Here is a 70591-nt window from a genome sequence, read left to right as displayed (position 1 = left end):
GATTGTGGTCAGAAAATGCAATTAGAATGAAAGCGATCCCTTAAATCTTAGGACTACATTTATGCCCTAACATGGCCAATTTTCACAAACATCCTACCAGTGCTAAAAAAAAAATACCTCGTCTCTTAACTCCTAGATGGAACATTCTGTACTTGTGGCTTAACTTGTTTGTCAACTGTCTTCTTTAACTTCGCTTATTTTAAAATTTATTTTATTTTGTTTTATTTACATGACAGAGTTGAGAGTACGTATGCACAGAGACCAGAAGGAGGTGTGGGACCTTGGATCTGGAGTTACGGTGGGTGTGAACTGCCCAATGTCAGTCCTGGGCCTGAATTACCATCCTCATGATTGAGCAGAAGCATTCTTAGCCACTGAGGCCTCTCTGTGGCCTCCTTTCTTATTCTTCTGCCCCCTCAATCTCCCTGGCACTGAGTGACACACTTCTCAGTGGCCGTGAATGTCTCGTCTGAAAAGACAAAAACACATCCTTTTGTTGTCCTGTATCTGTGGCCCTGTCAGAATGTACACACGTGTGGAATCATTTGAGATCTCTGCATAGATATGAGACTCTTCATACACATCTAGAATTTTAACTCAATCTTCATCCTTCATTCGAGTGTTTGTTGGATGACCAGTCACTGTGGTCATTGGCGTATGACCTTATTAAGTGCTTTCTCCTGCCTTTGTCCCGGTATACCGAGTTAGGGGCCCTTTCTCCCACAGTTTTCAGACTCCTCTGTGCCTCGTGGTTTTCCGAGCCGTGAACTTTAAAAGGCAGCTCTCCTCCTGACATTCACTGAGCTCCTCCTTTCCCTGGTTCTGGAGCCACCTTAGCCATTGTCTCTTTTAATATCACCCCTCATTTCTAGAACCCCGGTCCTGACTGAGCACAATTCAGTTTCCGCGTTCTCTCCTCATCTTTTAACGTCTCACGCTGCCATGTCTGTGTCGTTCTGTTTTGTATTCCAGGTCATTTTTGGGACTATAACTTCCAGTCTGCTCCTGCAGTTATATCCAAACTGCTACTTAATTTACCCCCAAAATTTTAAGATTCAACACACTATTTTTTTTCTCTTTCTAGAAATTTATCTTGGTTCTTTCCCAAGTTTTCTTATTTATACTTTATTTCTACCTGATTCTTTATTTCTTTTTTATTTGTTTAAACCAATTAAACTTACTTTGTTCTATGTCAGTTGTAACACTGGAAGCTCCTGAAGCTCATTTTACTGTGATTTGTGTCCTTGGGTTTTGTGTCTTTGACAGTGAATGATAACATCCTGGAATTCACCAGTGGCCAGTATTTGCGAGTTGGCATCAGACTGAGATTCTTCAGAGGCTGGTTCTGTTGGGTCATGCCAGTAGCAACACAGGATCACTGTGTTTATATTCATTTCATTTTTTTGAAAACAGGGTTTCTCTGTGCCTCCCTGGCTTTCCTGAAACTCACTCAGTAAACCAGGCTAGCCTTGAACTCAGAGATCTGCCTGCCTCTACCTCGCAAGTGCTGCAATAAAAGGTGTTTGCCACCAGTCCTTTCATTAATTCTTTTGGGGGGGCACTAATAAGTAATGAGTTATACCTCTAGCCCTTTTAACTTATTTATTTAATCTATTTTGAAGTAGGCTCCTGCTAAGTTATCTGGGTTGCCCTTGATCCTCTCACCTTCCTGCCTCAGCCTCCTGAATACCTGGGAGCACAGGCTCACTTTATTTTGAACTCCACAGATGTCTTCCTTTAGTGCCCTTCTGTGATTTTTTTTTTGGTCTCCACAGGAATTAGAAGTGAATCTCAAAGGGGAAAGTAAAGAAACCAAAGAACCCCTGTGCTTTCTAAAGATAATCAAATTAATTCTTTCATCTGTGCTGGGTACCGAGACTCGATGGTAACCAGTGTGTTTCTGTCACCTTTCCCCTGATTCCTTGGATCTTAGACTTTGGAGTGATCTGGTACGACCTGCAGCCGCCCCAGGGCACTCTGGCCCAATAGTCAGGCTCCTTTTGAGCTCTGGGACCACAGGCTCGCTTCATTTTGAGCTCCACAGACATCTGTTTTTAGTGTCAGCTTGGTGACACTAGGGTTTTAGAAGATTGTTGTTTCTCAATCAGGACAACCATCTAGGATGCCCATTTCTGCTATGAGAAATGAACCTTTTCATCCTTGGCACGTGCAATTGTTTGTGGCTGCTTCCTCCAAGATGCTCTGTCCTTTAAGGGAAGGTACTGTTTGGAAGAAAGAAACACAGCAATAAATCCTTAATTGCTGGGGATCAAATGTCAAGCAATCATCCAATGAAGTAAGATAACAAATGATGACAGGGGAGACTGTTACTAAGCACAAAGCAAGGATTGTATCTCTGGCCTGAAGAGTTCTGAAAAGGAGATAAACTCGCTGTAAACACCGAAGGAGCCTGACTATTGGGCCAGAGTGGCTGGGGCAGCTGCAGGACTTACCGGATCACTCCAAAGTCTAAGATCCAAGGAATCAGGGGAAAGGTGACAGAAACACACTGGGTTCCATTGAGTCTCAGCACCCAGCACAGACGAAAGTGTTAATTCAATCATCTTTAGAAAGCACAGGGGTCCTTTGCTTTCTTCCCCCTTTGAGTTTCACTTCTAATTCCTGTGGAGACCGAGAAAAATCACACGAAGGATTCGGCTGTTGGGGTTCATTGTTCTTGGTCGAGTGTCCTATTCAGAACCTCCATGTCAGCTCTTTTAAAAGGTTTACTTATTTTATTTTATGTGAATGGGTGTTTTGCCTGCGTGTATGGAAATGTACCACAAGAAGGGGTCATGGAGGTAGGCAGAGGATTCCAGATCCCTGAAACTGGGTGAAACTAGACTTACAGGCAGTTAAGAACTGCCGTGTGGGTACTGGGAGCCAAACTCACGTCCTCTGCAAGAACAGCCAACGTTCTTAATCCCTGAGCCACCCCTCCCACCCCTCCATCCCAGCTCTCCCGGAGACCCACATGCTCTATTCTTCTAGAAACCTGAGCAGCTTGTATAAATGTGCTCTGTCACCCCTCTCCACCTGTGGTTTAGAGCCCTCTGCAGGAAAAGGCAGGAGAATATGGTGACCGGGATGTTATTTTCCTACTCAGGTAGGTCTGAGTCCTAGACTCACTGACTATTGGCTCTGACGGTGCCTGAGCTACCACTTGACTGATGAGGAGCAGTGCATGAGGTAAACCCAGAGTGGAGGGAGAGCAGGTCAGCAAACGGGACGGAGAAGAGGGTGGGAAAAGAGTTTATGTGTCAGGAGCCCATGGAGGATTGCAAACCCCCCATCGCCGAATTCTTTCCTAACATAGTAGCTACCACTCAGAGGCCAGACAAGATGGACACCCCGTCTTTTGAGATCAGCAACCCCAATGAAGTGACATTCACCCTCTGGGATGTAGGTGGCCAAGCTAAAAGTGGAATGGCTCCTCCTCAGCTCTGATGGTCCTCAGGAGGCCACCACACCGTCTCCTGGGATCCTATCTGTCGCCTCTGGTTCGGTCCCATCAGGCCCTTTGGTTCTAGACTGTCGGCACTGCTCCAGGCCCTAGAGCACACAAGCATGGGGTGCTTTGCCCAAAAACAACTCCTGGTCCCAGTGTAGATTACTGTCAGTTACCTTCCGGTTGCATTTATCGGAAGGATCTCAGGTCTTCATACCGTGGCTGGGCACAGAATCACTCTGAGCATCAAGTCCCCACCTGCAAAAGGAGAGCAATGAAGAACACTGTGGAGATGGTCTCTCACGAACACCATGGGAACTCGGCTTCAGATGAGCTTTCTATTGAGCTGTATAGCATGCACAGAGGAAAGACCACAGATCTCAAGTGAAGAATGAGGTGAGTTCCCATATAGGCAACGCATGCAAATAATTGGTACCCAGGCCAATAAATAGCCAGGACCTATACCATAGAAGCCCCCTAATAGCTTGTCCTGGTCATGACCTCCCACCTCCTTCCTGGCGTATCTCCTGTTCTAGCTTTGACCCAGTGGGGCACACCCAGGCTTCCAGATGAACCTACACGGCAGTTTGACGAACCACACAAGGCGCAGAGGCCTAACCTGCTGAGATCTCTTTTCTGGGATTAAAGGTCCAAACAGATGCTTCTAGAGTACTTTGGGAATTTGTTAGGCATCCTTCCAAATATCTTAAGTCCCTGAGGGCTATGATATGGGATGGAGAGGCCTGCCGTGTCTATAGCATCATGGATGTCAGCATCCTGCCTTCCATTAAGATCCACATGGCCTGGGCCCATGCAGCACATCACTAGGGACTCCTTTTGAACTTGGTGGGCCCGTTAGTTTGCTGCTTATTGTTGTTTAGAGAGTCAATATATCTTCTTGTGGGGCTGGGAAATCAAAGCTTAACAGTCTGCACTATGATACGTCCAGGCTTTGACAAACTAGCCCTGGTCTCTCCCACTGCGTGAAGAGGGCCATTCTTGGGGATAAGGTAGTCTAAGGCTCGATGCTAACTGCTAGAGCCTGGCAGCCTGAGAACATGCCTCATAAAGCCCCGGTGGGCACTCGTAAACCACTTACACAAAGCAAGCCCAGCAGTCATTCATGGGTCAGAAAAGTTTTCTCCAATTCCATCTTCATCTTCTGATTAGCCTCCCCTTCATCTGTGAGAAGCAGACTGCAAAATGCCATTTACTTCTTGAGACCAAGAGACGAATTCCTCCAAAGTGCCGAATCTTTCTAGACAGTTGGCATAAAGCAAAAGCAACTACGACTTACGTGATTTACTCAATGATCCTAAATGTTCTTGCTCCCGCACTGGTACAAGCAGCTCTTATTTCTGAGCTTGTTATTCCTGCAGCAACATCAGGCAGCCAAAGTGTGCTGGATCAGTGTGCACTCCTCCAAAGACGCACACGGGCAGCACCCAGGGCAGTTCTCTCCAGCTGGTTCTCTGGGCTCGTTCCCCATGTGTCACAGGGTAGAAGCAACCTGTTGGAGGTGATCAGTAAAGGATTCTTCCGATCATTGTCCACCCCCCCACCCCTGCAAACCATCCATATGGGGTCTGCTAGATCACAGCTGACTGCCTCAAGCCAAAGATCTCTAAGGTAGCCTAACTTTAGAGCATATTAGGTAAAAGGTAAAAATAAACTAGAACCCTGTGTCTGATAACATGATGCCTTGTTAACCAGTACTTACTATAGCCTTGGCTTTGAGATTGGGGGCAGGGTTGATGATACAGCTACAGATTTTTTTTAATTATGTAAGATCAAGCACTCCGATTTCTTCTCCAGATTATGTTTCCTTTCTTTCCTCCCTCCCTTTATTTTTAATCTAGGAGATAAGAAAGATCAAAGGGCTGGCAAGATGCCTCAGGAGGAAATAGTCTTGCCCCACAAAATGGTAACCAGTGTTTGATCCCCAGAGCCTATGTATGTGTGGTAGAAGAAAGAACCCATTCTGAAAATTATCCCATGACCTCTACATATAAGCTGTGGCCTGCAGTCCCACTCCCACCACAGACACAGTCGTAATAAGGAAAATTAAGTTAAAAAAATAATTCAAGCACTTGGGAAGCAGAGGCAGGCAGATCTCTGTGAGTTTGAGGCCAGCTTCATATACATAGCGAGTTCCATGACAGCCAGGACTACATGAAGAATGCCTGTCTCAAAATAATACAACAATAATAATGATAATTATTATTACTTGTTGTTATTGTTGTTCAAGAAAGCACATAATCCTTGGGAGTTTAAGGCGGAGGATCTTGAGTCTGAGGCCAGTCTGGCCTACATAGTTTCAGACCAGCTTTGATTCTGTCTAAAAACAAAGGTTAAGGAAATATATAGCTGTATCTCCAGAGACCATCACGATTTTAAGCAGTTCTGCTAATGACTGCAGTTAGCCACTAGGTTAATGTTCCACGTGCCCACCTGCAGCCCCCTGCAGTCAACAGCCCAGGGACTGGGATTTAGTCGCATTCTGTTGATGGCAATCAGATGCTCAGAAAGACTTGGCAATTGCCCCAAGTCGCTCAGCCAATGAGAGAGGTGTCACCCACACCTGTGCCCCTTAACTCTCCCTTCACTCTCAGTCCTTAGGACCTTATAGGAGTGTGTCGCAGAGAACCCTCGGCATTGTAGACACCACAGCTCTAAATTCCTGTATTTTCCAAAGGTAAGACCATTTCAGACTTGCCTGAAAATGGCCCAAATTAAGACTCTAGCAAGATCATCCTACATGTAGAGACTTAACTTCGAGAGAGAGAGAGAGAGAGAGAGAGAGAGAGAGAGAGAGAGAGAGAGACTGTCCAAACAGGAAGAGAATTGAAGGCTGTGCATCTAAGTCCCTTTCTTAAAACCAGGGTCGTCGCCAATGCTCCCAACAGCAGCAGGAAGAGGAGGAACAGAGAGGTGCAGAAACAAACAAACAAATAAACAAACAAAAAAACCAAAAGATGAACAGCAGGCTCATCCTGTGAGTTCCCGCTTGGTTGCTGACGAAGAACAAGCTTTGACAGCGCATCATCTACCATGACTGACGACCGCACATCTCACAGGAGGCTTCTGGGTCTCGATGCTGTTCCTTCTTCTCAAAAGCTATTGCCTCTAAAATAGATGTTCCGTGTGGTCCTCTGGGCACAGGGAGGCATTATTTTGTCTACTTATTTGAACTGTTTTTGAGTTTTGCCTGCTGGTTTGTTTAAGATGGGGTTCGTGTAGCTGGCCCAAAACTCTCTAGGTAGCTGAATATGGCCTTGAACTCCCAATGCTTCTGCTTCCACACTCTGAGTTCCTGGAAATACAGGTTTGTACCACCAAGCCTGGCTTTAATTTTTGTTTTTAAATCACCAGTAAAAATGAGGTTTTAATATGTTGATTACATTAGAGGGACATCAATACCATCTTCTGACCTCTTCTCCGCAAGAGCCAAGTATTAGACCTGTTCTGTGAAATATCTGAGCGCAAAGAACAGATACTAGGGCAGTCAGGACAAAAGGCTCAAGGCGTACCAATTCGAAGTAATAGCTGAGAAGTATACCATTCGAACTGAGAGCTGGTATTTGTTAGATGAGGATGAGTCTACCCAGAGTTATGGCTATTGGTAATAGTTTCCCACCAAGCAGCTGAGGTGCCATATTTAGCATATCGAAGTGGACCTGGTGGCTAGCTTCTCCCTGCATCCCCAGTCCTTCCCCGTTATAGGGCCCTCCTGGCTGATATACCCACCCCTACCCCCAATTCTCCAGCCCAGGGGCTGGGCTGCCCTTCCCCCAGCTGTCCTTCCCTATATGATCCAACCATTTTGGTTACCTGGCTCTTCGTCTACTCTCCTTTTGGACCTCCTGGCTGATGCATCTGGTTCCTCTCTCCCTTCCCCTTCCCCTTCCCCTCACATGGCTCAGAGTTGTGTTCACTCTGGGGTCTCCCAGATGTCTCTCTGGTTATACACTCTCATTCACCTACAATAAACTTTCTTCCTCTACCACACCTAGGAACAAGCATTTCCTTCCTTCCTTCCTTCCTTCCTTCCTTCCTTCCTTCCTTTTTTTCTTCCTTCCTTTCTGTCTTTTTTTAAAATTCATCTGCTTCTGAAACCTAGGACCAGTTATGCCCTTTCCTTTTTATTTCTGTTTTTCACTCAGGCACGACAGTTTCTCTTCTGCCAGTAGGTTTTCACAACTAAAGCATCTCGAGATCACTTCTCAGTTGTAGGACATTTCAACAGCGCACAGCATGAGACACCACGGCCATCCTGTTTATTGGAAGTCCGGTTGGAAGGGGAGGTAGGCAGCAGAAACACAAGCGTGAACCACACTGACGTCTTTGACGACCGAGAACAATAAAGTGAATGCTACAGACTGGGGGCAGCCAGGATTTGTGGTGTGCTTGTCCCAGGCTAAAGGCCAAAGGAGAAAGAGAAGAACTGTCAACTGCTGCATCTTTCTGGAGTCGGGGGCCCCAGGGGAGAGATGTTTAACGCATTCCTGGGCTGCTGACGGCATGTCCTTCCTGTTCTGGAGAAACGCGAGGCGTGCCCAGGACCTGGGTTCTGGGGCTTTTGCTCACTGGAATGAAGGAAGAGATGGTTGCCTAACCACCTTCCCTGGAGACTCTCCTCCTCAAAAGGGGGGATTTGAAAGCAGCCAGCTATCCCTACTGACTTTCCCAGCAGCATATGACAGTAACTCCACTGTCACCTGCTTCCAAGTGGCTCAATCCTAAACCACACAGCCTCCCCAACTCTAGGCTCTTCCACAAGACTCTCTTCCTTAGAGGAACAAACTACAAATTCCCAAGTGGATTGTAAGTGAAAGTCTCATCGTCTCCTGCAAGACTATTCATGATCCATGCAAAACCCTCAGACAGGACAGGATGAGAGAGGCGTCTGAGCCTCTGCTTTGCTCCAATGGTAGTAATGGCTGGATATGGGGGTTGGAGAGCAGTCATCACTGTCTGCTGCATTTTTGGACAGGAGCCTAGTAAATACCTGCGAGTTGGGAGAGCTCTGGGCTGCCTCTGCTTGGAGTTGTAGATGGAAGTCTACATCTCTCCATCTGGCCCCCCAGGCTCTTCATCACCATGCCAGCTGACACTGTGTGCGGGCCAGTGCATGGCGATTTGGGCTTGACGATGTGGGAGCAGATGAGAAACAAGTACCCCAAACCCCGAGGATGGAGACATGAGCTGGGCTGCTGGGAATAGAGAAGTGGAGCCAGGAAGATTTCTAGTAGACACCTGGGAGTGCCCAACTCTTTCTAGACCAGGCTAAGTCTTCAGCTCTCACTCATGGCTCCCCAAAGCTGTCCTGTGTTGGGCAAGTCAAGATGCTGGGGCTGCCTGTGGCTGGCAGACCCAAAACTAGAAAAGGCAGGAGAGTTATAAGATAACACCTGACTTAAGGTCACAGAAGCTGGGATAGGGAGGAGGAAGAGGAGGAGGAGGAGGAAGAGAAGGAGGAGGAAGAGAAGGAGGAGGAGGAGGAGGAGAGGGAGAGAGAGAGAGAGAGAGAGAGAGAGAGAGAGAGAGAGAGAGAGAGAGAGCGCTATTATTTCAGGGCATCTCTTGTTTCACGAGAACTTATGCAAGTATTCTTGGTCGTGGTGAATAGTCATTTTTGCTGGACAGCAGGCAAGATCTCGGAAACCATTGTCCTGGAAGGCCTCTTTCAATTGATTTGTTTTCATCGCTTGCAGCTTCCTCTACCTGAACACAAACAAGAGTAGTCCCAGGTCCTTTTTGTCCTAAAAGATGGATGGATTAACCTTCCAGAACTTAATTTCTTAAAAGCATTTACAAGAGGAACCAAGTGAGAAGATGCTCTGGTCTCTTGGGCCTCCATGACCCACCATGGCTCTTGGGGCTCAGGCATTTTTCTTCAGGCATCTGTTGAGTGAGAGGTTTGCTGCCAGTCTTTCTATGCCAGTAACAATACAGAAAAGACTGAGGGCAGGCCACATTTGCCCAAGCCTCCCACAGGCACCCAGGGCCTGGGAGAGATGCCTAGAGACCAGGCTTGGCCTTATGGAATGCATCCGGGCCCTGGAATCCTTGGCGGAATATGCACTTGGCAGGAATCTTTTGTTAGTGTACAAATGGCTGCGTAACAGCTTTAAGGTAGCATCTTGTGGGGGGGGGGGGCAGGGGGAATGCACAGATATTCCCTGGGAAAACTGATCAGAGAAAAACTATGAGCAGAGGCAGTCTGACCAAGTGACCAATACCACCCTTCAGGGGGACAGCAGAGAATTCAAGAAATGCTTGAATTTCTTGAAAAGAGAAAAGAAAAGGGAAATCCACACCTTATGCATGCAGAGTTTCTGGTATGTAGCTCTTGCATCAGCCTAGAGAAGTTCTGTTTTTCAAGACAGGGTTTCTCTATGCAGCCGTGACTTACTCTGCAAGACCAGGCTGGCCTTGAACGCACAGAAATCCACCTTCCTCTTCCTCCTGAGTGCTGGGATTAAAGGTGTGCTCCGTCACCTAGCTAGTCTAGCTGAGTTTAAAGCTATTCGCTCTGAAGTAGAGTTACCAAACACTGCTTCCTGGCCTCAAGGTTTCTGGAAAAGGGAGTATAAGAAAGTCACCTCTATTCGAGGACCTACCCAGGGAGATGTGGAGTCGGGAGAGAAGAGGTTCTAGAAGAACAAGAGGAGAAAGGAATCTTGCTTTTGTCACTGTTATAAAATGACTGTTCTGGAAATAAAGCTGGGGTGGAAAAAATCCTTGTCCAATATAAACTTAAAATGTCTTGTTATAAGTTAACAAGCCATAGGATAGAGTAGTGCACACTGTGGTGGATCATTGTTGCCTGGAGATGGTGGCAGAGGTTTGATGAGATGACCAGAGAAATGAGGGAGGGAACAGAGTCTGGAGGGCCAGATGGGAGGTGGTGGTCCAGGAATTGGGGGAGGATGAGGAGGACATACATAGGGGTGTGATGATGGGGTCAATCACAGTGTGTTAAACACAGCGATGACATCTATAACTGGGCAAATTGGCCAAATCTAGAACCTCTGAGTTCTTCGTGGCTGGTTTTTCTAGACTGTGATCCAATGGGTGAAAAGGAAATGGGGGCATGGAATTTTTTTTGTGGGGCAGCATGAACAATGGGCTTGTTCAGAGAGAAGACTAGGTAGGTGTTCAAGTGACTGCCATTCCCCAACTATAAGATGTCAACAAGTTTTGTTAGTCTGTCTTAAAAGGTTGATTTCTAGATCGAATAAAACATTCCAGGAAATTTTTGTTTTTATTTGAGACAGGGTTTCTCTGTGTAACAGCTCTGGCAGTCCCGGAGTTCACTCTGTAGACCAGGCTCTGCCTCCTGAGTGCTGGGATTAAAGGTTTGCGCCGCCACCATCCGGCTCCAGAGAATTCTTTTTATACAATATGTCACATGCGTTAACTTCCAGCTTCACTGTTGTGAGAAAAGACACAGGTGATCACTTATGGAGTATGTAGGCTTTCATCTTCCTAACCTCTTCCAGAGGCTCATGGGACTTCAGAATGCCCTAAGGTGTTGGGTGTTGAGATTTCCTCTTAGGTTTTTTTTTTTCTCATGACAGTCAGCTTTTCCATAATGTTCTGGAAAGTGATTCATTTAGAATAGAAAACCCCTCCACCTGACTAATAGGGCTTTCAAAAGACCGCTTCCATTCATTTATTTGACATAGATTGTCCATCCCCGAACTCAAACAACGGGTATCTCCCATTTTCTAGAATGTAAAAGCCTATCCAGAACGTTCCCATGATAGACCCTTCACGGCTTGTCCTCAGAGTTCCACTTTCGGGAAGCTCTCTGTTTAGCCCCTGTCGGTTTCTTAGGGTCAGCCGGCAGGAAGAAAGGGACTGAATTTCTCCCGCTCTAACGCACTATTTGGGCTCTCGTCCTTCATTGATCTTCTGTCTGGGTCTTTATGGGCAAATCACTAGTTCTCATCCTCCCTGAGCCTTGGCTCCTGACCTCCCTGTCCCTTCCCGAACTTCCTCAACGGGTATTTGTATTCTAGAACACTCTTAGGTTTATTGATTCAAACATCCTCCCATTCAAAGGAGGAAGCCCTATCGACCCCATCGTCTTCCAGCATCTGGTGCAGTGTGGAACATGTGTTATGGTAGAGAGTAATTTTTATTCACATTTTTCTAGAGTGAGTTCTCAGTAGCCATCCACAGTTTCAGTTCTTGGGGTGAACTTTGTGCCTGTTTTATTCCTTCACATCAGAGTCTCGCTGGCAAGGGAGGGTCTGGGGGTGCAGAGACTACAGAAGCTAAGGCAAAGCCAGCTGGAATGAGAACGAAATTAGCCAGGAACGTGCTCCTTAGCGGTGGTTAAGTGGAACACGAGGTAGGAGAGAGGACGCGATTTCAGCCTCCACTCCGGTCCCCCTGTGCTTATCCTAACTGGTGGAGTCCGGCTGAGCACAGTCCGGCTGCAGCAGAAACTTGCCGGCGATTTCCCAGCGGGCCACCGAGAACGGCTCCCCGCAGCGCGCCGCGGGCGTCGGGGTCCCGGGTCAACTCAGGTGCGGGTGACGCACCTGGCGGAGGCGTCTGCAGCCGACTGGGTAGAACCACAGAGGCGGCAGGGGTGGCGACACGGATCACCGCAGGCAGAAATGTGGATCTGCACACACGAGATCATGGAAGACTGCCCCACGGAGGTCAGAAGCTTGCGCCTCGCTGTGGCCTCAGGTCGTGGACCCTTTCATAAGGTAGGGTCACCTAGGCGACAGTGCAGTGGTTGATTCCAAGTCAAGAAGGTTTAAAACAGGAGAGGACTGGATCTGGCGGGCGTGGCTAAGGCAAGGCCCGGGGCGGGGCCTTATGGGGCGGTCCCTTATAGGGGCGGGGCCAGGTGCTGAGCCGTCTCTACTTGTCAAAAGGCGGCTGCCGAACCCCAAACGCCCGGGAGCGACAAGCAGCGTGTCCACCCGCCGGACCAGGTGAGGATCGGAGAGCATTGGGAAGTGGGTCCTGGGTAAGGGATAAACTCGGGGGCGGGCGTCTGGGATCCAGAGGTCTGAGTGCTCGGGCGTAAGCACTAGAGTCAAAGTCTCGGGAGCAAAGTTGGTGTCTGAGATCCGGACTGTGGTGCCATGAGGTTGGGACTCTGAGAGGGCACCCAGGTCTGAGAAAGCTGAAATTCATGCGAGCCTGGCGAGGAGGCAGCCACCTCCGCGATGCTCGGGCGGCTCAGCGCAGGAGTCCTTCGCTAAGACGGTTCTCTGCACTGGACAACAAGCGTTTGTTTCCTTCCTCGGACCGACGCTTTGGCGCGGAGTGGAGGAGTAAGAAAGGGAGTGATTGACTGTCAATGGAGCTAAGGTCTCTGGGGGTGGAGTGTGTGTAGCCTGTTTATTCCCACGTAGAGCTCCTGTGTGATCACCTGTGAGAATGAAGTTAAATCTTTTAAATGGAGTTTTCCTTTCTTGACTTTCTAAAACCGCCGGTGCTTTGAGACGTAGTGGACTGGATTTCTTTTTCAGAAGAGCCTGTCCACAGATGTCCCGAGGAACTCAGGGACCGACGTGGAAATTGAGGGATGGGTTTTAAGAAATAGGTTCTCTTTGGAGAGTGAGGGACCTTGAATTCCGTGGTGAGTGAGATCCAGAGGGAACTGCCTGTGATCTCTGTGTCCCCAGTTTCCACTACCTCTGTCACCTACCTGAGGTTGTCTTCTTGTGCTGGGGGAGCCTTGGTTCTCTTATCCTAGGCCACACTCCTCTTCCTCCTGCTGCTCCTCCTCCTCTTCCTCCTCCTGCTCCTCCTTGTGGTGAGTGAGTCAGCCTCCTGTCTGGGCTCAGGAGCAGCAGAGGGGCCAGAGCCCAGGCAAGCAATTGGGCAGGCATTTTCTGAGCTTTCTAGAAGTTCCCTTGGACAGGGTTCAGCTCTGCCCTATTGCCCTGTGGAAGGCTGTCTTATTCCTGGACATCGGAGGTGTGGGAGTGTCAGCAGTGGTTGTTTGATGGCCATGGGATGATTATAGATGACCATGAAGAGACTTTGACTAGTCTCTGGAATAGGAGGCACATCCCAGTACTGTGGACTTACCGGCTACTGGTTCCTTTTCTACCATGTAAGCTACCCGTCTTGCCTAGTATGGCAGGCATACAGGAGACACCAGAAGGTTTTGCGAACAGAAAAGGCAAGGACTGCTTTCCCCAGGCTAGGGAGTAAGAATGGATTTCGGAGAGGCAGAGAGGGGTTGTCTGGACCCAGGATCCTCAACTCTGTGGGCTAAGGGTATTTTCCATTTGGGAAATGTCTCTATTCCTTTCCCAGCTGAAGACTGGAAAGAACTCTGTGGATCTCTCTGGAATAATTTTCGGTACCGGCAAGCAGCCAGAACAGGTAGTAAGAGTGAAAGTCTCTGCTGGCTTTGTTTTGGATACAAGAGACCCTTGGGAAGAAATAGGTGACCTGGGCCCACACAGTAACATCTTCTAGCTTGTTTGAGAAGAACCCAGGGGGGCCAACACTGTGACATTGCCTCAAACTGCAAAAAGTAGGAGTCCACATTCTGTGTTCTGGCAGAGTCTCATGGCTTTAGGTTTGGCTGTTCTTGAGCAGCCATGACTTGGTTCCTGACCAAGACAGAGGAAGGACTAGGAAAGGAGAGAAAGGAAGAGAGCCAGGCAGCCCAGCTGACCCCTCATGCTTCTCCAGATACAATCATAAGACTGGATATTCTGGAGGCCCTGAATGTACCTGTGCTTTGGGATGCTCCACTTACCTGTCTCTGACCTGATCTCTCTGATGGACAGAGTCACTTAGGAAGCCCACAAAGACCTCTGCCTTCAGCATGGATTGCAGGTATCCAAAGCCTGGGTCCCCAATAGAGGAAGGCCTAGGGAGTGGTTCTTAAATTTCCTAATGTTGTGACCCTTTAATATAGTTTCTCATGTTGTGGTGCCCCCCAACCATGAAATCATTTCATTGCTAATGCATAACTATCATTGTGATGTTGTTATGACTTGTAGTACAAATATCTGATATGCAGAATATCTGATATGTGACCCCTGTGGGGGTCATGACCCATAGGTTGAGAACCGCTGGCCTAGGGTCTGGTGGGCTAGACCAAGAAGTTATCCAAGATAGGATAATTCTGTTGTTCAGTTTTCCAGCCCATATCCTAGGAATTGGCTAAGACCAGTCTCTGGGCTGCTGCTCTCTATCAGAATGGCAAGGCCAAGGTACCTGGGGTACCTTCTGATTTGTAGCTGGATAGTGGATTAGAGGGTTCAAGCTTCCGCTTGTCACTGCTGGGAGTCCATTCGGGATGCAGGTAGAGGGAATAAAAGACATGACCAGATTTGATTCAGAGCCTCGTGTGTGCCCCGGCGTGGTGCCAGGCTGCCAAGGGATGCCAGCAAGCAGATCCCAGCAAACCAGGCTTCAGCCTCCAAAAGAGCAGCCTGGTGCTATCTCCACTGCTGTCCTGTCCAAAGGCTCTGACGGGACTGAAGCCAGCCCAGCAGCTTCTCTAGACCCCCAGGACCTCACTTCTAGCTGCTTCTTTCTGATGTGTTCTTAACCTTCCTTAGTGACTGTATGATTTACTGTCCAAACTGGGATGCTCATGAGTTAAAGGGGGGTTTTGTGCATGGCCATGTAGAGACATAAACCCAAACCAGGGCGAGCTGAGCATCTCACCATCCAAACCAAGGAGAGATCACACAGAGTGATTCAGGGACAGGAGGGTGGGAGAGACTTAATGCTGAGGTGAGAGGGTGAGGCCACAGAATTCTCAGGCAACCCCTACACCCCTGCCTGCCCTCTGACCTAGTCAGCCAATTCCGGTCCCTTCCTCAAGGATAGAATTGCTCCTAGTCACACTGTCCTGAGATGCAGCCCACCACTGAAGTGACATTCTTTCATCTTTCACTTGTGGCCCGCCTTGCCTTTGGATTGTCCCATGCCACCCCACCCCAGACAGAGATGCGAAGACCTGTGAACTCTTCAGCTTCCCCAGGTGAACTGGGGGTGGGGTGGGGGTTGAAGTTAGTGAAACAAAGACGCTGCCTTGTGCTGCCTCTCTTCCCTTTCCTTTAGACTCTTCTCTGTCCTTCCAGTTTCCCAGACCTCTGGGGACTCTGATGTCCCACACAGAAGTCCTGCTCTGAAGTGAGTGCACAACCAGGAAGGCAACGGCAGTCAGACCTTGTCCATGTAGGTAAAGGACACAGGTCACTTGGAATCAAGATCTAGGGAAATGACAACCAAGATAGAAAGAAGAGCCCCGGAGAAGCTGCCGAGCAAGGCACGGAACTGATGCCCTTGGATGCTAGCATTTGTGTATCCTGTCTCTGACTGTTGGAGAAATGGTCCAGGGTGGGGACAGACGCTTCTTGCTCAACCTAAGCGACAGGCGTTGGCGGCAGTAACAGCATCCTGTGGTAGTGACATGTGGAAGAGAAACTGCCCTCTGTGCTTAGTCCTGGGCCTTGTGGTCCAAATGCTCCGGGCAGCCTCTCTGGAGATCCCCAGAGGCTGAGTGTCTGAGTGGTTAGGGCGAAAGCCACGGGGGAGCGGAGCCTCCGTGACTGTGGGATGACTGTCTACTCTGGCAAGCAGAAAGTCATCCTTTCTCATCACCGCAAATGTAAAGAGCGAGGAGGACCTCTTTGGAAATCCCACCTGCTCGTGTGTAGGGGGTGAGACCTCCCCCAGCCTGGCTGAGGGAGAACAGGGTGGCTGGTGGGCAAACGGCAGAGGCTCGAGGCAGGAGCAGAGGGAACTGGAGAGGCTGAGTGTGCGCCGTGCTTCTTCAAACCTGCCCTGCAGGTCTCGTGCCAAAGAATAGACTAAGCAATGTTCCCAGAAGCAGATGCCACACAAAGTCCTCATTCTGCACAGGGGAGAGTCCTGGTCCTTAGCAGGGTGTGGGCAGCTGTACCAGCGGGAAAGTGGAGTTTGGGCAGGACCTAGTACCAGTTCCTGGGAAGCTACCGCCTCTCACTGGCCTTCTGATGCCAAGCTGAAGCTTTGAGGTGTTCTGTGCGGTGTGACAATCCAGGCACTGTGGCGCTCTCCAGCCTTTGCTGGTGGCAGGTCTAGTGTGTGCCACCTGCTGGCGCCGGAGTCCTAACTCCAGGAGCAGTGTGGCTGGCTGAGCACTAGACACCGGATGCTATTCCGTGTTCTTAATAAACACAGCCTCCTGGCCCCGCCACTCTACCTTGTTAAGAAGGAGCAACTCCTGTGCCCACTCTGTAATGGGGGAAACTGAGGCTTGGTGAGGTTGCAACATGTGAAGGAGAGTCAGGACTGATACTCGAGTCTGTAGGATGCTGAAACCATGTTAGCAGCCCCCAGGATCTCTACACGTCTGTGTTCCCAGGGCAGTCACAGACACTTAGAGCTGTGGCTGGCGTGTTATAGGCCCGTAATACACGTTTGTGAGCTGTAGGGTTAGATTTACTAACTAGTTTGAACAAGCTGACCTGAGAGTAAATTCTCTTTGGCCAAAGGTTGCTCTGGGGATGGTGGTGTCTCAAAAGGCTCCTTTAAAACTTCTACGCCTCTGTTGTGGTCTGAGATGCACACTGTATTTCAGAGGCTTCAAAGAACCTGAGAAATGTAACATTGCGCAGAAGTTGCACAAAATCCAGCAAGACTTGGATGGCCTAGAAGGCAATGAAGTCAGAAATCTTGTTTCATTTTGAAACAAATCTCCGGGGCTTGCCAAGTGAGCAGGTTAGAAGCCACCGTCCCGCCAGCCATCCGAGTTCTTCTCCTTTAACTACCCCGACCCTGCCCCGACTGTCCCTTTTAGGCTCCTGACTCCAGCTCTCTTACCTGGAGAAATGGATCTCTCATCTGTTCTGATGGCCTCCAGTCAGGCCCTGTGCTGAACACCTAAACCCTTTCCTGTACATGCTTCCCCTGGGCAGTACATGCTACAATGTTCTCTAGTATGTGGCTAGAGGGTTTGAGGCTGGGCAAGCAGCTGAGAGGAGCAAGAGAAATAGAGTCAGGGTTTCTGGATTTGACACTTTCTAGTTAGAAACCTTAGGCGGATTCCTTAATCCTTCCAAATTCCTGTTTCCCTGTCTATAAATTGGGGGTGATGGTAGATGCATGATTGTTGAGATTAGCTGAGTCAAGCACCTGGCACAAAGTAGGCTCTTAAAGGCTCACAGTTATTTGGCGGGCATGAGCTAAGACAGCAGGAGTTTAACAGCAAAAAGAAAGATTAGCAAGCCATTTCCAAATTGATAGCACAGAAACCCAAGTGTTGAGAAAGTTTCTGTGGGAACTCAGAAATGGCCACCCTAGTGCTTGGCTGAACACAGATTTGGTAAACTGATTTCTCATCCTGTGTTAGACAAGGAGCCCGGGAGCATTGCTGGGTGTGATTCTGAGGGAGCGTTCTGTGTGATCCAGGTTCTTTAGCTGTTTTTCTGTTTTGTTTTTTAACTGAGAAATAATATAGCATACAAGAGTATATACCATGCTTACAGATGTTATGCAACAGTTAGGAGCTAATCACCCGTTAGGAGTAGAGCATTTACAGTAATTAATTAAGCTTTTTAGAGTATATGTGTGTCTGGCTGACAGAAAGACTCAGTGGGGAACGGTTCTTGTTGCCAGAACTGGCAAGATGTGTTCAGTCCTCAGAAGCCACATGGCAGAAGGGGAGAGTTGATTCCTGCAAGTTGTCCTCCGACACCCGCGTCCATACTGTGGTGCCCGCACATGTGAACACACACATGCGCACATCATAAATGAATAAATGTAAAAAATCTTACTGTGTGCACATGTGTGTGGGTGTTCATCTCTCTCTGTCTCTCTCTCTCTCTTTGTGCGCACGTGCACACAGGCAGGCATGCAGGTCAAAAGACGACAACCTCAGGTGTCAACTTGTGGAACATGGCCACCTCTTACTGGCTGGAGTGCATCAATAAGGCTAGAGTGGCAGACAGTGAGTCTTGGGATTTGCCTGTCCGCAAATTTGCCTCCCAGTTTGGGATTACAAACTCCCTGCCACTCAGAGATCAAACTGAAGCCCTCATGCGTTGGGGGCAAACACTTTACCCACTGTGCCTTCTCTCCAGACCCTTGGCCTTGCCCTGCTTCCCGGCCCCCCTCTCACTCCCCAGCGCAAGGGAAATTTGGGTTTATCATTCCTTGTTTTCTTTCTAAGTGCTCATCTCAGTGTGTTTCTGAAGCAGTGTGCAATGCAGGGTTGCATGGCACCGAGGTTTGCCTGCATCACTGGCTGCCACATGTCCCTTCGCTGGGGCTCTGTTTCTGAGGCTCCTCCACACGGACGCACAGTAGCTAATGGCATGATCGAGTATTGCATTGTATGTCCTCCCTCTTGTGGTCAGTCACCTGGGTTGTTTCCAGTTTGGGGCTCCTATCAAACGATAGCATGCTTGCTTCCTAGCTCATCATTGCTGATACACATAGAATTCCATGTTTGGCATTGATAATTTTTTTTTAAAGTCCAATATTCTCTCTTTGGCTGTGCATGGAAGTTCCGTTCTTTCTCATGTTTTTTAACTTAATACTGACTTCATCTCTACAACGATAGAGTCATGCTAGACATGCTTCTGCAGCCCTTTTTAGCTACCGTGGTGTTGTCAGGGCCCAAAGACCTGGTTTCTGGCCCATGGGTGTGCTAGTCTGAGGCACTGTGGACAGGAGGACCCTGGTATTGTGACCTCTGTGCCCGACCTCTGGGTGTGGCTGTCTTTTTATCTTTCTAGCTTCCTACCAGCAGTGAACGAGGGACCCAAGTCTACAAGCTTGCCAAAATTTCACAACCCTTCACCTCTCCCCCGAGCATATATGCTTAGATGCTCAATTAACACCTACTGGGTTGCATTTTTGTCAAATGGTTCGGGAGAGATACACATTTTCCTTGGACGTACATTTTTCAAAAAGGATTGGAATATGTGAGCCATGAGCATTAGTTCATCACAGCTGGGCTGTGATGAGATTCTTACAGGGCTTCTAGGATCCTTCTAGGACACTTGGTCAATTGTTCAGTCTGACCTTGTCTCTTTAGCTTTCTGACTTGTCTTGTCTGGGAAGCAGGGAGCAGCTGCGGGCTTGAGATGGGATACAGAGAGGAGCCCGCCTGGGGATGCCAGGAAAAGGGTTTGCTATCTGCTCAGCACCCTGGTAGCCACATAAACACTCAGCTGCCCACCCACCCGACTAAAGAATGTGGCTGGCTGGGCAGTTGCATGGGCCACCCTAGCCGTCAACGCTATAATTACCCCAGCCAGTCTGTGCCTGTCAGCTCCAAGGGCAGGCAAGTACCTCTGCCTCAAGCCTCACTCACCTTGGCTGCCAGGTCCAAGCAGGGCTTAATAGCCAAGCCCTGCCTACCTTCTCCCCCATGCTGCCCACACTGCCAGCTCCCTCCAGTGTCTCTCCCTACAGCAACCTTTGACCCTTAGGAGGGTTACCATATTATATAATAGCTGAAAGTCATATTAACCAAAGGTTTTAAGACTTACCATGTTCCAGGCACTCTATTAAATGTTTCTTATATGTTTTCTCACTTAAGCCTCTCCCTGATTTATGAAGAGGAAACAGAGGTTCAAAGGGATTAAGAGGTTGGTTCTCCTGCTCAAAGTCATTAAGTTACCGGGAAAGAACCAGTACTCAGTTATGGTCTTTCCAGAATGGAGAGGAGCCCTCTTCACGTGGTGACTCTCTCCTCTTTAGTGGAGGTCGCCTTTCAGCTCAGTGCCCCCTCCCCTTCTTGTTCATGAGGGCTGGAAATGAAATGGCCAGTGAGGCCTGGCCAGGGGGAGCAGGGCAGCTCCAAGCTGGCCCGGAGGTGCTGGAAAACACCTTCAGGGCAGAGTTCTTTGTTCCAAATGGTTCTGAATTTCCGGCCTTGTGCCAGGGATGGGAAGTTACCTCTGCCCAGCCTATTTGGCAAGCACACGCACATCTTGGGTGCCATGATGTTAAGAAGTGGAGGAGGGGCTGCCTCAGGTAAAATTCCATCCTAGTGAACTCCATTTAAGATCCGATGCCTTTGTTACGATCCCATGTGCAGCCTGAGAAACTGGAGATGAAGGGAGAGCATTTAAATCAGGGATCTCCCAAGGAGGACCTAGGATTTTCTGACCCTGGGAGGAGAAACAGTCAAATCTGTAGCAGGACCCCTTTGAATACCAAATGCCTGAAGAGTTGAGGGCTGGCTTGGGGTGGAGATCTTGGACCCGACAGTGCCATGACTATGTGTTCAGTCGCTCACTGTCCCGGCTCCATCTGAGCCCTGAGAACAGAATCCCGCCATCAAAAAGTCCCAGCTCGACAACGGAGTCCAAATACATCACAGAGTCCTTCAGAAGTCTCTTATTAAATAGAAATTCCTTTGTATGTGGATAGATTGAGCAGGCTGAATTAAAAAGAAATGGTGAGGGGCAGTGTTTACAAGGTTAAATTATCTTTAAAAGCCAGACTGAAGTTTGGGTGAATTTTCCCCAGTGATCACATCATTCGGGCACAGTCACCAGCACCAAAACTGATTGAGCAGGTGGTGTGTGCCAGACATGGAACTCAGCGGTTGGCACGAATTGTCCCACAGGCTGAGGAGGTGTGTACTCTTATTTTTCTCCTTTCACAGATAAGGGAACAGAAGCTGAGAGAGTGTAGGCAATTATGAGCACAGCAAGGACAAGGAAAGAACCAGAGCCTGAGCCGGCCAGGTCAGCTGGCTCCAGAGCTCCCGTTCCAGCTGTGCAGGCTGGCTCCAGAGCTCCCGTTCCAGCTGTGCAGGCTGGCCCCAGAGCTCCCCTTCCAGCTGTACAGGCTGGCTCCAGAGCTCTCCTTCCAGCTGTGCAAGCTGGCCATAGAGCTCCCCTTCCAGCTGTGCAGGCTGGCTCCAGAGCTCCCCTTCCAGCTGTGCAGGCTGGCTCCAGAGCTCCCCTTCCAGCTGTGCAGGCTGGCTCCAGAGCTCCCCTTCCAGCTGTGCAGGCTGGCCCCAGAGCTCCCCTTCCAGCTGTGCAGGCTGGCCCCAGAGCTCCCCTTCCAGCTGTGTCTTCTGACCACAGGGCTCTTCTGTCACAGTGGTCTGGTGCAGGGGCCAAAGCCAGAGAGTACAGCTGGAGGGATGGAATGAGATGGACCAGAGGACATCAGGCTGATATAAAGATGGGGCTCACTTCAAGCCATGCTGTTGGTGCTACAGCCCAGTGTGGCCTCATGATCCAATTATGTTTTTATAGCAAGCAAGCTAGATATGCTAGACATGCATTCTGGGTGGTTTTTGTTTTTGTTTCTATGTGGTACAACCCCTCCCCCTCTCTCTTCCTGCCTCTCCTCTCTTTTTCTCTACAGTGCGTGTGAGGGATGGGTTTGTGTGTGTGAGGGATGGGACTGTGTGAGGGATGGGTTTGTGTGTGAGGGATGGGTTTGTGTGTGTGAGGGATGGGTTTGTGTGTGAGGGATGGGTTTGTGTGTGTGAGGGATGGGACTGTGTGAGGGATGGTTTTGTGTGTGTGAGGGATGGGTTTGTGTGTGAGGGATGGGTTTGTGTGTGAGGGATGGGTTTGTGTGTGAGGGATGGTTTTGTGTGTGTGAGGGATGGGTTTGTGTGTGAGGGATGGGTTTGTGTGTGAGGGATGGGTTTGTGTGTAAGGGATGGGTTTGTGTGTGAGGGATGAGTTTGTGTGTGTGAGGGATGGGACTGTGTATGAGGGATGGGTTTGTGTGTGAGGGATGGGTTTGTGTGTGAGGGATGAGTTTGTGTGTGTGAGGGATGGGACTGTGTATGAGGGATGGGTTTGTGTGTGAGGGATGGGTTTGTGTGTGAGGGATGGGTTTGTGTGTGAGGGATGAGTTTGTGTGTGTGAGGGATGGGACTGTGTATGAGGGATGGGTTTGTGTGTGAGGGATGGGTTTGTGTGTGAGGGATGAGTTTGTGTGTGTGAGGGATGGGACTGTGTATGAGGGATGGGTTTGTGTGTGAGGGATGGGTTTGTGTGTGAGGGATGGGTTTGTGTGTGAGGGATGAGTTTGTGTGTGTGAGGGATGGGTTTGTGTGTGTGAGGGATGGGTTTGTGTGTGTGAGGGATGGTTTTGTGTGTGTGAGGGATGGGTTTGTGTGTGAGGGATGGGTTTGTGTGTGAGGGATGAGTTTGTGTGTGTGAGGGATGGGTTTGTGTGTGTGAGGGATGGGTTTGTGTGTGAGGGATGGGTTTGTGTGTGAGGGATGAGTTTGTGTGTGTGAGGGATGGGACTGTGTATGAGGGATGGGTTTGTGTGTGAGGGATGGGTTTGTGTGTGAGGGATGGGTTTGTGTGTGAGGGATGGGTTTGTGTGTGTGAGGGATGGGTTTGTGTGTGTGAGGGATGGGTTTGTGTGTGAGGGATGGGTTTGTGTGTGAGGGATGGGTTTGTGTGTAAGGGATGGGTTTGTGTGTGAGGGATGAGTTTGTGTGTGTGAGGGATGGGACTGTGTGTGAGGGATGGGTTTGTGTGTGAGGGATGGGTTTGTGTGTGAGGGATGGGTTTGTGTGTGTGAGGGATGGGTTTGTGTGTGAGGGATGGGTTTGTGTGTGTGAGGGATGGGACTGTGTATGAGGGATGGGTTTGTGTGTGAGGGATGGGTTTGTGTGTGTGAGGGATGGGTTTGTGTGTGAGGGATGGGTTTGTGTGTGTGAGGAATGGGTTTGTGTGTGAGGGATGGGTTTGTGTGTGTGAGGGATGGGTTTGTGTGTGAGGGATGGGACTGTGTGTGAGGGATGGGTTTGTGTGTGAGGGATGGGTTTGTGTGTGAGGGATGGGTTTGTGTGTGTGAGGGATGGGTTTGTGTGTGAGGGATGGGTTTGTGTGTGTGAGGGATGGTTTTGTGTGTGTGAGGGATGGGTTTGTGTGTGTGAGGGATGGGTTTGTGTGTGTGAGGGATGGGTTTGTGTGTGAGGGATGGGTTTGTGTGTGTGAGGGATGGTTTTGTGTGTGTGAGGGATGGGTTTGTGTGTGTGAGGGATGGGTTTGTGTGTGTGAGGGATGGGACTGTGTGTGAGGGATGGGTTTGTGTGTGAGGGATGGGTTTGTGTGTGAGGGATGGGTTTGTGTGTGAGGGATGGGTTTGTGTGTGTGAGGGATGGGTTTGTGTGTGTGAGGGATGGGACTGTGTGTGAGGGATGGGTTTGTGTGTGAGGGATGGGTTTGTGTGTGAGGGATGGGTTTGTGTGTAAGGGATGGGTTTGTGTGTGTGAGGCATGGGACTGTGTGTGAGGGATGGGTTTGTGTGTGAGGGATGGGTTTGTGTGTGAGGGATGGGTTTGTGTGTGTGAGGGATGGGACTGTGTGTGAGGGATGGGTTTGTGTGTGTGAGGGATGGGACTGTGTGTGAGGGATGGGTTTGTGTGTGAGGGATGGGTTTGTGTGTGAGGGATGGGTTTGTGTGTGTGAGGGATGGGTTTGTGTGTGTGAGGGATGGGTTTGTGTGTGAGGGATGGGTTTGTGTGTGAGGGATGGGTTTGTGTGTGTGAGGGATGGGACTGTGTGTGAGGGATGGGTTTGTGTGTGAGGGATGGGACTGTGTGTGAGGGATGGGTTTGTGTGTGTGAGGGATGGGACTGTGTGTGAGGGATAGGTTTGTGTGTGTGAGGGATGGGGTGGTGTGTGTGTGTGTGTGTGTGTGTGAGGGATGGAGGGATGGGGTTGTGTGTGAGGGATGGGGTTGTGTGTGAGAGGCATTGGGCTGTGTAAGCACCTACCAGCCAGAAGTCAGTCTCGGGTGTCTTTCTCTGTTGTTTGTTTCTCTTTTGTTTGTTTGGGGTTTTTTTTGTTTGTTTGTTTGTTTTGTTTTTTTGAGACAGGGTTTCTCTGTATATTCCTGGCTATGCTGGAACTCTCTCTGTAGACCAGACCAGGATTAAGGGTGTACTCCAGCGTGGCCCTGCTCCCTACACCTGTTCTGATGAGACATTATATGCTGGAACTCTCTCTGTAGACCAGACCTGGATTAAGGGTATGCTCCAGCGTGGCCCTGCTCCCTACACCTGTTCTGATGAGACATTATCTCTTACTGAACGTGGAGAGCTCATTAATTTGGCCAGACCAGAAAGCCGCAGGGATCCTCATGTCTCCTCTCCAGCGCTGGGATTATGGATACAATTTACCATGCTGGCTTTTACATGGGTGCTGAGAATCCAAACCGGGTCCTTAGGCATGACGAACACTTTATATCAGATTAAATTGCTCTGTTGTTCAATACTGATAATGAATTTTTTAATTTATTTAACTTTATTTTATATACATTGGTGTGACAGTGTCAGATCCTCTGGAACTGGAGCTATAGACAGTCGTTAGCCATCATGTGGGTGCTGGGAATTGAACCTGGGTCCTCTGGAAGAGCAGTTAGTGCTCTTAACCACTGAGCCATCTCACCAGCCCTGATAATGAATTTTTAAGACTTGTACTCTTGTCGGGTGGCAGTGACTGCAGGCGGATCTCTGTGAGTTTGAGGTCAGCCTGGTCTACAGAGCGAGTTCTAGGATAGCCAAGGCTACACAAAGAAACCCTGTCTCAAAAAACAAAAACAAACAAACAAAGGTGTGTACTCTCAGTTGGAGATGGGGTAGGCAACAGAACGCATGGCCTTCTGAGGCTCTCAGCTCTCTAAAGAATCCTCCGCTACTTCATTTTAGTGGGTGAGTACTGCATAGGAGACGGGAAAGCCTCCCACTAGAACAGTTTTTACTTGGCCCTTCCACAGAACTCACTGTGGTGAGTGATCCAGAAAGTGTTCGGCTGACCCCTGAGGTCCCTCCTTTCCTCCAGTTTCCCCCTTCCTCTCTTTCAACCTCCCAAACATTGTCTCTCCAGTCAGTGATTCTCCCATGAGCGTTAGAGGGAAAGTCATGAAAAGAAGATAAGAAAGAAGCCACTAAGGCTAGGGGGTGTGGTTCAGTTGGCAGAGCACTTGCCTAGTGGCCTCAAAGCCCTGGGTTTGAATCCCCAACATGGCATAAACTGGGCTTGGTTATCTGTACCTGCAATCCCAACACTTGGGAAACAAAATCAGGAGGATCAGAAGTTCAAGATCTTCCTTGGTTATGTAGAGACTTTGAGGCCAAGAGGGGCTACATAAGACACTGTCTCAACCAAACAAAACAAGCAAACAAAACCACAAGGAGCTAACAGTGAGAAAACGGATCGCTAGGCAAAACAAAACAATACCATGAAAACAGTGGAGCTTTGTTAAAAAGCCGGTGCTCAGCATATATTACAAACGACCTCTGTGCCTGTGTGCAGTGCTGGGAATTGAACCTGGGCCTCGGTGATCTACCACTGAGCTACATCCCAACCCCTGCTCTACCCTCGGTCCTGCCAGGTTGGACTTAGTGCTTCGACGTGCCAGCAGAGAGCCTATTACATGCCTCAAATCCTTAATTATGCCTTTCTTAGCTTCTGCCTTCTTCCTGAATTTACTCCTTCTCCCCCTCTTCAATACCCGGGAGAATCATAGTAACGTAACAGCTAACGCTTCTATGGAGTGGGACAACTTTTATAACACGTTTGGAAATGTTTCATCTCAGCTGATTCAACAGTCTTGTGAGATGTTTATAGTTTAACTTGAGGCTCAATGAAGGGGCCTTGTTTTTCCTCTTCCCATTCAAAGAGAGCTATGCATGAAGACTTCCCACCCCTGGCTCCCCCAAGGGCTGACCTTCACTTCCCACCCCGAGTCCACAGGTGGGGGCAAGTGGCAGCAGGTGGTGACAGACAGTAGTGACTGGGGGGGGGTAGGCTGTGGGCATGTGGAAGGACCTAAGAGGATGGTGGCCCGTGGCCAGTTTCCACCCCCACTGCCTGTCACCATGAGCTATTATTCCAAAAGTGAAGCAGAAAATAGCTCACTCAAGAGAATTATTTTTGTCTCTGTTAAACTTCAATCCAGAGCTCCTGAAGAACTGGCTACAGAGATGTTTTTCAGGTCAGGAGGAGTTCTGGGACAGAAGGGGAAACAGTGGGTGGAGGGGTCACCACCTCTACTCCCAGGAAGTACCGCGGCAGGAAGGACCATGGCCACTGGCCTCACCTAGAGAGCTACACACTGCCTGCTCAGCTGGCAGCGGCTCCAGCTGATTCAGTAAAGCCAGCTCGGGTAGGAAAGCCAGTAATGAGTGAGCGCCATTGATCACGGTCCCCCACCTCTCTGCAAAGCCTGGCTCCATGGGACAGCAAGCATCGGGAGGGCCTTAAACACAGAAGGCTCTTTCTGAAAGTCTTTATAGAGTCAAGCTTTGAACTGCCTCTTCAACCCCTTCTCCAGGATATCTGCCTTTGCTGGCAAGCTGGAAGACAAAGAGGAGTTCTGTGTAGTACGGGGGGGTCTAGGAATCCGGGAGGAAGATGGTCATGGGCCACCTTCTGTTTAGGTCCCTGCTTGTGGGCCACAGTTGCTGTCTACCAGGAGAGAGAATCCATCCCTCTAGAGACCCACAGATTAACTCCTTTCTCCTGAGGTGGCCTTTATCAAAAGCCGTGCTAGGATTTAAATCTGCTCCATTTCCCTCTGCCCAGGGTACCTAAAGAAAACAAAGGAGAATGATCGCCAGTGGGCACGAGCTGGGCAATGTGGGCAATGGCCTGGAGAGGCCGACCTTCCCTACGCCTCTGTGGTCCTGGGGAAGAACCCTCCAACAGTGTTGGCCTGATACATTGAATTCAAGCATTACTGTCCATTAGAGATTTTGGGTTAGGTGAGGCTCACGTATGGGCACTAGTGAATGTGGACATCTGGCCTCGATGTGTTTTTGGCATATGCCTCTTCAAAGACAGTGCTCACCACCCCATCCACGATGTAAGCTGTTTGTGAGCCCCGTATTTTTGCACCCAGTCTCCTTCCTTAAAGTGACTCCTGGCAACCAGGAAGTGACTTGTTCCCAGGAGGGCCAGGGTTCCCAGAATGGCCTGGCAGAAGAAGATTTGGAGATCTGGAAACTGGGTGGTATCTGCTCTTCCTGTGCCTAGCAACCATATCTCACCGCCCTAGGAAACTTGATGAATAGGAGGAGGATTGACCGGTGACATGAGAGCTGCCTTGTTCATCAGCTTCCTTCTGCCCTGGTTAAATCATTTGTTCATCCATCTTCTCCAGTGAAAGCTTTGGTGTGTGTGTGTGTGTGTGTGTGTGTGTGTGTGTGTGTGTGTGTGTGTGTGTGTTGGTCACTTAAACTGGGCTGAAATGTTCTAGAACCCTCTCTCCTCTGCCTCACTCTTGTAGCCCAGTGACTAACAGCTCTATGAGAATTCCCCTATGACTCAGGGTCTACACCACATCCCATGGGGATGCAAACAGGAGCTCCCCTACATGTTTCTGTCCTTTCTTGTGCTTGCCTGCATCCTAACACATGCCACACGGAATCAAGGGATCCTGTTTGTCATCTCCTGTGTACTGTAAGCTTCAAGAAGGCCAGAGCTACATCTCGCTCACCATATGCCTCCAGCTTCTAGTTCCAGCTTCGCCTTGGAGTCGGTGCTTAGGCCAAGGCAGAGGTCACCACCGAAGCTCAGGTAGCAGCTGGGGAGATGGCTCAGTAGTAGAGTGCTTGCCTCGCATGCTCAAGGATCAAGATTCAATCCTCGGTACAAACATTAGGTAGTAGAAACCAACACCAATGCCCACCGCTGTGAGACCGAGAGAAAATGCTATTGCCTGCTTGCCCTCTGATGGGTCCCCCAGAGGGATCTGCACAGATCTGCACAGAGGGATAGCAAACGCCTGAGCAAATCAAAGGTATGGGGAAGGCTTCTAGGGAGAAATCACTCTAATCAAAAGCTGGGGAGCAGCCAGTCTTGCTTGGGATGACTGTGGTACCCTCTAAGACTGAGATTCTCTCACTTGGGGTGATTGTTGGTACCCTCTAAGACTGAGATTCTCTCACTTGGGGTGATTGTTGATACCCTCTAAGACTGAGGCTCTCCCATTGGCGTAACTCTTGGGTACCCTCTAAGACTGAGACTCTCCCACTGGGGTAACTGTTGGTTGGTACCCTCTAAACTGAGATTCCCCCACTTGGCCTAGGCCTTTAGGAGCTCCATGAACACACGGGGCCATCTCTCCTCACTAAGGACCCAGGAGATATAGAGGACACCTTACGGTAAATTGGTTACTCATAGAACTGGACCTTGCCAAACCTGCTTATCTCAGAGAAGCCAGAGCCCTTCACTGATCCCCAGAATGAATGGAAAAGCCAGTGAAGGTTCCACCACAGCCTGGATCAAGTCCTCTTACAGGATGTCCCAGGAGCAGAGGTAGCCAGGGTCTCAGGTGCCTCTCACTGCCACCTCCCAGCTCCAACCTCTGACACCTGCCTTCTCTTGTGCTCCTATACACGGTAGTGGGCTGTCTGTGTCCTGATAATAGAGAAGGGGCAACGGGGAGATTGCAGTGATTTCAGTCCCTCTATGGTTAGGGCAAAGGCACAAAGGGGGACACGTGTTAGATGATAGATCAAGGGTTAGTAAGTAGTGAAAACTGGGAAGCTACAGGCTTTATCTTCCTTATGGAGGGAGTCTAGATGTGTAGGCCAGTTTCTCTGCTTACATGGAGAGAGTAGGGTGATTCATTTGCTTCCACTCCAAGCAGCCAGTGTTTTGCAAGCTGTGTGAATGGATAGACTAGCTAGTTATATTCTCAGCCCTGCAGATGCATGACACCCTGAACGATATCTGGCATGGAGAGCTTGAGATGGAACACAGACTTCCTGCCCTCCCCAGCCTAGAACCTGCGGCTCTTCTCACTCTTCTGGCTGATCTAACACACACAGTTCTGTGATGATGGCTTCTTAGGGGTCTCTTTTGTCATCACAGCAGCCCCAACGTTCAATCCATGTTACTATTTGTGGATGCAGAACCAGGGACAGTGATTGGGTGGCCATCCAGCTGGCTTTAGAGGCTGAATGCAAACAAGAGATCTTATGCCAAGGACCACCACAACCACCAATGTCTTAGAATCACAGGATATGGAGTGTTGACCTGTCCTCTGATGCAGGTAGGATCTGAGTGACTGAGATGACCATCGGTCTCAGGAGGAAAAGAAGGGAAAGAAACCTAACCAGGGTCAGCTAGGGCAGGGAGAGGTGGGCCTCCGAACATTCTCTGAGCTCCAGTGAACCAGCCTCTAGAACTCCTGCAAGTATACCAGCACCAGATGATTCTACCCGGAGAGAGGTGTGGAGGGCACCCAAAGCTGCACTTGGGGGTATCTTATAAGAAGAAGCACATTGTGTCTACTGGGACTTTTCAAAAAACAAAGCTCCATTTAGCTAACAGCAATATTGGGGTTGGATCCTCACAGAAGTCTCAATTTCCCTATATTTTTGGGGTTACCCCAATTTTTATTTCTTGGTTTCCAAGTCACTGGGCAAATAATCCTTGTCCTACCAACTTTTATATATACCTGACACCCCTAAGCAATGCCCCATCTTAATATCCTAGGAAAGCCCAGCTAGAGTATCAAAAGATCAGGCCAGATGAACCCGACATCCATCTAAATGCCTTCTAGTCACATTGACTCCTTGCTTGTTGGCTATGAAGGCTAAATCCAAGAAGTGGACATGTAGCAAGAGAGTAGACCTCATCCACCCTTCTGTTTCTCTGTATTTGCTGTAGTAGAGGGATTGACTTTCAATGATCACAGCATCCTATCAGGGCTTTTACAGTAGCCACCCCACAACCGCCTTCAAAGATGAACCCATCTTAGGGCTCATTTCTCACTACTGCAAGTCTCCTCTGGATGCTCAGGCTGGCAGTTAGATTTCTGAGGACTTGGCAAGGGTGGTGGAGAGGAAGCACACTTTCTTGCTAGGTAGCCTCAGATAAGTTACTTTCCTGAGGGTCTCGGTTTCCTCGGCTGTTGAACCAGAAAGAATGGCTTTGTGTCTTATGACAGGGCTGGTTCCCTGTGTGCTGTGCCAGCCACCATGGCAGCCCACGCTTTCCAGCAATGATGGGGCCTCCTGCCTGTTACCTGGAGAGCAGTAATCAGCCCAGAAATCTTGTTGACAAAGCTGAGGCCAGCGTTTCCACCGGAAAAAAAGCAGCTTGCAGGAATTATTGTTGCTGATAAGAAGTGGGGATCCATCTGAGCCAGCCACGTGTCCTTCCCATTGCCTGAGGCTCCTAACTCTGAATTTTGCCCAGCGTTAAGACACCCAAAGATGATAGGACCGTCGGCCAAGAGATTCTTGAAAAAAATGGGAATTTGTAGCCCAGTTTCTATGGCATGACTCTCTACCCCTGATGCTATGGGGTACCAGTCTATGACTTTTACAAGTTCTCAGAGATGTGTATTTCCCAAATGGCTGATTAAGGACCACCCCAAAGCGTAACCTCCTTCCTGTCAACTGCCAGGGCCATCAGTCACAGAATTTATTATTATTCAGCGAGTGGCTAAATATGTTTGGTAAGCATAATGACTGGGCACAGAGCTGTAGTGCCGGGCACAGGGGCAGCAGACAGTTCTGGCCGGAGCACAGGCAGCCACATCAGGGTTCCAGCAGTCCTTTCCTCCCTTGGGAAGACAAATCAGGAGCATACCTGGGATCAATTCGAAATTAAATGCACCTCGAGTTTCCTTCCTTTCTCCACCCCTCCTGCCCCATTCACACCATAACATTGTAGGTCTTTTTATTCTCTCTCTCTCTCTCTCTCTCTCTCTCTCTCTCTCTCTCTCTCTCTCTCTCTTTCTGATTTCTGCCTCCTCCCCTTCCCCCATCAAGTCCCCCTCCCTCATCAGCCTGAAGAGCAGTCCAGGTTCCCTGCCTTGTGGGAAGTCCAAGGACCTCCCACCTCCTTCCAGGTCTAGTAAGGTGAGCATCCAAACTGCCTAGGCTCCTACAAAGCCAATACGTGAAGTAGGATCAAAACCCAGTGTCCTTGTTCTTGACTTCTCAGCTGTCCTCATTGTCCACTATGTTCAGCGAGTCCGGTTTTATCCCAGGCTTTTTCAGACCCAGACCAGCTGGCCTTGGTGAGTTCCTGATAGATCATCCCCAATGTCTCAGTATGTGGGTGCACCCCTCACGGTCCTGAGTTCCTTGCTCTTGCTCTCTCTCCTTCTGCTCCTGATTTGGACCTTGGGATTTCGGTCCGGTGTTCCAATTTGGGTCTCTGTCTCTGTCTGCTTTCATCGCCCGATGAAAGTTAATCTCCAGGAGGATGACTATATGTCTTTCTTTGGGTTCACCATCTTATTTAGCTTCTCCAGGAACACGAATTATAGGCTCAATGTCCTTTATTTATGGCTAGAAACCAAATATGAGTGAGTACATCCCATGTTCCTCTTTTTGGGTCTGGCTTACCTCACTCAGGATAGTGTTTTCTATTTCTGTCCATTTGCATGCAAAATTCAAGAAGTCATTGTTTTTTACTGCTGAGTAATACTCTAATATGTATATATTCCATACTTACTTCATCCATTCTTCCGTTGAAAGGCATCTAGGTTGTTTCCAGGTTCTGGCTATTACAAACAATGCTGCTATGAACATAGTTGAGCATATGCTTTTGTTGTATGATAGGGCATCTCTTGGGTATTTTATGACTATTTGCTGACTGGTGGCAGAAAAAAAATCTCTTTAAATTGCACAATGATCCCATGTGGCAACCTCTCCAAACCCTCCCCCAAAAAGACCCCGAGGGAATGGCTTACTAGGCTTCTCTGAAAGGATCTGGCCCAGCAGGGCAATTGGAAGCTACATGGCTTCTTTGCATAAAGAACTTTCCAAGCAGGGCTTCATCCAAAGAGAGTGGATTGCCATGAGCAATGGCTCTCTATCAGGAAAACTGATCAGAATATTCTAGACAGGAACGAAGGCGGTTGGGTCAGGTCGTGATAGGTCACCTTTCAACACTGAGCTGCACAGGGCGGACAGTGAGGCCAGGGGAAATTTAGATGCAGTCTGCTTATGCAGCTCACCTTGTCCCCTCCCTCAAGCTCACTCTGCACACCGCCCCCTCCTGCCCCAGCTGCTCTGGACTAAGAAAGTGGGTATAGAACGGAACGGTGCTAACGGAAGGACGGGTGTCGCTGTGGCCAGCCCAACTGACACAAGACGACAAGGGAGAAGTCAGAAGGGTCATGCAGAGCTCATCCTGGGCACTGGAAGATGGTAAACATAAAAGAAACAGCAAGAAGTGGGCATGTGCACACAAGTCGGCATGCAGTTGGCAGTTACATAGGCCTACTCACACCAGAAGAGCCCGATGTGAGGTTCTATGTGGGTGTGTGTTAGGAAGAATTCTCTTCCCCGTGGGGGAGTGCCTTGGTTTCCCATTTTCTTCTAGAAAAGAGCAGGGGTTTTCAGCAAGTGTCAATCACTAAAAAGCCAAGTTTGATCACTGTGGTTCTCACACTGGCTGAAGGCACCTCTCCTGAGTACTCATCCAACATTTGGGGGTGTTTGGGGATCCTAGTTCACAGGGCATTATGTTCTTCCTGTATGTCATCTAACGCACGTATGTTGGGGCTTATCTATGAGGTCAGGGATCAATTTCGGTGACATCCTCATGAGGAGGAGACTTTCTCAGAACTGGTAAAGACAGCCGTGGCTAGTCTCTTCCCAGTTCCAGGCCGTCCATCTGCACGCACCCTCTCAGCTCAGTGGCTCTCAGAACCCTAGGAGGATCTAGGGGTTCTGAGACTCCTCCTATCCCCAGTGACATCATCAGAGCAGACACCGATTGCACCTAGGGGTGTGTGCTGTGTCTGGGACTTAGTCTGAGCTCAGGGTCTTTGCTGCTGGAATATGGGAACTGGGCAAGTGGGGGTGGAGGGTAGCAAAGATTGTGACACTGGTGTCGGGCAGGAACTGCGTGATCTCATTTCTTGCTCAGACAAGGTCAGGGCTAGGTCAGGGTCAGGAGTAGGTTGCTCTGGGGACAGCCCCAGCAGAAGCGGCAGGACATTCTCTGTGCTCAGAACACAATTGCTGGTGGGTGTGTGGAGACATGAAGCAGTTTTTCCGCTGCTCCCCGTTTTAAGCCCATGTCTTTGACCCCGTTTCCTACCAACTTGCACTTGGACACGGCAGCTGACTCGAGCCTAATTTCTCCGGAAAGGACCACCTTGTGGTTGAACAGGTGACGAAGGTCTGTGTGCTGGACAGAGTGGCCCGGATGAGGGCTTTGGCATCAGCATCATTCCTTTATGACCCTGGGTTTTGTTTGTTTGTTTGTTTGTTGTTGTTTTCTGCATCCCCTTCTGGCTTAGTAGACATGCTTATGGTTGGGGAAATGACAGAGAGATTTCCCCCAGGGAGTGTGGCAGGGTGAATGGAGACTCTGCTTAAGCTCCAAACACAATCAGTGTCCCTCAGTTTTCCCATCCCTAAGCGGGAATAACGACAATGCCTGACTAATGAGGGTGTGGCGAGACTTAAATGAGTGAGCACTGTGAGGGTCCTGGAGCGCAGCCCAGTACAGAGCAATAGATGTCTGCTCTGATGACGTCACTGGGTATGGGCGGAGTCTGCACAAGGCAACCTGGGCACCGGAAGCAGCTTGCCCTCATTTGCCCTCGCTTGGGTGCCACCCACCGCCTGGCAAGTCACTCGGGAAGCTCCGAACTTTGGTTTTGGTATCTGTAAATTGGGCGTGCTCCCTGCCTCCCAGACCACTGTGAGGATTAAATGAAATTAAGTGTGTATCACTTAGCAGGCCTAAGAAATGTTAGATGTCTCCAGACTTTTCAAGGGCGATGAGCTACTTGGATGACCCCTGAGTTGAAGACAGGAAAGCAATGGCCCCTTCTTACCCGCGTTCTCATCCCAGCCTTCCTAAGAAGCAGGGAGGAAGCCTAGCAAATCCATATATTGCTGGGCAGTGTGGTCAGCAGGCCATGAGCCTTGGGAACAGAGGGAGCGCCTGCCTGGGGGCAAGCGGGCCTGGCTCCCGCCACTCACAGCCTGCGGTGAGCAAGCCTAGCTCCACACTCACCGCCTTTCCTCTATTATTCCTAGGACCTGGGGGTACCCAAGGTTGGCAAAGGGCTTGGGGGTTGGCGGTTCCCTTTCCTACCTAGTCAGGCCACAATGGAACAGAGCTCTCTGGAGAGCATCAATAATGGGGGGGGGGGAGGGTGGCTGGACCCTCTTCCCTTGGGGTTTGCCTTATTGGCTTTTTTCAGATTCCCATACTCTCACATCTATGTATGCCCACATTTACCTCCTATTGGTATCAGGGAGGACACATGCATGTGTATGTGTGTCTGTCTGTCTATCTGTCGTGTGGACAGATGTAGGAAGAGTGAAATTTTATCAGCCCCTCCTTGGTAACCAGTCATACCACTAAGACCCAGAATCTAGCCCCTGGGTTGGACCTACTCAGGTTTTGCATGTCTGGAAAAGAGCTAAACGTGGCAGGAAACATCTGGTTTGAGAGCTGTGTGTTGCTGTATTTAACCCCCTCAGCACCTTATACCTACTCTAACTCTCCATAGACAGATCACAGACGCCTGCCCATGATGGCACCTGAGAGGCCAGGGCCCCAGGCTGCGGTCCCCTACAGCTCTGAACCACATTTTTCGCTGCCTTGTGTTCCACTTCCCAGAGTATGCCCCAAATCTGGAGGGAGGTCAGCAGAGAACCAGGGCTCCCTCAGACAAAGGGACACAAGGAAGAGGGGCCTTGCAGGAGGAAGCTGTTCTAGCTGTGACCTTCACTTCTCACTGTTGAGGATGCTGGCCCTCTGCCTTGAGAGACAGCCATTCTGACTGCTGCCCATTCCCTCATCCTCCGCGCCTGCAACAGCCCTCATGCCCCCAAAGTCACTTCTTTCCTGGTTTTGTCTCAGGACCTAATTCCCCTGGCAAATCTTATATGACATATTGGGCTCCCTAAAGGATTGGCTAGGAGATCGAAGACTCTCTAGATAAAATGTCTCTCCTTGTTCACTTCAGAATTCTGCTGGTCGGACATACCTGCGAGACTTGCCAGGAGAGCATTCTTGGACCCTGCTCACCCCTGCTCCTTCAGGTGGGTGTGTCCTCAGACTCCACAAGCTGCTCTCTGGGTTTGAGGGGCAAGCAGGGGCCATTGCAAAACAGCAGAGGAAGGGCCCAAATGCTGTCCTGCCTTTGCCCATGTGAGGCTCACAACTGCAAAATCTGTGACTGAGACTCTGCTGCGTGGGGTAGGGTGGGAGTTAGTGCTGGTCAGTGAGGTACTCCAGCGAGCTTGCTCTTCCCCAGACGTGTGTCCTGCCTTCTCTTTCTTCCTTCTGCCCACCTTGTTCTCTGTCAGTGCCTCCTGGAACTTTTTGTTTCCAGGCCCTTGAGTCCTGAGCCTCCTCTCTCCATCTGGATCCTGGTGCTGGCTGGCTTTTTAGTGGCACCTAAAAACCCCAAGTGGAGCTGGGCGTGCTCTCTGCTCTCCTGCGAGGATACTATTCGCTCTGCGTCTCTTGCAGCCAGATCTAGCCTTCCTGTCCAGCCTGGTGCAATGGCCCCCAGCCCCATGCCAGGAGACCCCTGACATGAAGGCAGTGTCTCTCCTGCACTATTTTGTGCTGTGGCTCCACGGCTCAAACTGACTTGCATCACAGCCTCTTCAGTGAGGTCATGTGATGTTGGGCTCATCTTGCTGGTCTGAACTGACTAGTATTCTTCCCCATCTCTCAGTAGAATTCTCTTTTCCCAGCAGACCCACAAGATGCTAGGAGCCTGACTGACCCCAGCTCTGTAGCAACCTGATGACTCAGAGCAGCAGCGTCTCTGAGGACCTGGGGTGAAGCCAGATGCATCCTAAACAGCTTCTCCTAATACCCCGTCATGATACTGGGCCCTGGGATCCATGCCCACATCTTGGATGCGGGCTATGTTCTAGAAACTCATAGGAGTCACCTTGGACTTAGGATCCATCCCACAGGCGTGTTCAGCCTTTTGACATTGCAACATGACATTACTAGCTGCAAAGTTCATGATTGAGAGCCACACAATTAGGAAACAAACCAAAAAAAATCAAAACAAAACAAAAATAAAAAAATTAGACATCTACACCCACACTTTGTATTTTAAGTAAGTTTACACTTTTGTGTTAAGCTACATTTATAACTATCTTTGTCCACACGTGGTGTGTGGGCAAGAGGTTGGACCCATCTGTGTAGAGATAGTGTTACCAGACATGGGCTCCTTTCCCTTTATTTTTGATTGTTTTGAGATTAAAAAGTATTTCGGGAGCTGTTGGGATGGCTTAGCACGTAAAGACACTAGCTGCCAAGCCTGGTGATCAGATACAGTATCTGGAACCCACATGGGGGAAGAGAGGACAACCCCCCAAGTTGTCCATTGGCCTCCACAAGTAATATCATGGCGCACGTGCGCCAAACATAACCTCCATGCAGAGACACACAAAATAAGTGAGTAAATGTAATTTTAAAAACTTAGAAAAAGTTTTTAAACAGGAGGTAGTGGCACACACCTTTAATCCCAGCACTTGGGAGACAGAAGCATATGGATTCCTATGAGTTTTAGGCCACCTTGCTCTACAGAGTGAGTTCCAGGATAGTCAAAGCTACACAGAGAAACCCTGTCTTGAAAAGGAAGCAAAAACAAAATAACAAAAACCAGTACAAAAACATTAAAAACAAAACAAAAAATGAACAAAAATCCTTAAAAAACATATATATATATGTGCACATAAAACATTTTAATAGAAATGAGATATATACCTGCCACTCAAAGAAACAGCAGTGATCCTACATTATCCTGTACCCCAACAGCTTTGTCTCTTCAGAAGTTTTTTTCATCAAATTGTGTATTATGTTATATTTATATATGTGTGTGTCATAATTCACAAGTCTAAAACTACCTGCAAATGGAAGAAGACCAGTTACGCCACCATTACTATATTAAAGTTCCCTGGAATAGAGCGCCAAAGAGAAGCCATCTGTGCAGTGGACACATCCTTGTCTTTGGGGGATGACAATGTCATGCCCTTGCTTACCTGCTCCCCATTCTTCCTCTGTCATGAAGCTCTTTATGAGCTATTTAAAAAGATAAAGTATTTGTGCCATCCATTTGCCAGTAGTGACTGTGAGAGTTCCTCAAGGCTGGGGCTTCCTTAGGCTTCCCTTGTAAGCAGTTTCACATCCACACTGTCAAGGTGAGCGTTAGAGGGGCTGGTGTGGGGATACAGTAAAATCCAACTAACGTTCTGGGTGGTGGTGGTGCATACCTTTAACCCCAGTCCTTGAGGCAGAGGCAGAGGCAGATGAATCTGAGTTCGAGGCCAGCCTGGACCAAGTTCCAGGGTAGACAAGGCTACTCAGAGAAACCATCTGGAAACCCACGCCCCAAAATTGATTAATGGGCTTTGAGGTTCCATGTGCCCAGACCTAGCTCTCTCACTCACTGTACCTGAGTCTGAGGCAGAAGCAGGTGCACACCCCTCATCTCTGTCTCTTTGCTGTTTTCCTCCTGACCCAGGCGACCCACTTGTCTTGGGTCAAAGAGGCCGCTCAGGCATGCAAAGGCTCTGGCAGGGTTCACAAGAACGAGGAGATTGAGTCCAAGAACATTTTAGGGAGACCTGAGGTGTCCTGGAGTAAACTCTGGGCCTGACAACAGTTAGAGGCAGCAAGCAAAGCCCATGGCCGAATTTACCTCATGGAAGTGAAAGGTCAGCCATTTCTGGAGAAAGGCGTACCAGTGCCACCACACTTTGTTCCCTGTCTCTCCCTTTTCCTCGGGTGTGAAATCCATGGCCAGATGACAATGCCTACTTATGAAAACCATCTCCAAAAACAAAATCAGCTGATTGCCTATGACTCACTTTACTCAGAAGGACATCCAAAATCACACAAAGTGCGTCAGGGACAGAAATAGACATGGTACCGCTGAAGACATGGCTGCAAGGGCCAGGCTCTAGAGTAGCAAGAGCATGGGTTTGCATGCCATTGTGTCCCCCATTTTCTTCTTGGACACTAGCACTGACCTGTTTAAGTCAGCTGGACTGGAGCCTGTGCCGGGAATGTGTGCACACATTTGTTCAGATCACCCCCAAAAATAGACCATCTCTTCTAAAGAGGAAGTGAGGTACAGAGAGGCCCACTGCCTCCTGCAAAGGAGCTGGAAGGTGTAGGATCTGAATGTAGTGTGAACCTAAGCCTTGTTCGTGTTGTCTTGGTGAAGACAGTCATGTAGCGAGGGCTCTAAGGAATTTCCTCTATGTTCTGTCTCCAGGAAGGGCTCTCCTAGGCCGGTGGCTATGCTACAGGTGCCAACCCTATCTGGCACTGACTCTCACCCTGGCTGTGACCTGCCTGCTGTTCCTACAGGGATGGAGGCGATGGCAGCCAGCACTTCTCTACCTGACCCAGGTGACTTTGACCGGAATGTACCTCGGATCTGTGGAGTATGCGGAGACCGAGCCACGGGCTTCCACTTCAATGCCATGACCTGTGAAGGCTGCAAAGGCTTCTTCAGGTGAGTCTCCTCTCCAGAAGGACAGGAAAGAGAGTAACAAGCCTTTCCCTCAAGAAGACCCCTATGCTTTCTGTGGAACGTTGCAGCTCTCCCAATTCCTGCAAGCAATAGGGGCTTGATGAGGTTTTTTTTTCTCCCTGCACCCTCTCAACTCCACCTGTGTCCTCTGACCCTCAGAAACTGCTTTCCTGAGGTGGATTTTTCTTTTCACTAGCTCTTGACCTGCTGAACTGAGTGTCATGTCTGCCCTTGAGCAGGAACCTCCTCCTTGCTAGGGATTGCAGCTTCCTCATTTAAAAGTTAGGCATATCTTTGGGGAAGCATGTCTTTCTGCTTGCCTCTTCATCCGATCTAAAAGCTTACATGGAACAAAAGAGATTGAACACCTCAATGGGTTACCAAACCTGATCCTGTGCTTGGTTCTTCACCCATAGCCTGCTTTCCCCAGGTGAATCAGCAGGAGCCGGCCAGTCATTGTCAGGGGGTTGCACCAATCCTGTTAGGTCACTCAGGGCCAGTGTCTCCTCCAGTTCTCTTCAGTGAGTCTAAGATTGCAGGCACAGACAGAAGGGGAACCACAGAGAGGGACCAAGGATGATCGTATCCAAATCAGAGATGGAGGATTAGAAAGGGGTACATGAGAAGAGAGGATCTGGGAAGCAGGAAGTTTGAAAAATAAGCATTTGACATATACTGGAAAGAGAGTAGCCTGGAGGTAACTAGTGGCTGGAGGTGGTAGACGAAAGAACAGAAATACAACCGCAAATCGAGTTCAGAACCAGGCGATGTGGTCAGCTTGGCAGTCCGAAGTGGTGGAAAGTGGCAAGCTCACTTGGCCTAGGGAATAAGTGAACCTGTAGGCAGGTCCCTGGTGTGGGACACTTCTCAATCTCAGAGGCCCCTGGCTCACTGACCCTTTTCTGTCATGACCTGGAGCAATTTTGATCTCTGGACATTAGGGTTTCTGTTGGTGCTAATTGCCTATTTGGCCTGGCACAGGCTGCCCTCTTGGTGTATTACCAAACTGCTCCCTAATGAACCAGACCAACAATGTCCCTGGCTATAGTCTTGTAGTCCCATCCATCAGTCCCCATGGCTACATGAGGTCTATACTGCCGGAGAATGGGCCTTCCAGATCTCAAATCCTTTGTGCCAAGTGCCGCCTGGACTCTTCTGCCAGGGCAGGTGTGGCTGCCATCTTCAGGGAGATAAAGAGAGTCTTGGTGCACAAGGGGCCCAGCCCTGTCATAAAACTGCTCAGAAGTCCGTGGTCTGAAGTATTGTCCATGGCCTCAATTTACTCTGCAGCCTCACTTCATCCTGAGCATCCCTGAGTGTCAGCTAGATCTCACCCCAATGCTGTGCAGTGTTAATCTGAGATTTAACGAGACAACGTATCAAAAGAGAGATTTGGAAGGCATGGAGTACAGTGTGACATATTACTTTTTGGCCACACAGGCCAATGCTGATGCCCTTGGTGGAATTCTGCCCTAGTAGAAGTTTCCGTAGCCATCTCCCAATACCCCTCCTGGTGCGTTTTCTTTTGCTCACCCACTCAACAAATTTGAATGAACGTAAAGCCAGGACATGCTAAAGTTGGTATTCTCACTAAAGGTCATCTGTAACCACAATGTTCCATCAGCTCTCGAAACTGTTTCGTTCAGTGATGGAGCCCATACTGCAAATCACCTTGCTCTCCCTATCTGTCTTTCCCCCTGGGACCCAGCTGTGCAAAATGGGCCCTTAGATGGCTGCTTGATTGATCATGAGATAGTGAAGGTCGGTTTCTCACTTGCGGAATCCGAATCTGATGTGTTTGTGGTCGATGCTCCCAGAGACACCAACTGTGGTTTTCCTTGGCTTATGCTTGATCTGTAAACGAATTCATTTTCATAGAGTTGAAACACATTGTGTGTAAGTCCCGTATTTAAAGTTGTCCCCAGCTGCTAAAGTTTACCTTGGTTGTCCTCTGTGGATGATGCGGAGCTGTGCCAAGCCGAGTCATCCTGATGCACACGCTGAGAAAAGGCTAAGCAAGGACCCCATGCTGCCTCTGCTTCCAGCTGTCACTCTCAACAATGTCTTTATATCTTTGCTGACCCTCTGTGGTGCCGAATCTTCGACTTGGAGGGCATGCTAGGCAAGTGCTCTACCGCTAAGCTACACCTCCAGCCATGGTGGGCAGTGTTCCTTTAGCAGTCTGCCGACTTTCTTCTAGGTTGTCTGTTGTTGAGGGGTTTGGGGGTTATAGTTATAGGTGGTTTTGTTACTTAAAAGGGTTCTTAAGTTTAGTACTGAATGTTGTGTGCTGTTAAATTCAAGAAGCCATGGTGTGCCTTCTGGAGAGGCTAAATGTGTGCAATAGCGCAGTTCCCGCTACGAGCAATGCCAGTTGTTGGTGGCTCAATGCTAATGCACCAACACTATATTTTAAACAAGAGGACTTTAAAGAACAAGCATACGTGAGTCAAAGTGATGAAAAATGCTGCAATTCAAGGTTCACAGGAACCTGACCCTGGAATTCCCCCAGAAGACAGTATAGCATTCAGGACTCCAGTGTTCGCGGTGAGATCAGAGATAAATCACGAGTCCTGCAGTAACAAGAATCGTCTGCATCTACATCCTTTTTCCTCCCCTTGGTCTCCCGCCACCTTCTTTGCTTTCTTTGACTCACCTAAATTTCCTTTGGGATTTTTCCAGTACAATCCAGTACAGATGCTGCTTGAGCAGTCGATAGTCACACATCTGTTTACATGCTAAGCAGCGACTAGTACTGTCCCCTCCTCAGACACTGTCTCACTGGGTCTACAGAGATTATGTGACCAAGTTGCAGCTCTTCAGAAGCTTCCCCTGCCCCATCATGGCAGTTACAAGGAAGACCTTTGCCCTGGTCTTGGCTCACAGGATGCCCCCTAAGCCTAGGAACTGGTTGTCCTCTTCAGCCACTAGTGGTTTAGCTTCTAACTGCAGAGATAGTAGTTTTGAGGAGCCCAGGGGGGCCAAGAGTCAAGTCCAAGGGTGATTTTGACGTTTGAAATGGGTTAGTTGCTCTGGAGTCAGGAGTTAGAGTCCAGTGCTGGCCAGGTCCTCCTGTAGTCTGTTCCATGTTCTATGTGCTTCCTGCCCTTCTGAAGCACATGAACACCAAAGATGATATACGGTGTAGATTAAAGACCTGCAAAGCTAAGTTTGTGAATGTCCAAATCCACTTGCCCATGTATCAACAAGCAGAGCCCTAGTAAGAAGGGCCAGAAGGAGAAAACATATAGATACTTTATAGGACATACATAACACGGATGACATATAGATAATGTGGATGGATTTTTTTTATCATGAATGGCTCTATCTAAGGTCTGATCTAAAAAGAAAGGTGTAAAGACAGAGAAGAATGACCCAGGGGCCCACTGATGAAGAGATCAAGGTTGACAAGGAAATCTAACAGAGGTTCAGGAAACTAGATTGAGAAACAGTTCGTTGTTTATCTCTCTTTTGCCTTCTCCTACCATATTAATACCTGTTAACTAAAGCCTTGTGGACTGGAGGGTGTAGCTCAGTGGTAGAGAGCTTGCATGTCTTGTCTGAGGCCCTAGATTGAACCCTGATTCTGTAATCAAATAAACACACTGTAAAGCCAAGTGCTGTCAGTACCAAGACAGAAAAAAACAACATGGAGAACTGTGTTTTCACTTGCTAGCCCCAAGGTCCTCAGTGGCCTTGTTAATTATGGGTCTTCGAGCGCACAGGGGTGAAAAGCAGGCTAGTAAGAGTCCAGGAACAAGAGAAACGTTCTGCTTTCAGGAAGTTCGCGTCTGACGTTTATAGTTCTTCTAAGAATTCGCTGTGAAGGAAGCAGAGAAATGGGGAAATGTCCAGCTGATCCAAACACCACGTACTTAAAGGAAGCCAAAGAATAGAAAATATGGGTGGAAAGAACTCATGGGTCTTGTATGGACACAAGGAGATGGCTTACTCGATAGTCAGTGCTGCTGAAGAAAGCTTCGTCCAGGGCAGCTGTCCCTAACCATGCCATAGAGTGTGGAAGGAAGAACATCAGCGTGGTTGTTGATAGATGGCCCAAGAGTCATGTGCTAGAGAGAAAAGGCCAGAACATGGAAGGGAAGGGCAGTAGGACTGTCAAGAAAGACAGCTGCGAAGATATAAAAAGATGCTTCCATTTCCTTTTGGTCGCGGTTTGTATGTCTTTAAGAACTGGTGCTCTGATCTGAGCTATCTGCATGAATTCGCTCGCAGCAGGATTGTGTGACCAGGTGTTACTCCATACTTCCAACACATCTAGCTAGGGACGACCAACCTTTTTCACCCCAGAGGAGACCTTCAGACGGCCTCTGCTTCTATTCCTGGGTTCTGGGAAGGCATGTCTTTGCTGTTTTATTTTGAAATGAAAGGTGATAGATTCATGATGAAGAGCTTTGAGTGTAAGAACGCCAGGAATGTTGGAATCCAATAGATCTTAATTATATTACCCTGCCATACTTATTAACTACAGGGCAGTAAGCAAGCTATTGGACTTCACTGTGCTTTCTGGAACCACTTGTAGGATAAAGATATTATGTATTCCTCAAAAGTACTAAGGGTATTGGAGATAAACGAGAAATGCTGGCAGGGGCGACTCTTGGTGATAAAGCTCATGTTGCTCCCTTGTAATGCCTCTCTTCTGAAGATAGAGAACTGTTTCCTCTCTGTCTTTACTGTGTTGACTTGGATGTGTGTGAATATGTGTTAGCCGGGTCTCTGGGGAAAAAGGAGGGGGTCTCAGGATAGAAAGAACTAAACATCAGATGGAAAAGGAATGCTGGGCCAACAGACCCTGGGAAAACCTTCCAGACATCAAAGACCCTGGGACTGCTCTGTGGTGACTGTCAAGGCTATGGCTCTACTTTGACCTCTGCTTTGGCCTTTGCTGTCTGCTTAGCCCTATGCTGGGCACTTGGAGAGTGGGTGTGAGGCCTGATGCCAGCTTCCAGGACATCAGGGTCTCCTGGAAACAGGTGAAATTGACAGCCTTCCCTCTCCTTTGGTGGTCCCTCCCTAGCAGCTTCTCTCTTTCCCTTCACCTGCTTATGTTCTCTTTCCCTTTCTTTAGTTAATCCTAACAATGACTCCACCTGTTGCTTCCACTTCTGAGATGTGGAAACTGAAGCATGGGAGGTTAACTAACTTGACCAAGGTTATATGTGTTAATATTTGAACCCTAATAGACCAACCTAGCCAAAGACTGTGCATAATTTTTGGTTTTAGATAGTTGTTTTAGATAAATACTTCTAAAATTATAACAAATCTGATTTTCTAAAAAACCAGATCTCTGAATGGGGTGGCCCACCCTTGTCACCTTAGCACTCGGGAGATGGAGGCAGGAAGATCAGGAGTTCAAGGCACACCTCAGCTACAAAGCAAGGTTAAGGCGACATGAGACCCTGACTCAAAAAAAATCAACAAAATAAAACCTCAAAGAACTATAACAAAAATAACCCAAAAAGTAAATAGTTCAAAAGAATATATAAACAAAACAAACAAAGTCTCCTGTTCAACCCACTTTTTCAGGCCCCATTTCTTCCTGGCAGAAATTAATATCACTAGCTCCTTCTCGCTTCTGTGTGCGTGTATGAAAGTCTGTGTCCATATGTGTGTGTTCACATGTTGGTGTATGAAAGTCTGTGTCCATATGTGTGTGTTCACATGTTGGTTTGTGAAAGTCTGTGTCCACATATGTGTGTTCACATGTTGGTGTATGAAAGTCTGTGTCCATATGTGTATGTTCACATGTTGGTTTGTGAAAGTCTGTGTCCATATGTGTGTGTTCACATGTTGGTTTGTGAAAGTCTGTGTCCATATGTGTGTGTTCACATGTTGGTTTGTGAAAGTCTGTGTCCATATGTGTGTGTTCACATGTTGGTGTATGAAAGTCTGTGTCCACATGTGTGTGTTCACATGTTGGTGTATGAAAGTCTGTGTCCATATGTGTGTGTTCACATGTTGGTGTATGAAAGTCTGTGTCCATATGTGTGTGTCCACATGTTGGTTTGTGAAAGTCTGTGTCCATATGTGTGTGTTCACATGTTGGTGTATGAAAGTCTGTGTCCATATGTGTGTGTTCACATGTTGGTGTATGTGCATGCACATGAGTGCACATGTGGATGGATGACACTACCATGGTGATTCTGTATCTTTATCTGTAAGAGCCCATTCCCCTTTCTGACTGCCCCCTTACTTTCTGGGTCATAGATCGTGTGGCAGTACTGACATAATGAACCTACCCTCTGTCATGGACGTCAGGCTTGGTTTTCACACTCCCGACCTACCCACAGGATAGATGGATAGTGCAGGCATTTAAGGGTCCATGTCCTCCAGAAAGCAGCACTGCAGTCTGGACCACTGTTAACCTTCCTCAGAGTTCTGAGAACGTCCATGTCAGTGAGATTAACATGCCACCTTTGCTCCAGTTTACTGGGCTCTATTTGACAAGGAGAGCTGGTCTATATTTAAGGTACACAATGCAATCTCTCTCACTCACAAACACACACACACATGTACATACATATACACACATGCGCGTGCACACACACACATCATACTCTGGAGTGATCAAAACAATCAGTCTAGATAATGAGTCCCTGATCTCACAAGGATCTCACACAGATCTCACACGGATCTCACACGGATCTCACACGGAGCTCACACGGATCTCTCACGGATCTCACACGGATCTCACACGGATCTCTCACGGATCTCACACGGATCACTCCCGTCTAGGACTCCATGCAGCCCCTGTGTCCTGCGCAGGCACTGAGTTCTCTAAGACTCGGTCACAGATGAAACTCAGAAGGCACTTGACACCATGCTGCTGACAGAAGCCACCCACGTGCCAGCCTGAGGCCCTAGCCCCTGGCACTTGAAGCTTTTGTGAACTCCTTGTTTTTCCATGTTTTGATGAATTGGTCTCTGGCATGAGAACTGCTCAATGTCCTCTATAACCCCTGGCTTTCTAGAAACTGCCTCTTTATTTAGCCGAGTTGCACCACCCCATTCCCCTTCCTGAACTAGGGTATAATTGCCAGCCAGCCGAGAATGACAGGGTTCAGACTCCGAAGCAGCAGAGAGAGACACTGGGCTCCCGTGGAACGGGAAGGCTCTTGTTTCTCAAAACCAAACTAGTGCCTAGGCAATTAGCTTTGGGAGGAAGGCAGGGGAGGGTGTGGGTCTTCAGAACAAAGCACGTGGCCAGGGCTGGCGGGCTGGCTGCCCCGACTCCTTGTGGGCAGACGCTAGATGACAGTCACATGTGGAGGTACCCTTAGAAGGCAACAGGACAGAGAATAAATTGGCCCCTCAGCTAACACAGGCTGGGGTCCAGCAAACATCCAGCTCCACATCGGTTCCGGTTCTGAGAATGAGCCAGCCAGTGACCAGCTAGTGAGTTTTCTGCCGCTCCTAGAGCATAAAGTCCAAATTTTGTCTTCTCAGACACCATTCCTTTCTCCCCAGTTCTGTATTTAGAGAAACTCAGGAAGAGCTGGGTATCATACTTTAAAATAATAACTATAATTTAAAAGCCTTATACATTTATAGGCCACTTCTTGCATTTTGTAAACTGTGTCGACACTCAGGGATCGAGGCGGTGTAACCTGTTCTTTCAGCTCCTGCCGCTGTAACTCCCTGTTCTGATGAACCGTAAGCTGGAACTGCAAGCTGAAATAAATAAACCCTTTCTTTCTGGCGTTGCTTTTGTGCTGCTGACAGTATTCCCTCACAGTGACAGGAAAGAAACTAAGACAGTCCCTCAGTCACAGGTCATAGGCAAGACTCTAGAGCCTGAGGGAGTACAGGCAGGCCTCTAAAGGGCTCTGGCTACTCCACCTGGTGTCTGGGAAGCTCTCTGCCCTGCCAGAGACTGGCTGAGGCTTTACCGTGTCACAGTGAAGGGCACATGTAGGAGACCTTTTGGGTACCCAAGGTACAGATAGATGGTGGATTCACAGCAAGGACTCCTAAGCTAGACAAGACAGTGGGTGGAAAAGGAAGCGTCCCCACTAAGACCTGGGACAAAATGCCTGGTTGTGAACAAAAAGGAAATGAGAATTTGCTCTGAATTAGAAGCATCCGGTCTTCGAGTAGGTTTAGAGAGCCGTGGTCATTTGTGGTAACAGGTGAAGCCTCAAGAACCATGACGGGAAAGAGAGGAAGGAGAAAGTGAGGGACACATGGCTCACAGCCTAGAATAGACCACTGTGGCAATGATGATCTCATCATTCCTGGGTAACCCTGCCGGCTCCCAAACTGCTTTTGTATTTTCTGTCCCCTAAGAAAAGACTGTCCCTGCAGTAGAGGTATAAAGGCAAAAGTTGAAAGCTCTTTGTCTCCACAGAGGTGGGCATTGATTGGTCCACCACCCAATCAATCTCTTTCTGAGGATTTACAGGACAGATAGGATGGCCTAACCTTAGGGCCACACTGCCCCTAACAGCCTGGCACTGCCTACTGTCATTACAGCCCTAGGTCTGCTGTTGTCCCCTTGGGTATGAGGTGTCATCAGTGGAGGGTACCAGAGCCAAAGTCCAGAGGCAACAGATGGCCCTTCATCCTGGACCCATCTGGTACTGAGCTATGCTCAAAGGCCAACTGTCTGGGTCTATTTAGTTGAGGGCTCAGCTTTATTGAACACTTTGAGTTCTAGGATTGAAAGCCATCCAAGGAGCTGGAAGCTGAGCCTTGGTTCCCTATGACTCTCAGATCTGAAGCCTCAATTTCTTACTGAACGGTTCTTAACCTCGGTGACCCCATCTATTAAGTGAGGTAGTCACACCAACAGTCTGTGACTGTTTGTGGTGGCTGCGGAGCTCACTCTGGTGTCTTTTCCCCATCCTTGGGCAGAGTCAGTCTGGTTGTCTGAAGATTGTCATTGTCTCAACCCCCATGTTTCAGTGAATGTGAACTGCGAGCCTTTGGTTGGTATACCTAGCTCAGGGCAGGGCTCAGGGTCACTGAGAGTGGCCCAAGGGAATAGAAAACTGGCAACTGAGGGCCTTGTGGCCAGGTCTTCATAGTGACAGCCCCTAAAGGCTGTTCTCAGGCAGCGCGAAGGAGCCAGGCCAGTGACTCAGTGCAGAGTTGTGCTCTTTCGGCAGGCGGAGCATGAAGAGGAAGGCCCTGTTCACCTGTCCCTTCAATGGAGACTGCCGAATCACCAAGGACAACCGCCGCCACTGCCAGGCCTGCCGGCTCAAACGCTGTGTGGACATTGGCATGATGAAGGAATGTGAGTGACCGGGGACAGGTGGGAGTGAGGGCTAAGCTGCCGTCACACAATGGCTGCGGTCACTGTCATGCAGGTTCCTCCACCGAGGTCTGCTTCTTCCAGATCCTGAGCCAGGGACGAGGGTGTGAGTGAAGCAACGCTGTTGAGGCTGCAGTTTGGAGTATATCAAGGGGGTGTGCTTAAAGAAGGAACCCATATAATTCAGCAGATGCTGGGAAGGGCTCATCTGGGCCTCCTGGGCTGGAGCGTGGGCACTGGGTCCTCACAGAAGGCCCCCCCCACCCGCTCCCTTCACACAGTGCCGCCAGCATTTACACCCAGAGCCCAAACCCTGGCTCTAGAACAGAGCCCTTGTCTTGCCAAGCTGAGGGCCTACAGTCACCCTGGGAAGCCTGGGCTATGGGAATGTGAGGAAAGGGGCAAAGGAGAGGAACCAGGAAGACAAGTCAGGAATGGACACACGTTCTAGAACAGGAGGTCTCGGGAAGCAAGGGTCTTTCACGAGGGACATAAAATACACTGGTGGTCAAAGCAGAGGCAGAGAGTCACCTTGGCCTCCTTCTAGGGCCTTCACCAAAGCTCCTCGATCCTGATCCCAGCTTCCATCCAACACGGGCAGCCCTGGAAGAAGTTTCCAGACTTGGTTGCTGCTCACACCACAGGAATGTACAGGTCTGGGCATGCCACGGTGCAACCTAGTCGCCGCCCCACCCCGCCTCCTGTGTTTGTACTGGAGAGTGAGACGCGGAGGCCCAAGGCTGGCGAGGTGTTCTCAGACATTCTTAATGGGGCCTGTTCTGTGAGCACACAGGAGTGCCCTGCCTCTGTGGAACACGAAGCCTCTTTGTTAAGGTTCCTTAGGATCCTAAGGTTTCTGCCATCCAAGAACGGCTGTGAGTTCCATTGCTGGGATTCAATAAGACACAATTGCTTACACTTAGAGACCCTCTCAGACCCAGAAAGGACAAAACATCGGGGTTGAAATCCAAAAGCAAGATGGTTGGTGATCTGGGGCTACGACTCAGCTCAGATCCCATTCTAGAACCCACAGGAGCCCCACATGGAGCGCACCAGCCCTCAATGAGGTGCTGAATTAAGATCGCCCCCATACATGATATCACACGATGGCGCAATATCTATCCATCCAGGAGCTGGTCTCCTCCAAAGCAGCTTTGGGTCTCATCTTGGTCCTCTGTGGATTCTCACAAACCTTGTCTTGCTCTCATCCTGCTTCTCCCAGCGGGAAACTATGCAGAGCTGAGAAATGGAAAGGGGGAGCAGCCACCACCTCTCACTGCTCTGGAGGGAAACTTGGTCCCAAGAGATGCAATTCCTGTCTTGGGTCACCCAGCTTTGCATGTCCAGGCTTAAGTTCCTGCCTTAGAATCCTCCAGAGCTGACACCTGCAGTGGCTTTTGTCCCCAGTGGCCTCGCCTCACCTCTCAGAGACAATCAAGTATCTCACTATTTTCAGACTACTAGGAAGAGACTAGGAACTACTCAGTCTTCCTTCTAGTCGGAGCAGGGAGCTGGCCTTCATAGGAAAGCCGGGGAGGGGAGGCTTATGGAAAGGTGACAAAGGCAGGAACCAGTGTCTGTTGACAACCTCCTGGTGCCAAATTCTGCACAGAGAATCTGTGTTTTCTTCCTAAATTCTCACAACGACCCCTAAGCATGTGAATATTACTTTTTTTAGCAGCTAAAAAAAGTCAAAGAGAATGAACCTGTTATGCCTCAGACTTAGCATACTATCTGCATCTATTCTGCCCTAGGTCTGGCCTACGGGCTCCATAGAGGGAAACCCCATAGGTACTCCCAGTGAGTCAGTGCTTATTCCATCCCCACGCTCTGCCTGGAGCCCAAAGGAATAAATAGACTGATGAGAGCTTTGTCCCTCTAAAGAGTCCTTTCCTCTGTCCTCAAGTCCTGGGCGGTTCATATTTGAAGTTTGTTTCTTATTCTTGTTGTTTTTGATGTAGGGTCTTGCTTTGCAAGCCCAGGCTGGCCTCAACGCTCTGCTTCAAGGTCTTGACTACAGAGTTGAGTTCTTACATTGCACTACATCTGTCCTGCACAGAACCACCCTGTGTGATAACGTCAATGTTTCCATAGTGATAAATCTTTCCTCCCCAGTTTCCTTACATTTGCACGGCACCTGGGCCATAGGCGGCACTCAGTAAACGTGTTAAGTGAATATCAGCTCTCCACGTACTTCTTCTAGATCTTCATCAATCTATAGAGACCAGTAAGCTTAGCCTAAATCTGATATTGTCTGAGTCATTCATTTGGGGGGAAGAGTTACATCCTCTCCCTTGGTGTTCTGAGGTCACTAGTGACACCTTCACATTTGAAAACTGTTCATGTTTGCAGATCTTGGCTTTCCAACTCAAGTCTAGGCTTTGTTGGACAGGAAACATATTTTACATGCAAATAACTTACACCAAACTACTTCATGTTTCCCCGCAAGGGATTTGCAAGGAAGTGGAGAAAGTGATTCTGGGACGGTACAGGCTACCAAAACCAACTACTGACGTTCAATCTCATCCATTGCAGAGTTCCCCAGACCCCAGTTACCAGACCGCTGGCTGCATCTCATAACCATGTCCTCTGACCTGTAGTAGTAGCATCTAAGTATCGATTCGCCAATAAAATTATTTTTAAAATTCCTAAGAGGTTAATAAGCCCTTTGAGCTAATTATTTCACAAATCACAACAGTGTATGTGAATATGTGAATGAGGTATGGTTGTGCCTAGTTAGGGTTGCTTCCTGGAAGCTCTGGACAGCGACCAGCAAGTCTGATTTCACCAGTCCTGAGCAGAGAGGCCATGGCTGCTATTCAGCGCAAGCAGATGGGAAGAGAAGTGGTAAAGGTTGACGCTGAACTTTAAATTATTTATTTATTTAGGCTGGGGCGTGTGTCATAGCCCACATGTGGAGGTCAGAGGACAGCTTATGGGAGAGTTCTCTCCTTCCACAAGGCGGGCCCCAAGATTAAGCTCAAGTTGTAAGCTTGGCAAGTAAGCACTCTACCGACTGTGACTTTTCCTACTGAACTATGCTGCTTGTCTCTGAAGATAATCCTGGATCTTCTTTGTCTTTTTCAAGTAAATCACTGATGAATTTTGTTCGTTTAGTTGTTCACACTCTAGCTTTACTTGGGACAGTTTATGTCCAGACTCCATGTCTAAGAGACAGCGTCCCACTGATCAGTTACAGCTCAATACAGTCAGAGACAGATGGACTTGTGGGATGACCATTCATCCCAGAACCAGACTGCTCAAGTCTGAATGCTGGCTCTACTGTTGTTAGCTGTGTTACCCTGAGCAAGCTACACAACCTCTCTGGGCCTCAGTTTCCTCCTCTACAAAATGGAAACAATGATGATATTTACATTAAAAGATTGTTTTAGTGAGCCAATGTGCAAAAGGACCTCTTTATTTTTGGTTTTTTGAAACAGGTTTCTCTGTGTAAAAGCTCTGAATGCCTTAGAACCTGCTTTGTTGACCAGGCTGGCCTCAAACTCACAGAGATCCTCCTACCTCTGCTTCTACCAAGTGCTGGAATTAAAGGCGTGTGCCACCACTGCCAGGCCCAAAACATACTTATAATAATGATTCATACATTTAAAAACCAATTAAGTCACCCATTAATCTTATCTTCTTATGATGCCAAACTTGATCACCAGAAATTGTAGATCCCAAAAGTTCAAAAGTAATTTTAAGGCTGGATGTGGTGGTACTTACCCAGCACTTGGGAGGTAGAAGCAGATGGATCTCTGAGTTTGAGACCAGCCTGGTCTACATAGCAAGTACTGAAACATCCAGAGATACATAGTGAGACCTGTCAAAAAAAGAAAAAAAAAGGAAGGAAGGAAGGAAGGAAGGACCAAACAAATGGCAGGTAGGGCTAGAGCCATGGCTCAGGGGTAAGAGCACTGTATGCTCTTCCAGAAGACCTGGGTTTGATTCCCAGCACCAGAAACATGCATAGCTCCAGTCCCAGGGGATCCGATGCTCTCTTCTGGCCTTTGCACACACCAGGCATTCATATGGTACACAATGCAGGCACAACACTCCTTAAATAAATAAATATATAAATAAATAAATTTCAAAGAGCAAGAAAGCCATGCCTCTAGAGACAAGCACCAAAACCACAGACAACACATAACTTGGCAGAGGTATTGACAGAAGCTGTGCCAAATCACACAAAGACCCCAAAGCGTACAGTTCTGGAGTTTCCCCTGAGCTTGCAGAGTCTGAAGGCATCATCTGAGAAAAGCTTGTGTTGTTTGGGTGGTCCCTGACAGATCAGTCTGTCTTAGAAGCATTTCAATCACAATTATTTAAATCAAAGAGGTCGGCTTCGGTGGGTTACTCACCTGTGTGCTTTGAGAGCTATTCCTGACAGTAGACTGCAGACAGCCCAGTGCAGGCCTCTCAGTGCCCATGAAAATGACTTGCAGAGAAGACACACTCTGTGCTGATGTTCTTGATAGCTGGTATCACACGCCGTGGCAGGAATCCCCCAACTGACCTCTGTGAGGGAACACAGAATTGTAAGCCATAGCCCCTATCCTTGGGTATCCTGTGTGCTAGGAAAAGCGTCCTTAAATCTCTCAAGTTTCTCGGTCAACAGTTATTAAAACCTGTGTCAGCTATGAGCCTCAAAGAGTGGGAGACTCAATGCGTGTGGAAAACAAAAATTATGCATGAAGAATGAGAACAAGAGCTCAGAGCAGATCAGGGCAATCAAGAAAGGCTTCATGGAAAAGACATCAGAAGCTAGCCACTGAGGGAAGACGAGACTGTGTGTAGGTGTCAGGTAGAGAAGACGCAGGGACGGACATCCAGCACAAGTGTAAGCAGGTTGTGTTTACGGCTCGGCATCGCTGACGTGCCTAGAACAGAAACCGTGTCCAAGGATGCTGAGGAATGAGGTTGGAAAGAGTTGAGCCAGATCATGAAAGGCCTTGCCTTTGATTTGGTCCTGGCAAGCAGGAAAGATGGAGAAGCTCCTAAGCAGGAGAATAACACCATGGAATCCTGGGAGGGCTACCAAAATCTGCCAGGCTGATCAACATGCCCGTGGACGCCCACAGTGGGACAGGAAGAGCCCTGCCTCCTGAGCTCCCATCTCTCATTCTGCCCACCCTTCACATGGGCAGGAGAGACGGGGCACCTGGCCATGGCTCCACAGGCCTTTCCTTGGCCCTTCCTTTCCTTGGGATGCTCCTAGCTCCTTTGTCCCCCACCCCGCCTGACCTCCTAGGGGCTGAGCAGAAAGACAACCTCCTGAGAGGGTGAGAGGAGGCTTGGCAGCTCTTTGGGCCTATGAGTCACCACCTGGGCGTGGCTTCCTTCCAGCACTGTTCTTTGGGCTGTGCACCTTGGTTGTGGGAAGAAGGCACCATCTTTGTCTAAGATTTCCCTTTCCTGCTATGCCTGTGGCTCTGATTCTCCATTCTTGCCTCCCATCGGTACTTCCTCACCCCCACTGACTTCTCTCATCCCTTCCCTTTAAGACAGGCTCAGGTCAATAGACCTCTCTTAAAGCCATTTACTCTCTGGTTCTGGTTCCTTCCCCTGCTCTTGTGAAACTCCACACTTCTGTGGGCAGATGCCCTGGCAGCCCTGGCAGCTTGAGCATAGAACAAGTAGGTACAGGCTGAAGCCCTAGTGCCCACTCCTACCATCAGGGCTCTGCAAGCCCTGGCCAGGCAGTCTGTTTGCCCGGCTGTTGTGCCAGGCAACCCTGCTCCAAAGCTGTCCTTGCAGGCAGCTGCCCCAACTCAGGATGGCAGGGGTCACTGCAGATGCCCCTGTACCAGCCTGCAGGTGACAAAGTCTCCCCCATGACCAGCCATCTACTGCCAACTGGAAGGAGCGCCCCAGGCCCCGGCCATCAGGCTCCAGTCTTCAGAGATCTCCAAGAGATCTCAAAACATTCCTTGAGCAGAAGTCCCAAGCGTAACCAGGTTCAAAGGCTGAGAGGTTGTTACGCAGAGGGGCAAAAGAATAGAGACTCTCGCGTTGTTTAGAGTGAAGCGGGCCGCTGAGTTCCACGTCAGGAAATGAGAATGCGGAAATGGCCTCTTCAAGGGGTTCTTCTCAGCTTCCCTAGCTTCCACGCAGAAGGAAAGGAAAGGCCCACACAGCCGTGGAGCGTGAGGCATGAGCAAGGACTAGTGTGTAACTGTGCCAGTCACATCCGGTTCTCAAAGCAGGGAGCTTGGAGCGGGTGGTGCTCTCGAGACCATAGGCTTCAAACTGCTCTTTTTTTTATGAAGCCATAAAGCCTGCTGTTTTCCCAAGGTCCCACATCTTGTCCTTGAGAATATGGACTTCCCGTTGCCAGACAAACCTCCACTCCTTCCACACACATCTGCCTTTTCACCATAGAAAATCCAGTTTCCACCACGTCACGGCATTGGAGCTAACATGATGGCTGGGTCCCACGGACTAGCCCATCCCGTGCCAGCACTTTAGCTGTGGAGGAAGGGTTCCGGGAGGAATTTTGGGCCATCCCTTGGGTTCCTTTTCTCGCCCCGACAGTCATCCTAACAGACGAGGAGGTGCAGCGTAAACGGGAGATGATCATGAAGAGGAAAGAGGAAGAAGCCTTGAAGGACAGTCTGAGGCCGAAGTTATCGGAGGAACAGCAGCGCATCATAGCCATCCTGCTGGAAGCCCACCACAAGACCTATGACCCCACCTATGCTTACTTCAAGGATTTCCGGGTTCGTCTGCTGGTCCAGGGCTTGAGCTGGGGTAGTGGAGAATCAGATATAGCCTAGGCGTGGGGAGCAGGAATTGGGGGGTCAGGGAGCTGGGAAAGGATGGAGACCCTGCTGCCCCCGTGAACCTTTCCCCTTGCAGACCTTCCCTAAAGCTGTTGCTCTCAGAGGCAGGAAAGTGACCCCCAAATAGGGATCTCTGAGACTTCATCTTTGCCTTCCAGCCTCCGATTCGTGCGGATGGGAGTGAGGAGAGCTATCCTGAAAGGCCCACATTCAGCTTCTCCGGGGTGTCCTCCTCCTCCTCCAGCTCCGATCTGTACACCACATCACTAGGTAAGAAGCCCTTCCACCAAGCAAACTGGGGGAAAGCATCCACCTCGTGGCTCTTAGGCTATAGGGGAAGAGACAGAAATCTTCCATTTGCATACTGTGAGTGGGACACAGCCCTTCTTTCACAGAAAGAGGGCTGTCTTGTGCAAGATGCATGCTGGGAAGAGCCAAGCTGGGGTTCTGGCTGTACAAATCTGGGTCCAAGCTCAGCCTCTGAGCCAAGCTCTATCCTTGACTTCCTCCCTGGAATGACCTGGAGGTCACTACCCAATGTTTTAGTCCTGGACTCTTTGAAAGGTGGAACTGATGTAGGAAGATGAGGTATGAGGCGGGAAGGGCCCTAGCCTGAGCACTGGGGGAACCGAGCACTGTGACCTCGGACAACCCGTCGCCTTCAACTCCTCAGAGTCTGGGATGCTGTACTTCTCTCTTTGGGCTCTCATATACATTCCTGCCCCATCCGTCCCTACCTCATGGTGCCCTGTCCTCTCTGCCTCTATCTCTTACCCAGTTCTGGTGTTCTTCTCTCAGGGCCTGGAAGAAGGTGGGGATGGAACTCCCCCCACCACGTGCACACACTTCCTGGGTAACTCTAGCCTTCAGACATGAGAGCTCCAGACTCTTCCACACCCCCGTGCACAGACTGAGATGGGGTGCTAGTGCCGAATGCTCTGAGATAACAGCACGAACAGTGCCTACCCACCGGAAGTGAAAGGAGGGAGGTGGTCAGACTTAAGAGAAAAGCACTGGGCGTGACTTGTGACTGGCGCTCCCTCCCCTCCCCTCATTGGGATTCCCCACCCCCACCCCAAGTACTCATTCGGCTTTCCATCTGACAACATAGTCATTGTCCCAGTTAGGGACAAGTAGTAGTACTTCAGCTTTTAATAATCACTTACGTCCTTTAGGTAGTTTTATTTATTTTTTTTTAAATTTTACTTTGAAGCAGGGTCTTACTATGTAACATTGGCTGTCTTGGAGCTTGCCATGTAGACCAGGCTGGTCTGGAACTCAGAGAAAAATCACTTGCCTCTGCCTCTTGGGTGCTGGTGATTTTAAACTTTTCCAAAAAAAAAAATATTTATACTTATTCCAATTTTTTTCTTATAATGAATGCATGCAAGTGGGATCACTACATACATAATGATAAACTATCTCTGTGTGTGTGTGTGTGTCTGTCTGTCTGTCTCTCTGTGGGGCTGGGGAGACACCCTTAATGGCTCTACTCAGGTGCTTAGAGGTAGAGGCAGGTGGTGAATTCCAGGCCAGCCAGAGCTACATAGTGAGACCATGTCTCACTTCTCTTGTCTCCACCTCTTGAGAGCTGGTATTACAGGTACACATGGCCACACTCGGCAACTGAAGGCTTTTTGCTCCTAGTTTCAGATAGTTTAGAGTCCCTGAACAACCTTACCTGTCCTGCTGCACCCATCACTGCATAAGAGCGTCCTCAGTGCTTCAGACTTTACAAATACCAGCATTGACTTTGTTTGTCTCCAACATATAGTTGGAAAATGTAAATATTCTCTACCTTGTAATTCTTTGATCATAACAGAAATGAGCTTTTTGCCCCGTGGGTTGAAGAAATGAGCTTTTGCCCTACAGTTTTAATTGAGTTCTTAGGAAGACTTCATGCTTTGCAAAATTATAGCTAAGAAGGACTCCCCCCTCCCCCATCGAGTGTTTCTGGCTTCTTGAATTTACTGTCTCAAAAAGCTGAAATAAGAGATGGGGAGAGACCCAGAGAGAGCCTAGGGAGGGAGAGCAACCCTGGGAAAGGCAGTCACGATAGGGTCACGCAATGGGGTCCTCACAGAAATGCCTGGCCGGGGTGTCCTTAAGTAACTCCCTCTTTTTCATCACCTTCCCCAGACATGATGGAACCGTCCAACTTTTCCAACCTGGATCTGAATGAAGAGGACTCTGATGACCCCTCTGTGAGCCTGGATCTCTCGCAGCTCTCCATGCTGCCCCACCTGGCGGACCTGGTCAGCTACAGCATCCAAAAGGTCATCGGCTTTGCCAAGATGATCCCCGGATTCAAGTAAGAAGTTCTTGCAATGTGTGGGAGACTGTCAGAATTCTGGGTGGAACTAGATGATACTCGGCAATCTTCTACTGCTTCCCCCATCCCAGAGCGCCTGCCCCCCCCCCGCAGGACCTCAGGACCAGGGCAGGACAGCCCTTTAGCACATCTAGCTTCCCAGCATTGCGTGGAGAGATGGTTCTGAGAGCAACTCCACCGCTCACTTTCTGGATGATGAAATGACTTCCCACCCAGCTTTCGTGACCAGCTAGGGTCCTGTTAGGGTGTCAGAAGCAGACCAAGGAGCTCTAGTTCCATACCGCTGGCTCTCACTAGAGCCCTGCTGGCTCAAAACTAGTCCTCACATAAACCCTTTAGATTCAGCCTAGAAAGTTCCTGCACATCCAGTTCCGAGGCCAGGATGAAGTGACCGCGAGGACAATGTCAGGACTTCCGGACTTGTGAAATAATCCAGGAATCCTAGAAAACTTGAGACAGGTTCACTGGCATACATGACCAAATAGGATGGAGACAGAGAGTTCTACTAGAGTAAGCGTCCTGCCTTATAGACTCCTTCATACAGGTTTTGCTCACTCATGTCAAATTTATTTTAATAATAATTACACGTGGAATTGGGGAGATAGCTCAGGGGTTAAGAGCACTTGCACAAGCGTGAAGAGCAGAGTTCAGATCCTTAGTGCTCACATAAGAAAGTCAGGCCAGGACCGGAGATCTGGCTCAGCAGGTAAAAGCCTGTTCGTCCATAGGACCCAAGTCTATTCCCAGTATCTACATGGTAGCCCACAGTTGTCTGTAACTCCAGTTCCAGGGCATCTAATACCCTCTTCTGGCCTGCACAAGTACTGCACTCACATACTATGCAGACATACACAGGCAAAACACCCAAACATATAAAATAAAAATAAATCCAGGCTAGCGTAACTAGTAGTCCCAGCATTTAGAGGGAGAGAGGATCCCCAGGGCAAGTTGGCTACCTAGACTAGTCACATCAGCCAGCTCTAGGACTCAGGGAGACCTTGCCTCAATATATTAAGTAATGAGAGATCAAGCAGGTTGCCCATTGCCAATCTCTGGCCTCCACACACATGCTGGCTCATACATCTGTACACATTTGAATATGCACACACATACACACACGTGTGTGTGCATCTGTATATATAGGCATATATAATACTTACATCTGAATATCCCTGCAGTATTAAATATTCTTTTTTGTTTTGTTTTTTTTGTTTTTTGGGGTTTTTTTTAATTTTTTTTCTTTTTTTTTTCTTTTTTTTTTATTGAGAAAAGGAAAAAAAAGTATCCGCTTCCTCCCAGCCTCCCCTTTCCCTCCCCCTCCTCCCACCCGTCTCCCCCTCCCCCAAACTCCTCTCCCACTCCCACTCCCCCTCCCTCTCCAGTCCATAGAGCAGTCAGGTTTCCCTGCCCTGTGGAAAGTCCAAGGTCCGCCCCACTCCATCCATGTCTAGGAAGGTGAACAACCAGACTGGCTAGGCTCCCACAAAGCCAGAACATGAAGTAGGGTCAAAACCCCGTGCCAATGTCCTTGGCTTCTCATCAGCCCTCATTGTTCGCCATGTTCAGAGAGTCCGGTTTTATCCCATGCTTTCTCAGTCACAGTCCAGCTGGCCTTGGTGAGCTCCCACTAGATCCGCCCCCTTGTCTCAGTGAGTGGGTGCGCCCCTCGTGGTCCTGACTTCCTTGCTCATCTTCTCCCTCCTTCCGCTCCTCATTGGGACCTTGGGAGCTCAGACCAGTACTCCAGTGTGGGTCTCTGTCTCTATCTCCATCCATCACCAGATGAAGGTTCTATGGTGGTATGCAAGATATTCGTCAGTATTGCTATAGGATAGGGTCATTTCAGGTTGCCTATCCTCAGCTGCCCAAGGAACTAACAGGGGACATCACCAGTGGCTCCCTGGTTTTTTTTGTTTTTTTTTTTTTTGTTTTTTTTTGTTTTTTTAGTTTTTCGAGACAGGGTTTCTCTGTGGCTTTGGAGCTTGTCCTGGAACTAGCCCTGTAGACCAGGCTGGTCTCGAACTCACAGAGATCCGCCTGCTTCTGCCTCCCGAGTGCTGGGATTAAAGGCGTGCGCCACCATCGCCCGGCTTGTTTTGTTTTTTGAGACAGGGTTTCTCTGTGTAACAGCCCTAGCTATCTTGGAACTAACTTTGTAGACCAGGCTGGCCTCGAACTCACAGAGATCTACCTGCATCTTCCTCCCAAGTACTGGGATTAAAGGCGAGTGCCACCACACCTTAAATATTCTTAAAACAATACAGTATTGTCAATATATATATATATATTAAAATATGGTTAGATCTGTATTCAATCTCTTCATTGTTTCCCAAAGTTCACTGGGTACATTTCCATATAGCCTGTATATAACATGGTCAAGAAATAGGAAGAAGTCAGTCAGCACAAAACAATGTTGTCATCCTTTCCCGAGCTAGCAATAACTGTGGCCAGATTGCTTGCAGGTGCTGAACTAGGGTCCGGTGCTGAGTCCTGGGAGCTGCAAGTGACTTTAACATTGGCCGCCTTTGGACAGAAGCTAACAGGAGGGGTTTTTCGTGGATTTGTCAGCCTTTCCCTGTGAAGGAAAGCAATTAGTTATTGTTGAAATTACCACACCATCCTCTCAACAGGGGTAATCCACGGACCTAACGCAGCACCTCCAGGCTGGTTTCCGCCAGGAGACAGCTGCCTGCATGTTGCCCGATAGCTCTCACCTGCTCTGACGGAGTCGGTGTGGCTAACATGTAGAAGAACAACACGACAGGCCGTGTTGAGAACCCCCTCCCCGCCCCACCGCGCTGCACCTTCGGCTGTGGCTGAGAGGGCCAGAAACTTTTCTGTCAGCCAGGTGGGCACACCGGTCTCCTGTATGGAATGAGGCCCGCTTCACCCTCAGAGATTGGCCGTGGAACTGGCAACACATTTTGTTTAGTACCAAGTTCCAACTCCTTCTACCGTGCTACATGCTGCTGTTTGGTAGCTCTGTGCCTTCCAAAGCCTTGTTTTGTGTAAACAACTAGAAACAAGACAAAACAAAACACCCCAAGGAACCCAAGTCCTGGCAGCAGCTGGCTTCCACCTGAATCTGAGAAGCAATCTCATTTTTCCTCACTCTAGTAGGGGCAAGGTTGAACAGGTTGCCCCTGAGCCCCTTCTATGTGCTGAAGTTTGGTGTTTGGAGGAAGCAGAGGCAACTCTCATTGAATACATAGAAAACCATCATGCATCAAGACCACCTAACACTCCCCCCTCTTGAGTACCTCAGCTTCTGTCCCCCGCCCCCATATCTTATTATTACTTTCTCTCCTCCATTTCTCTCTCCAAGGCTGAGATGACCTACTCCTTCCTTTCCTTTGGGGGTCCATTTCCCCACAGGATTCACTAGCCTAGCCCTGTAGTCACGGCTAAAGTGAGATACGCATGAGCAGACACAAGAACCACCCAGGTATCGCTGCAAAATGGGTTACATTGATGATGAACACCCTCAGGTCGGTTCTTCTTTCTTCAGCATGGCCTGAGACAGCTCAGCAGAGTGGTTTTTGTTTGTTTGTTTGTTTGTTTGTTTTTGTTTTGTTGTTGTTGTTGTTTATTTTGTTTTGTTTTGGTTTTTGGTTTTGTTTTTCTTTTCTTTCTTTTTTTTTGTATTTTTGTTTTTGTTTTTCGAGACAGGGTTTCTCTGTAGCTTTAGAGCCTGTCTTAGAACTAGCTCTTGTAGATCAGGCTGGCCTTGAACTCACAAAGATCTGCCTACCTCTGCCTCCTGAGTGTTGGGATTAAAGGCACCAGCACTGCCCGGCGGCTGATTGTTTTATAAGAAAAATGGGCCAGGTCTTTGCCAGAGCTCTGGAAGTATGCTAATATGGATACCCTGACTAGACAGAAGGGGTGCCATAGCTGGATGGGAGCCAGCCCAGTAGCTCTCTGGGTCTGTGATTTCCACACCAAGGGGCTGTGTTTTCCTGAGAACAGTAGTAACTGTCCCTGGCAGCTTTGATCTTGCTGCCTGAAGGCGAGGGAGACAGGTGGGGAAGGCAGGATGAGATGTCTGTGTGGGTGAGGGGACCAGGGTTGGGATGAGACTCCAGCCCAGGGCGGCAGTTCCTGGGCTCTTCTGGGCATGCACAGCACAGCGGTGCTCCCTTGGCTCTGCTCCCTCCTTCTACCTCCTCTCCCTCCTCTGCTGCAGCTCACCCACAAACCTCTCTCTGCACTGCAGAAGTACCTGGAGGAGGTAGGGTCAGGAGCAGCTTCTAAATGGCCGGGAGCAGTGGTGGCTACCAAGGCTGACTGCAGGCAGGCTGCGGTACTTGGGAAGAGGCTACAAGGCCACAGCCGCTCAGGCCCAGCTTCGTGAGCTAACTGCCTGCAGCCTTGCTGTCTCTTCCGTTTCCAGGGCCCTCCAGTCACAGGTCCTAGAGGCTTCTCTCACTCTCTCCCGCACAACCAGGTATCTTTCCTACCAGCAGCTTCCTTGTCTAAACCGTGAGGGGTGGAAGTTGATTAGGACACCATCTCTGGCCTCCAGGGACTCAGTGTCTGATAGAAGAGATAAGCATGTAAGCTACAGCTGCCCAGAGATAAGAACTCTGCTGGAAACCTGCTGGAGACACCGTGGGAAGACAGGCAGGGAGGGGCTGCCAGACAGCAGCTTAGTTCCAAGGCAAGGCACACCTCTGGGTGCCTAGACGTGATCATAGGTGTGAATAGTGACTGACTAGGCTGGGAGAGGTGACGCTTGGCCAGGCCCTGAGCTGGTACTTGATTTAGCAGAACAAGCCCCCTTCCCAGTTTCCTGGGAACCATCTCATAAGGCTCCGCATTTCTCCGCTGTGGGTAGAGTGCGGGGCCGTTGTAGCTTTCCTCACAGTAGGTGGATGTCTGGACCACAGTAAACACCGATCCTCAAAGCAGCAGGCATGACCGCTCACCTCCAGACACCTGTGCTGAGTAGAGCACAGACCCCTCTCACAGCCACAGGGAGTACCCGGAGTGAGAAGTGACCAGAGGCCTTGTATATAGCTGGGGTGCAGTATGACGCAGCCTACTGAGAACTAAGCTGGGTTTTTTTTTTGAAGAATTTTTATTTTTTTATACTTTTTCTGTAATTTCCAAAGATTTAATAGTGATCTAAAACTCAGATGGAGGCAGTGTTAGCATTTGATTGTTTGTTTCTGACACCGGGTCTCACTTAGAAGCTCAGGGAGGTCAGGAACTTACTATGTAGCCCAGGCTGTACTCAAATGCACAATCATCTCCCCAGCTACCGTCTGCTAAATGTTATCATAGACATGAATCACTACACCTGGTTGGTTTTTGCTGTTTTGACATGCATTGATTATTTATACTTAGGAGCAGTTAGACACCACATTGTTAATCTATTTACAAAAGAAGGACACAGTAGTTCCCTTTAAAAAGCAAAAAGCCAGGACTGGTGAAATGGCTCAGCAGGTGAAAGTGTTTGTCAGCCTAAGCCTGATGCCCTGAGTTCAAATTTCCCAGAATCCATGGTGGAGGAAAAGGAGAGAAAACTGATTCTCCAGAATTGTTCCCTGACCTCCACAAGTATGTCATAGCACACATGCACCCCCTACACACAATATAATAATAATAATAAATAAAATTTTAAAATAAAAGCATTCAATTAGCTCTGGTTAGGGGTCCTCACAGCTAATAGAGAAGTCTGCCGGTTCTGTGTGCCATTAGGACATTGCACAAGTGTATGGCCCTATTGGTTATAGCTCAATAGAAGAAGAGGCAATTGATGTAGAACTCACAGCTGGATCCAGAGGCTGTGAGCTTGGCTCTTGGAGAAATCTGCAGCCGCCATGTCACCACCATTCATCAAGTGTGCTGGAGCGGAGCTGGCCACGCAGTCTCCAGTGGGACCCTCCCAGCTAGACTACCTCTGGAGTTTCTCAGTCCCAATCCTTGGCCTGCCGCCTAACGGTGGAAGCCTTCCACTTCCCATCATCCATTGTCCGTGTCCTGCACTTACACACCAAAGCGCCGCAGAAAGCATTTTAGCCTGTCTACAGAAGACTCCTACAGAGGCGTCTAGACGGTCAGGAAAAGAAAGCAGGGAAAGCCAAAAGTGAGTTGGCCTATCAACTGCCTTTCTCTGCCGCTGCTCAGACAAGCCCAGTTCTTGACTCAGAAGCCTGCAATGGTTGGCCTCTGGTCACATCAACATGTTTATTGATCCTCTTGTACTCAGGGTTCAGTGATGATTCTGTGGGAAACAATAGCGCAATTAAGAGATGGTGTTGGCTCTCAAGTATAAACAAAGCTTAGAGCTGGGAGTGGTGATTCCAGCTCTCAGGAGGCAGAGAGAACGCCAGCCTGGGCTATGGAGAACCCCGGAGACCAGAACACAAAACAAGCAGAGGAAGAGGCAAGCACAAGAAGAAAGGGGGAAAGTGAGCACCATCAGTATGCACTGGTGACAGAGAAAGAACCGACTCTGCTGATCTGGCCAGACTCCATGCAAGATCACACTTGGTTTTGAGACCAGAAGGTGTGATGGAACCTTAAAGGAAGGTGTTTCTGAACCTGGCAAGATGATACAAAAGGCAGAGGCTCTTGCTGTCAAGTTCCATCCACGGGACCCACTTGCTAGAAGGAGGGTAGACACTCTCTGAAGTTACCCTTTTTGACCTCCACCCATGCACTGTGGCTCATGCACGCAAGATATATTAATGCAATAAAAAAAAGAGTTGCTCCTAGCTGAAACTGAGCATCCTCAAAGGCACGCTGTGTAGGGGAGCATTGCAATTGAATGCAGAGTGGTGTCGTGTCGCAAGAACGGACGGGTGGTGGCATTTGTTATGGGAAAGAGGCCTGGAAAGCGGAGCCAAGCTGTGGAGTCTGGGCTTGATCCTAAGGGAGGATCTCATGCACAAGAATGACATTGCCCTGTAGCAGCAATGGGAAAGACTAATGGGAAATGTGAGACTCTGGGATTCTAGTAGGAGGCCCTTGCACAAACCATGGAGAGAGCCATTGTCTTAGTATTCTATTGCTGTGAAGAGACTCAATGACCAACGTAACACTTGCATTTTAACTAGGGCCTTGCTTATAGTTTCGGAGGGTTAGTCCATGATCACCATGGCAGAAAGCAGACAGGCATGGCGCTACAGCAAGCAATAACTGAGATTTTTCCATGCTGATCCACAGGCAGCAGGCAGGACCACTGAGCCTGGTTTGGGCTCTTTAAACCTCAAAACTCACCCACCCCCAGTGACACACTTCCCCCAACATGAGCACACTTACTCCAGCAAGGTCAAACCCCCTAATCCGTCCCAAAAAACTCTACTCTTTAGTAATTAAACATTCAAATATATGAGCCTATGAGGGCCGTTCTCATTCAAACCACCCCACAAAGGAGATGACTCAGGAGATCAGCCGGCTGCTGTGCAAGCTTAAGGGCCTGAGTTAGGAACCTCAACATGCACATGAAAGCCAGATGTGCAGTATGCATCTGTAACCCCAGTGCTAGGGAAGGGAGGAGAGTGGTTCCCTGTGGCTCACTAGCCAGGCAGTCAATCTGAAGCAGCAAGTTCTGGGTTCAGCAAGTAGTCCGATCTCCAGACACAGCATTCAACAGAAGACATTGGACATCAGCCTCTGGCCACCACAGACACACAGACCAAGAACAAAAACAGTGGCGTTCTGAGCCAGAGCAGTCCTAGAGAGAGCAAGAATAAAGTCACGGCCCAACATGTATCCTGGAGACAGAGGTGGCTAAGCTTGCTACAGAGATGGACAACTGGGAAAGAAACGCAGAGGTGTTGATGGTGACTCTGCCAATGCCTTCTGCAAACCTGCGGTACATACCACAACACAGGGGGCTTTCTGTGGCTGTCCCTTCCTCCTGACCATAGTAGCCTCCGCCATCGGTCACTGAGCTACTGGGAAAGCCTTGGTCTCTTCTTGCCTCCCAGACACACTCTTACCTTCCAGGAGATCCCTGTCCAAACACTAAATAGGTGCCTGTGACTTGCAGGTTTTTACTGGCTGCCTGACTTCTCCCTTCCCGCCTTCCCCAACAGGGATCTCACCTCTGACGACCAGATCGTACTGCTCAAGTCAAGCGCCATTGAGGTTATCATGTTGCGCTCCAACCAGTCTTTCACCATGGATGACATGACTTGGGACTGTGGCACCCAGGACTACAAGTATGATATCACTGACGTCACCAAAGGTGCAGTTACACTCCTCTATTTTCCCCAGTTCCCGGACTCCGACTCTATAGTCTCTGAATGCTTGGGGTTGTGACCAGGCACCTGGAAGAAGAGCGGGCAACAGCAGGGAGAGACGGGCAGGGTGGATGCTTCTGCTCTCACGCTGGCTGCTCGCTCTCTCTCTCTCACAGCTGGGCACACCCTGGAGCTGATTGAGCCCCTCATAAAGTTCCAGGTGGGGCTGAAGAAGCTGAACTTACATGAGGAGGAACATGTCCTACTCATGGCCATTTGTATCGTCTCCCCAGGTATGGAGCCGAGCAGGGAGGCACGGAGAGACCTGGACATGGTGGGGATGGTCACGTGGTAAAGCTCCACTCACAGTCAATGGGGCAGTCTGAGAGAGAAGGAAACAAGAAAGGCAAATAAGGAAACGCTCACTTTGCTGAGTTTGCATAGCCCATATGGCATGTGGAGGGGTCCTTCAACACACGTGACTTTGTCCCGTGGAAGCCAGGGTGATTCAGAGGACTTTGAGGAACCAGATGAACAGGGTTCCACAGGCCACACATAGGGCTTGGGTGTTGCCAGTACTCAGGTTCTGTTCTTGTCTGAACTGGGATGAACTTTCCTGTCACCCGAGGTTCTTCAAAGGCAGGGCACAAACCCTTGTAGAGCAATGGATGCTTCTGCCTAAGTTGACTTTGGAGGCTGTGAGCCGTGACCCAAGGAGGGAAAAGAGTAAGAAGGGAGTTGTTGTGGTCTTAGAGATGTTATATTGGTGATAAAGACCAAGGAATGCAGTGCCGGCTCAGCCTGGACCACGTGTGCACAGGGGAAAACTAGTGGCCTGTGCCCAGGAATACTTCCCAGGCTGAAGGTCCAGGGAATAGGCATAGGTTTCCCTCCTGGTGCCCAGCTGGCATGTACTCACCCATTCACATGCTCAGTCATGATTTACTGAGCACTTACTATGGCTAGGCACTAGGCAAGGCTTAGGGTGTCGCAGCAAATAGGATAGACTTTTCCCTCAAGAAGATTAGCGGGGAAATGAATGCTAGTATCTGCTCATTTTCATTATGGTGAGAGTTTTGAATATGAAAATGATGTGATACTACAAGAGAGATCCTGAGGTAGATCTGGAGCAGGGAGGTAAGGGGTATCAGGAAGGGCTTTGAGTCTGTTCCCTGATGAGCAGTCAGGCAGGCAGAGTGGAGAGCTGACTTCCAGGCAGAGGGAAGAGGCCAGTGTGGAAGATCTGAATACCAAAGACTGAACCTAGAGACAAAAGGAGTGAGGTGATGTGGGGCAGGACCAGAGGATTCCATGGAAGGACTTGGTCCCAAATACAGTGGGATGTCATCGGGGTGAACACTGCCATGGGTATCTGTGTGGATGGCTGGCTGTGAAAGTGAGAAGCAAGGAATGCAGCTGAGTGTCCCTGTGTCTTTCTCCATCCCCTGTGACACAGACCGACCTGGGGTCCAAGACGCCAAACTGGTTGAGGCCATTCAGGACCGCCTTTCCAACACGCTGCAGACCTATATCCGCTGCCGCCACCCACCACCAGGCAGCCACCAGCTCTACGCTAAGATGATCCAGAAGCTGGCTGACCTGAGAAGCCTCAATGAGGAACACTCCAAACAGTATCGCTCCATCTCCTTCCAGCCCGAGAATAGCATGAAGCTCACACCCCTTGTGCTGGAGGTGTTTGGCAATGAGATCTCCTGACCAGGGTAGCCTGCAGCGGTGCCTGGGTGGGGCTGCTCCTCCAGGGCCCCGTGCCCAGGCTCTGGGCAGGTTGCAGTCCAGCAGTGACTCCTGCCCCCCTTCTGGAGTTCAGTCCTTCCTCTGCCATTGCCCACGTTTGTCTGGCCCATCCTTTCCCCTGCCCAGCCTGTCTCCCTTTCCTGCAGATCACAGGTTGGCCCTGTCACTTGAGACTTCAGTTAAAGAGAGACTGCTACTCATTTGACAAAGAAACTCAAGCGGGCATAGAGGGCAGAGGCCGAAGGCAGAGCCCTGCCTGGGGATGCTCCCGTTATAAGGGGCTACTGCTTGTGTCAAGGGAGGCAGGCAGAAGAAATGTGCCCATGTCTCAGGGACAGGTACCTGTACCTCCCCCCAACTCCAGCCCCACCAACCCAGAGCCTAATGGGAAATCCCCTACCCCTGCCAACAAAAGGTACCCACCTACATCCCCTGCATCCCATCTCATGCTGCCGCCATTGTGTGCTATTCCATCCCAGGGCCCAATGTGGGGCCTCCTTCCTCTGCCATGATACTCATGGACTTGTTCACTGCCAAGATGACCAAATACACTACCACACTAACCATTGAGTACTCACCTAGCTCCAGAGTTCCCACCTTTGAGGTTTCGCCATGGGAATTTTCCAGGGCCAGGACCTCTGGACCAGGGGGCTTCTTCCCCATCCCAGAACCACTGACCTAGAAAGCACCCAAGGATAGGTCCCAGGGGATGGGACACAGGCCAAGTAAAGAGGCACAGAGCCAGCCTGTTCTTCCCACAGGACAATGAATGAGACCCTCTGTCCTTGTCATCAAGTCAAGGGTCCCTCAGCCTGGAGATAGTGGGACTGCTCCTCTTACCTACACATGTGTCAGGACCAAATGCCCCCAACTTTCAGAAGATCCCCAGCCCTGTCTTCACCCCTTACCCTGCCAGTGCCTTACCACCTACCTAGAAAAGACCCCTTTTCTCTGGCTTCCCGGGAGCTCACCAAGAATGTCCCAGAAGTCATCTCAGCTTCCCCGTCACCCCTACTTGGAGCAGCAGTGTCTCCCCTCATTTGCCTAGGGGAGCTACCTTTTCTTCCTTTTAGAAGATGGGGGAAAGCCAAGAGCTCCCTGAGTGGAGCTCCAAGCCTGCTATCCAGATAGAAAACCAGACAGGATCACTCCTCACTTCCGGAGACAGAGAGGGGTGATCAGAATGTGTGGAGTGCAAAGATATGGGACCAGTTCCCTGATTCCCACCCACCACCCAAAGTCAAGGGAGGCCTATGAAACGGACAGGCGATGGGCTAGGTGCACATCTTCAAACTCCACTTTTCTGTAGCAGCCCAGCCCAGGAGCTTGGAACCCTGTTCTCACTCACCCCAAGTACACCCCTTTCTGATCATGGGTGTGTGGAACCCATACAGAAGAGGTTCTCATAGAGGGACTCATAGAAGGTCCTTAGGTGAATGCTTGATTTAGGGAACACGGCCCCATTGAAAGCAGCAGTACAGTGCTAAGGTCAGTGAAAACATAGTTACATTTTTTGTATTCCCCGGAAACCCTGGGACAAGACAGATTTAACACTGCAAGAACCATTAGTATCCACCTTGCCCTGCGTGTCCCAGAATTCAAGTGGAAAGCATCTGGGGCCACATTCCCATGCTGCAGAATGGCATACAGAAGGTTTCGTTTTAAATTTCTTAGATCAGGGTTGTTTTCAGAATTAGACCCCACCTAGACTGTGTCCTAACACCGAGGTGGCAGCGCCTGAATCAGCAATGTGTGTGTGTGTGTGTGTGTGTGTGTGTGTGTGTGTGTGTGTGTGTGTGAAAAGATTGTACACTGATGATTATTGTTATTGCTTAAAAAACTACAGAAAGACTTTTGATTTTAGCTGCAGAACACACTGATCCAGCTCGCTGTTCATTGGGAGGGAAAGTCTGAAACTTGCTAAGGACTTCAGCGCCTTTATAACAAGAACCTGCCATTAGAGAAGAGCAGGGTTTACTGGGGCTCTCATACTCAAAAACGTCCCCAGGCCTGGAGAAACTCTGAACTATGGCCCTGGGCCATTTTATATCGAGCCTGTTTCCACTTCTCTGGTAGATGGCCCAGGATTTGAGGAAGCCCTGGATTTTAGAGCAAACCTCCTTCTGGGACTTCCTTCTTTCCCCGGAGAATAACCCACCCACCCACCCGTGCAAAGGCCTGGCTTTTGGACTCTCCACTTCAGCCCTGTGTGCTGCTGTTATCTTGTCAATAACATGTGTCGGTCTCTGGAAAACTTCCCCCTCTGTCCTCTTCCTTTCCTGCCCTCTCCACGAAACTCCACAGGCCTCCAGAGCAGGCCAGTTAATCAGCCCAAGGACCCACCACTGAGGCAGCACCCAAAGGGAATCCTAGGAGCAGGAGGAAACCGAACCAGCCAAGAAAGGTTGAGAAGCATGTCTAGTTTATTTCTTCTGAACACACGAAGGTAAGCATCGAAAGAGCTCGCACTTCTGAGAGGTATTACTAGACACGAAGGGAAATAGACACCACAATGGAAAAGCAGCAAGATTTCTCAAGAGAGGAGAATCCTCCTGCTGCCTAAGAGGAGGAAAGTCGGGGAGTCCAAGTTGGGTCAACAGTGATGGTGGACATAAATGACAAATCTGGTGGACATCAGCCATCTAAAGAGCCTCCAAAGAGATTCCCATAGAGAAAAAAAATGTTTTCTAAGATCTTGTCAAATAAACCATGAGAAGCTTTGCCGAGGGTACCAGACAGCTCCCGCTTGCGCAGCGCTCCCTCTGTGACGAGCACCGCTGTAAATAAAGGCCTCATGAAAACCAACTTGTTTGCTCTTCATAAGGACCCTTGATGGTTGCCCTCACACGGCGAAGGGGGTCGGCTCCCCACAGCTACACTGTGGTGAGGGAGAGGTGAGGCTCAGACCTAGGCAGCCATCTCTGGGAGCCTTTAACTAATTGTCATGTTCTACCGCCCCCGACAGAGTTAAGCCCTGTGACAGATGATGGGTAGTCTTGCAGCCACCTTAGGAAGGACATGAGGGAGGTTTCCATTCAGAGATGGTGAAACTAGAGGTGCTGGGTCACAGAGTGCTCGCTCCCCAAGAAGCATCTGAGCATCCGGCCTAATCTGTGTTGGCCGCAGTCAGGTGTGGCACTTGCCAAAGAACATCACCGGGAAACCAAGGGACTGCTGGTAACGAAAGTCCTTGCACTGGGGACATCTGTTAGGCCAGCGCCTCAGAGTGTTACAAGTATCCCTGTGCATAAATACAACTCCTTAGGGGCCCAGAGGAGGAAGACAGACATAGCAAATTAGAATGTCCAGCCAAGGGCTAGAGAGATGGCTCAGAGGTTAAGAGCACTGACTTCACTTCCA

At 49.3% G+C, this 70591-nt stretch overlaps 1 protein-coding gene across 3 annotated transcripts; it reads left to right on the top strand.

Moving 5' to 3' along the window:
- The first annotated feature begins 12309 nt into the window (after positions 1-12309).
- Positions 12310-70035, top strand: Vdr (vitamin D receptor). 3 transcript variants are annotated; one of them, XM_075960508.1, is made up of 10 exons: positions 12310-12408; positions 35351-35426; positions 38728-38875; positions 48019-48149; positions 54702-54886; positions 55108-55219; positions 57089-57260; positions 65330-65481; positions 65653-65769; positions 66933-70025. In XM_075960508.1, the coding sequence occupies exons 3-10, from the start codon at positions 38730-38732 to the stop codon at positions 67190-67192; spliced, it is 1275 nt and encodes a 424-aa protein (XP_075816623.1). In that variant the 5' UTR covers positions 12310-12408; positions 35351-35426; positions 38728-38729; the 3' UTR covers positions 67193-70025. The 3 variants fall into 3 exon arrangements, with proteins under 3 accessions (XP_075816623.1, XP_075816622.1, XP_075816621.1); XM_075960507.1 differs by having other exon boundaries at positions 12316-12408; positions 38633-38875; XM_075960506.1 differs by lacking the exon at positions 12310-12408 and adding an exon at positions 32473-32564 and having other exon boundaries at positions 38633-38875; positions 66933-70035.
- The last annotated feature ends 556 nt before the right edge of the window (positions 70036-70591 follow it).

This window comes from Microtus pennsylvanicus, chromosome 2 (genome assembly GCF_037038515.1).
Source record: "Microtus pennsylvanicus isolate mMicPen1 chromosome 2, mMicPen1.hap1, whole genome shotgun sequence".
NCBI classification, from domain to species: Eukaryota; Metazoa; Chordata; class Mammalia; order Rodentia; family Cricetidae; genus Microtus; species Microtus pennsylvanicus.
This window is presented reverse-complemented; position numbering and strand designations above follow the sequence as displayed.

What these genes read in the sequence shown, in the direction of transcription:
- Vdr (XM_075960506.1), top strand. Translation starts at nt 32,534, where the DNA reads ATGCAGAGCTCATCCTGGGCACTGGAAGATG. An exon ending in ATCCTGGGCACTGGAAGATG is followed by an intron (nt 32,565 to 35,350) that starts GTAAACATAAAA and finishes TGTTCACTTCAG; the next exon opens with AATTCTGCTGGTCGGACATA. An exon ending in CTTACTTCAAGGATTTCCGG is followed by an intron (nt 54,887 to 55,107) that starts GTTCGTCTGCTG and finishes TTTGCCTTCCAG; the next exon opens with CCTCCGATTCGTGCGGATGG.